General features: G+C 46.1%; 2 protein-coding genes across 10 annotated transcripts; both read left to right on the top strand.

Moving 5' to 3' along the window:
- The first annotated feature begins 1548 nt into the window (after positions 1 to 1548).
- On the top strand, positions 1549 to 42874 carry ABCC6 (ATP binding cassette subfamily C member 6). 9 transcript variants are annotated; one of them, XM_080981788.1, is made up of 31 exons: positions 2015 to 3499; positions 5785 to 5961; positions 7527 to 7652; positions 9837 to 9974; positions 11070 to 11195; positions 12319 to 12380; positions 13597 to 13728; positions 15680 to 15883; positions 17197 to 17374; positions 18343 to 18504; positions 20410 to 20502; positions 20590 to 20793; positions 20882 to 21028; positions 22303 to 22390; positions 24791 to 24860; positions 25262 to 25388; positions 26195 to 26371; positions 27994 to 28161; positions 29722 to 29902; positions 30070 to 30124; positions 31341 to 31431; positions 31752 to 31959; positions 33226 to 33536; positions 34036 to 34235; positions 35332 to 35458; positions 36248 to 36349; positions 38179 to 38325; positions 38790 to 38948; positions 39378 to 39544; positions 41034 to 41228; positions 42087 to 42874. In XM_080981788.1, exons 1-31 carry the CDS (start codon positions 3293 to 3295, stop codon positions 42193 to 42195), a joined length of 4638 nt encoding a protein of 1545 aa, XP_080837914.1. In that variant the 5' UTR covers positions 2015 to 3292; the 3' UTR covers positions 42196 to 42874. The 9 variants fall into 9 exon arrangements, 5 of the variants coding, with proteins under 5 accessions (XP_080837914.1, XP_080837912.1, XP_080837913.1 ...); XM_080981786.1 differs by having other exon boundaries at positions 2016 to 3499; positions 30064 to 30124; XM_080981787.1 differs by having other exon boundaries at positions 2017 to 3499; positions 9837 to 9968; positions 30064 to 30124.
- Positions 42875 to 44453: 1579 nt separating this feature from the next.
- LOC308462453 (apolipophorins-like) lies at positions 44454 to 56225 on the top strand (the record flags this gene model as incomplete). Its single annotated transcript, XM_080980110.1, has 9 exons — positions 44454 to 44566; positions 49508 to 49558; positions 50400 to 50560; positions 51343 to 51413; positions 51809 to 51974; positions 53871 to 54008; positions 54957 to 55149; positions 55938 to 56077; positions 56202 to 56225. Exons 1-9 carry the CDS (start codon positions 44509 to 44511, stop codon positions 56223 to 56225), a joined length of 1002 nt encoding a protein of 333 aa, XP_080836236.1. The 5' UTR covers positions 44454 to 44508.
- Positions 56226 to 61791: the final 5566 nt, after the last annotated feature.

Here is a 61791-nt window from a genome sequence, read left to right on the forward strand (position 1 = left end):
TTATGTGTGGTGGCCGGGGATCGATGGAGAGATAGAGGCCTGGGTCAAACACTGCCAGGCCTGCCAAGAATCCCGCCCAGATCCCCCAAGGGCCCCAGTCCAGTCCTGGGAGTCCGCCCGAGCACCATGGTCACGCCTGCATGTGGATTTCGCTGGCCCCTTTCAGGGGAAAACATTCTTCATAGTGGTGGACTCCTACACCAAATGGCTGGAAGTCGCACTGGTACCGTCCACTTCCACGTCCGCAGCCATCCGGGTACTACGCAGGCTGTTTGCAACCCACGGGCTCCCTGACACTCTCGTCTCAGACAACGGGACTGCATTTACGTCAGGAGAATTCCAAACCTTCACAGCGCAGAACGCCATCCGCCACATCCGTTCGGCGCCGTTCCACCCTGCCACCAATGGCCAAGCAGAACGCATGGTGCGGACCACCAAGGACACCCTTCGCCGCATGACGCAAGGGGACTGGGAGTACCGCCTTGCCACATTCCTTCTAGCACAGCACAGCACCCCCAGCTCAACGACTGGCCGGAGCCCCGCTGAACTACTAATGGGTCGGCGCCTTGCAATCAGATTGGACCGCCTTCACCCCGATAGAGCTCAGGATGAGGTAGTGGTGGGGGAAGGCAGGAACCCCCGGACCTTCGAGGCCCAGGACCCAGTGTACGCAAAGAATTTTGGGGCAGGCCCAGCATGGGTATCCGCCACAATCACCAGGGTCACTGGCCCCGTGTCGTACGAGGTGCTAACGGATGGGGGGCAATGCTGGCGCCGCCACTGCGACCAGATACGGCGACGATTCCCGGGAGAAAACCAGGAGGAGGACAGGTCAGAGGAGTCCCAAGGGAACAGCGGGGCAGTGAGGCCCATAGAGCAGGAGGGGCCAGCAGGAGAGGCAGAATCAGTAAATACAGAGAGGACCCGTGAGGCCGAAAGGACACCGGAACCAGAACCACGACTGAGCGAGCCGGTTGCACCAGACCAAACAGCCACATCACAGCCAGCATCCTTGGAACACGAGCCAGAACCCGGAGCCCGGACCAGGGAACACCCCAGGCCACAACGCACACGTAGGCCGCCGGCATACCTTGAGGACTATGAATGCGACCTCCCGGGCAGGACTGGAACTTAGAGGGGAGGGGTGTTATGTACTGAGTTGAATAGGATCCAAACTGTAGCAGTCTGATTGGTCCTAGAACAATAGGATCCAAAAGGCAGCAGTCTGATTGGTCCTAGAACAATAGGATTCAGAATGCAGCAGTCTGATTGGTCCTAGAACAATGCAGCAGTATGATTGGTTGGCAGGAACCACCCAATCCTGCTCCAGATAGAAGTGAATCCACAACCTGATTGGCTTACAGTAGAATTCCAGAATTAGCCAATCATGTGCAGCCCATTGTGTAAATAATGTATATAAAGCAGATACTGTGAGGGGACATTTATTCATTCCTCCTCACCACTATGAGCTGAATAAAGAGCATGAAATCACTTTGCGACTCTGAGTATATTTCAGAGCTTTAAGTGTTGTGGGAGTTGTAACTTTGTGAGGGGCAAACTACAGTTCCCAGGAGTCCTTGAGGAAAGCCATTTGCTTTTAAATGTATAGTGCTTTATGCAGCCTTGGTTAGGATTGTGCTGTTATTTCTGAAGGAAGGATTGTGCAGTCGAGCTACACTCTTAAGCGCTCTAATGTTTAACCTCAGTATGGAACTTACTTCTGAGTAAACCTGGTTGGGACAGAGCTGCAAGGCTCTGCTGACTTGATAAGTTCCCACTGATATGCAATGAGGCTTAACTCCTCAGCAAACCAGCTTAAGAAAACTGGTAAAGAAATTATTATTGATTGATTTCTGTTCATTTTATTTATTTGTCATAAAATTTATAAACTGCTTGATGGTAAAAAACAACAACAACCCAACAACTCAAAGCACTTTACAGAAAGATGATTATCAGTAATAATTATCAGTAAAAAAAAAAGTTTGAAAACAACTACTGTACTTAAAACTTTCAAACAAGATTTAAATCAAAGATGAACTAAAAACTCAGTTTAATGTCAACATTATACATGCCTGGATAGGCTTGCCTAAACAAAAATGTTTTTAGCATTGCATCAAAAAGAGTAACTGACTGATGTCAACAGGCAGGGAGTTCCAAAGTTTGCATGCTGAAGAAGACAGAAGTAGCCATGGTATTCCTGAGGTGGATTACTTAAGCAATAAAATCACACACCACAAAGCTGAGCAGGTGGCATGAAGCCCATTGCACTTGCTGTTGCTAAATCAGGGGCTGCTTTGCAGCTTGGGAGAATCATTTACCAGTTTTCGGTTTATTCAGTTATTTTATAACAAACCTGCTGCCTGAGCCCCACTGGACTTTACTACAGCAGCCTCAGAAAACCCCTTTTGCTTGTAGCAGGAATCCAGCTCACTTTCTGCCCTTCTGCGTTGAGAGGGATGGTTTAGGGTTGCCAGACATACATGCATTAAAATGTTTCTCTGGCGCTCCAGTACAATTACCCAGACATGCTAAAAGATCATCTCACCCCTTACCTACCCAAACTGTCCCAATGTAGTGCAGGAGAGGACACCCTGCAGAAGGCGTCCATTCTCTGCACCCTATTGGAATTGGGCCTTTTACACAGCATTCATTCAAAGCACATCCCACCCCCACAACAAAAAGAAATCTGGGAATTGTAAATCTGCTAAGGCTGCTGGGAATTTCTATGAGGGGTAAACTACAGTTCCCATGATTCTTTGGCAGGGTGTGCTTTAAATGTCTGGCATGCTAGCAGCCCAAACACACCTACCCTTTGGAACTCCCTCCCACTGCACATCAGACATATTAATATGCCTTTCTTCTATTGCCTTTTTGGAGCCTGCTAAAGCCGTTCCTCTTTCATAGAATCATAGACTTGTAGGGTTGGAAGAGTCCTCAAGAAGCCTCCTAAATTATTTATCCCGGTTTAGATTTGCTTTGCATTTGAATTGATATTGCAGTTTGAGGTGCTGTTGCTCTAAACGGTTTCTTATATTTATAATTGTGGCTTTAAAATGTTTTCATATGTGCAGTTATTCTAATTGTTTATATATGTAACTGTTTTATGTGTTACAGTAATTATGTTGTACATTGCTTCAGGATGCCCCACAGGAAGCAGTTCAAAAATGAAATTAATAATAATAATCTCCCATTTTCTCCATTTGGGCATATTTAAAATCACCCCCCCTTTTTTTAAAAAACAAAAAAACCTGTACAGTATCTGCTGAAGGCATGCCCTTGGCAAAACAGGTCCATGCTAGAGAGGCTAGTTGAATCCCCGCCCCTTGAAAGAGGCAGTTCTCAAGCCAAAGGGGGCAGGAATTGTGGAAAAGAGACTAGACAGCAGACTGGAGCAGCTGCGGAAGATCAGGAGTGGCTGCTGGGAAGGCAACAAGCAGGAACCATGAGCGGAGTGAGCTGGCTGTGCAGATCCAAGGAGGATCAGTTTGCAGAGCTGTGGGTGAGTGTCAGCCACATGTCTCAGCTGGGCAAAGTTTTCTGGGTGAGCTGCAACAAGAGAGAAAGTAGATCTGGTGGCCTCTTTGCTCCATAGCGTTTACAGCTCCTGCTCGCTGTCCCTCTTGCACAACTAAGCAATGCACACCCACTTGTACACAGAGAGGTAAGGGGCCATGCCACGTGTTTTCCTGGTGTGGTAGGGCGAATGGGTCACTCTCCCACCAACCTCATTTCTCCCCTCCCCTCATTCTATCTTCCAGTGAGGGGGGGTGGCTGTCAGCTTTCTCCTCCTAAGACTGTGTGCACATGCCCTCTCTCCTCACTGTGCACACATCACCATCATCATAATAATACATTTTATTTATACCCCACCCTCCCCAGCCAGAGCCGGGCTCCGGGCAGCTAACACCAATAAAATCACAGTAAAAGCATAATAGGGGGGGGGGGAGAGAGTAGGGGGGGAAACCAATTTAAAATACAGGTTAAAATTCAATTTAAAATGCAGCCTCATTTTAAAGTAGCCAATAAATCAAGACCATAAGGGGAGGGAAACATAAGGGTCAGACCGAGTCCAAACCAAAGGCCAGGCGGAACAGCTCTGTCTTGCAGGCCCTGCGGAAAGATGTCAAGTCCCGCAGGGCCCTAGTCTCTTGTGACAGAGCGTTCCACCAAGTCGGGGCCAGTACTGAAAAGGCCCCGGCCCTGTACTTGGCTGTCCACACATGAGCTTGGCACACACCCATAGCTACCCCATAGTTTCTTGAGGAATACTTCTCTCTGATGCGTTGCCCCTCAGGCCTGCTTGTATCTGATACGAAAAGGCAAGCTGCCTTCGGTTCCGCAATGAAGCTGAGGTGTGTGCGCTTGAGAAAGCTGTTGCACATGTGCAGATGACAGCTTCCTGAATGGGAATCAAGGGGCATGAGAGTTGCAAGCGCATGGAATCTAAACATGTAACATGCATTCGGTGAAGATATCCTCAGCCCCTCTCTGGTGTGTACAGCAATGTGCAAAGGCAACTTGAAATGCAGCCAGGGGTGTGAGTATGTGCATTTTAAGCCACAAATGTATACAAAGCCCCGGTTGCAGTGCTGCCCCTTGTAGACCTCAGCAGGGAGGAGGATGGGGACAAAACTAGATTTAGATGGCTCCGCCTCTTATTGGCTCTGGCCCCGCCTACTGTTGGGCCTCCCCACCTTCCACCCAGCCAGCCGCAGTGGGGCACCAGCCACCACTGTTTTCATCTCTCTTTAATGCTAAGTTCCTGATTTCTCCCCTAAATTCATTCTGGAGGCAGGCTCAATGAGCAAGAAGCCAGGCTAGTCAACGGTCCTGTTAAACTTTCCTTACTGATCTGTCAGTATCTGCGTACCGTTGAGAAACTTTGGACTTCTGTGGCAATTAGAACACACACACACATCCAAATGTGCTAATCTTTTCTCATAGACTGCAGCTGAAATTATTCTCTTTTGCACCTTAATATTTGAAAATTAGGGCATGAGATGGAGTCAGTACTGCTTTAAAATGACGGTACAATTTTATCTGTTTATTTATTTAACAGTTAAATCCTCTAAACATCTATTCAGATGTAAGTCCCAGAGGCAAAAGAAGGTGGAACATCAAATGTAAATTCTGCCTTTGCACAGTCGGCTTTTTTTCGACACAAGCAAGAGGCATGAACAGAGTTCAAGGACACCTTCCAGCCAGGCAAAAACACTCAGGATACAAAGCTGGGTTAATTTTGAAAAAAGTTTACAGTGCATTTATTTATTTGGAACAGCCATACACTCCCCTTCACGGTGTCTACATATCTTATCACAGCCAGACAGTTACCTCAGTAAAACAATAATCACATCTAAAATAAATAAACAATCAAGCTAGCTAAAACATTGCAATGCTGGCTGTTCCCTCTTAAGGGCATGCCCCTGAGCATGTGCAAAGCGCTTTTCTGTTACTGCATTCAGTATACATAGAAATGGCTTTGGTGCAAGTCTAATTTCCAAGCATTTTGAACTGGGAATCAGATTATAAAAGTACCCTAGTTCCGTGGCAGAGCACATGCCTTGCATATAAAAGGTCCCAGGTTCAGTTTTATTTCTTTTTTAAAAAATAATAAAGGGTGCCCTCACCTTCTTATAGCTCTGCCTGACAACCATGCCCACTTTTTACTCTGATACCACCTGCTGCCAGTATGCAGCCCTCAAGACTGAAAGTGGTCCTCAGCAGAACACGGGTTGTCCCTCCCTGCTTTAAAACTTTAGCATTCATGTTCTTCTGTCGTTGCAGGATTGGAACCAGACATGGCATACAGCTACCCCACGCTTTACTTCGTGTTTTGAGAGTACCGTGCTGATTTGGATTCCATGTGTCTACCTTTGGGTCTCTTTCCCTGTCTATTACCTCTATCTTAGGAAAAACTGCAGAGGTTACATCAGGATGTCGGCTATCTTCAAAGCAAAAATGGTAAGGCTCTCCGGACTGTCATCATTTTGCAGGAGGTTTACAATCACGTACTGGAAATTTAGGTGTGGATTACATGACCCCATCATCGTAGTTTAATGAATCCACTTTTTAAAAAACCAACCAAGGGCCTTTTTGTGGTTAGGAAAGTGGGGGGGAATGCACTGAAAAGTGTGCAACAAATGAAGGATTTGTGGGGAAACGTATTTTAAAATGCACAAGGAAATTAGGATGAATTCAGGATGCTTGTTGTCATATAACCTACCTGTCAGAGGCGGTTGCCATGCTGCGTGGGCTGCCAAAATAATGCTTTAGAATGGAGAGCGAGAGGCGCCGAATTTCAGCATCACACGGGGCCCCACTGAAATTTGAAAGCCCAAAGTTCACCAAATCAGAACAAATGCTATATTATTATTATCAACAACTACAACCCACCCTTCACCTTAAGGTCTCAGGGCGGGTTAGAATCATTAAAACACAATATTAAACACAATTCGAAACAACGTACAATCACAGAAATAAGACAGGTCCTAAAAGTCTACACCTCGGCTATCAAAAGCCAGATAAAAGAGGTATCTCTTCAGCACTCACTACAGAATGAAGACACACTTCTGTGGGCAGAGAGTCACAATGGGGCTGCCACAGAGAAGGCCCCAGGACACTCGCCAAGCTTTTGAGGGTGGTGGAACAACCAATAGCGCCCTATCTGTTGATCATAATACCCAAGCCCCCAGGGTCTGTTGGGGAAGAGGTATTTGGGGCCATGCTGGAGGAGACTCTTGAGTGTCCCGTGGACTGCAAGAAGATCAAACCTATCCATTCTGAAGGAAATCAGCCCAGAGTGCTCACTGGAAGGACAGATCCTGAAGCTGAGGCTCCAATACTTTGGCCACCTCATGAGAAGAGAAGACTCCCTGGAAAAGACCCTGATGTTGGGAAAGATTAAGGGCACAAGGAGAAGGGGACAACAGAGGACAAGATGGTTGGACAGTGTTCTCGAAGCTACCAGCATGAGTTTGACCAAACTGCGGGAGGCAGTGGAAGACAGGAGTGCCTGGCATGCTCTGGTCCATGGGGTCACGAAGAGTCGGACACGACTAAACAACAACAGCACTAATGTGAGCACCTTGAACTGGGCCTGGAAATGAACTGACAACCAATGCAGATGTTTTAGAATGGGTTATGCGAGACGTGAAGGGAACCCCAGCCGGTTTGAACCAATGGAAGTTTCACAGTCGTCTTCAAGGGCAGCCCCACTAAATAAGACTGGACATAGTTGAACATTGTGTAAGCTATGTGCAAGCAAATCAAGACAAATACTCTGTGAACCTGTCACCCGGAGGCACACTTACGCCTCTGTTTCCTCAGGGTTTTACTCAAACTAAGTTTTAGTCGTTGGATCCATTGAAATGAATGAACCTAAATTAGTTCAATACGCCTGCTCTGAGTAGAAGTTAAAATCCTTCATGGCTAGAAAGAAACAGGTGAGATGTTAATGCCTTGTTTTGCCCCTTTCACACCCACTCTTTCCTTTGCTGTTCTAATTGAGGCATTCTCCCTGTTTCCAGGTTCTTGGCTTTGCTTTGCTCTTGCTGTGTCTGTCAACTGCCTTCTACATCCTTTGGGAAGCAACCCAAGGAATTCCTCGTGCACCAGGATTTATCATTGCTCCTCCTTTGCAAGTGGTCACAATGGTAACGCTTATTATTTCTATTAAGTAGTGGGTGGACATAGCAGACGACACAAAGATTTCTCTAAGTAGTTCTTTATAAGTAAGCTGGAACTGAACTGAACAGCAAACAGCTCAGCCAGCCTGCTTTTATAGGCGGCCGGCTGTCAATATTGTAACAACAACAGCCCAGGGTTTCCTGCCTAAATTAACTTACGTGGACCTGAGTGAAAACTACCGTATTTTTCACCCTATAGGACGCACTTTTTCCCCTCCAAAAATGAAGGGGAAGTGTGTGTGAGTCCTATGGGGCGAATGCAGGCTCCTTGGCTTCAGCGATAGCAACGTGAAGCCTCCGAAGCCTGCGCTCCGGAGGCTTCGCGTTGCTTTCGCTGAAGCCAGGAGAGTCTGCTCTTTGAGGCTGGCGGTGGGGGGAAGCAGCGCTTCCCTCCATCGCCAGCCCCAGAGGATCGGGGGGCAGCGGGAAGGCGCACGACGCCTTCGTGCTACTCTCCGACCTGCTTTGGAGGCTGGCGGTGGGGGAAAGCAGCGCTTCCCCCCACCGCCAGCCCCACAAGCTGGTCGAAAAGCCCACAGGAGCCGTGTGCTCTTTAAAGGCTGCGCGGATTCTGCGGGCTTTTCTATGAGGTGGGGGAATTCCCCCACCTCCCGCAGAAGCCATGTGCTCTTTAAAGAGTGGGCCGCTCTTGGGGGCTTTTCCCCAAGGAGGGAGAAGGGACTGACTGGCCGAGTCCGTCCCTTCTCCCTCCTGTGGGCTTTTGCAGGAGATGGGGGAATCCTCCCGCAAAAGCACGCAGAAGCCGCGCACTCTTTAAAGGGTGCGCGGCTTCTGCTGGCTTTTCTACAAGGGGGGGGAATTCCCCCACCTCATAGAAAAGCCCGTAAGAGCCGCACACCCTTTAAAGAGTGTGCCGCTCTTGGGAGCTTTTCCCCGAGGAGGGACAAGGGACTGACTGGCCGTTTCAGTCCCTTCTCCCTCCTGGTCGAAAAGCTCGCAGGAGTCGCGCATGGCTCCTGTGGGCTTTTGCAGGAGGTGGGGGAATTCCGCCACCTCCCGCAAAAGCAGGGAGAAGGTCTTGGAGTAGTGCACAGGCTGCGTGCAGCCTGTCCGCTGCTCCCAGAGCTGTGGAGGGGGAATCATATTTTTTTCCTTGATTTCCCCCCCTGAAAACTAGGTGCGCCCGATGGGCCGGTGCCCCCTATAGTGCGAAAAATACGGTATATACACAATACCCCCTGGTGGCCAGGGTGAGAACTTTAATACATAACAATTTTCTCTTGTGTTTTTTCACATTGCACCTCTTTTTTTAAAAAACAACAAACCAAAACTTCCTGATCCTCTTCAAAATCAGTGCGCACATGAGAAAGGAATTGGTCATGCTTCAGCTGGAGGAGACTGAAGGGAGAGGGAGCAGAGCTCTTCAAATACCTGAAGGAATGCCACATAGAAGTGTGCAGAAGGTTGTAGCTCAGTGGTAGAGCACCTGCTTTGCATCCAGAGGGTCTCAGGTTCAATCACAGGGAGACACACCTCCCTGCAAGACAGATGCTGTACCACAAAGCCATGGCCCTACCTTGAAAAAAGAAAGTTGTTTTTTTTTTAATTCCCCAGTGAATATTCCAAGTGTTGGGCATGATCCAGAATAACACAAGTAAAGGGTTAAAACACCTCCAGCCCCAAAGTACCCCATACCTTCCCCTCTAGGGTCCCGATTAAGATCTGGAGACCCATTTGGTCCAATTGTGTGACCATTTCTTACAAACGGGATTGTGTTTTAGCAGGACTTTTAGCTTTTTACAATGTAAAAAAAAAAATGCTGTGTCTTGCCGGGAAGACTCGGACTTTTAAGTCTGTTTCATGCTTTTATTCCTTTAGGTGTTACTTCCCCACCCCCACCCCAATTTGCACAAATTTGTTTTACCATGTTTGAAAAGACAGGCATGTTACCAGCTGCCAGTGATATTGGGCATTTTAAGGGTTGTTTATATTGGATGTACTTTGCATTTGGGTCTAATGCAATTTCTGTTGACGTTACCCTGTGTTACTCTCATGCTGTTCAACGTTTTTGTCATGTTGATTTGATGGCTAGATAGAAATAAATTTGAACCTAGTAGGACCATGTTTTTAAAATGTTTTATATGAAGCATCTTGTTTTCCTGCCTCTTTTTTTTTTTCAAAAAAAAAAAGGTCCTGGTGATATTTCTAACCCAGATGGAAAGACTGAAAGGTGTGCAGTCTTCGGGCGTTTTGCTGATGTATTGGTTACTCTTCTTCTTCTCTTCTATCGTTCCCTTTAGCTCCAAAATACAACATGGCGTGGTAGGTGTAAGTCCACAATTATAAGTTTATAATTGCTTACTCATAGTGGCTATATATAGTGGACCCTCGGGTTGCGTTACCTTTGGGTAATGTAACTTTCAGGTTGCAAACACATGCACAGAAGCACTCTGTTCGCCTTGCACGTGCGCAGAAGAGGGCCCGCTATTTAAGTAATTTTTGGGGTGTGCACGGACCCCCGGAATGAATTAATTTCGTATCTAGAGGGTCCACTGGGTCTGAGGCACTAGGCCTCTGAGGCCACATTTATACCATACATTTAAAGCACCATGCTACCACTTTGAACAGCCATGCCATCCCCCAAAGAATTCTGGGAGCTGTAGTGTGTTAAGGGTGCTGAGAATTGTTAGGAGACTCCTGTTGCTCTTATACCTCAACCAGGGAGGGCATTCCACAAACTAGGAACTGCCACTGAAAAGGCCCTGTCATGGGTCAATGCCAACCTGGTAACCTCCAATGGTGGCACCACCAATGAGGCCATGCTTTCTGATTGTAGGCTCTGAGATGCTGGATGTTAGAGAAGACACCCTTTTCGGTGCTTGAATCCCAAGACACTTAAGGCTTTATATGCTACTATTAACACCTTGGGTTTGGCCCAGTATCTCATCATGTGGCACGAGAGTCTCCTTGCTTTCTGAAGAAAGCTAATACAGTGGCACCATGGTTTTCGTACATCTCGGAAGCCGAATATTTCGGTTTTAGAATGCTGAAAACCCAGAAGTAAATGCTTCCGTTTTTGAATGTATCTCGGAAGTCAAACAGCTTCTGCTGTATTTTTCTCATTTTTCTCAGTTAAAATTGCAGACCGCTCATTGCGCCTTGGTTGTCAGATGTTTCGGAAGTTGAATGGTCTTCCGGAACAGATTACGTCCAACATCCGAGGTACCGCTGTATCTCCTGACTTCCTTCTAATAGTGTGATTTTATTTATGGACAGTTTCCATGTATCCCCCTACTTCTGTGATAGTTTTATCCTGTATAAACCACTTGGTTGCTGTTGTTTCTGGTGAGAAGCTAATGCTGCCTCTAGGACATGGTCTCTTAGATATGCATAATGACAAGCAATTCTTCTTTATTTTTGCAGGGACTCAGAGAAGAACCCTTCCATCGTGTTATCTCATACGTTCGTTTCACCTTGGTCATATTGGAACTGATCCTCTGTTGCTTTGTAGACCACCCTCCTTTCTTCTCCAAAGTTGGCAATGAGGCCGTAAGCATTTCCGCTTTTAATTTATAGAGCCTCAAAGATGCCAGGTATCAAGTCTCTTTTTAAGGCTTCTAGCCCTTGTTCCCACAGGGAAAAGAGTTGATACATTCTCCAAAAACCAAAAGGTCATATGTAGGTCTACTCAGACGTAAATTCCACTTAGTTCAATGGGATTTACTTCCAGGTAAGTATGCATATGATTCCAGCTTAAAAGAATGGAAAATAAGGTATGAATTGAGAAGCAGACTTTGTTTTATACACACAGACAGATAACACACATATATGTATTCAGCTATAATGGCCCCAAAGTGCATATATGAACTATTTTAAAGAAAGGTTTTTGACATTTCACATTGGATGGTCATTTCTCAACAGACCTCTGCACAGAGGTGCGGTGGGGGTGGGCCACCCCAGGTGTCATCCCGAGGGGGTGACAAAATCCCCCCAGGGCGGATCGCCGCACCCCCTGGGCAGATCGGTTGCCTGAGTGGCTAGCTCCGCCACTGCCTCTGCAGTAAGCACCACATGTTCAATGGCATTAATCTGGCATCTGAGAGATTTGGGGAAATGACATATAGATTATCCTCATTCATAATTCAAACCAGCTCTCTGAGAACTTCATGTGAGGTCCTTGGAGTCAAATAAATTGTGTGGATGAGCAACAATGTACATGTAACTGCTGATAGCTTCCCTCACACAGTTTTGAATCATGTGCACTGTTTTGCAAGCAATCTCCCCTAATGCAGTGCATTCTTGTATGTTATTTTCACTAATAACTTCATTTCTGTGACTTTTTAACCCCTACAATATGAATTTTGGTAAACATTATTTGCTCGGAGAATTGCATTCCAAAATTTGGATAGGTGTGAATTTCTAAAGATAGCTGTGTTTTGCTTCCCACATTGTTTTGGGAAAGTACAGATTAGGCTTTAAATGTCTACCAAATTGAATTTCTCCTCCATCCCTAGTTAGGACCCTTTATGCTGTCGCTAGTGACGAACATTTTTGAACCAGAAACCATTGCAGATCCCAGTTAGGTATCTTTGTCCCACTGCACCAAATATTGTATACATATGTATGTAGACCTGAAAGCTGTCCTCCCCCCCCCCCTTTTGAACATTTGCAGAACCCGTGTCCTGAAGCTGGGGCCTCTTTTGCTTCCAAAATCACATTTTGGTGGTTTGCTGGGTAAGAAAATAAGCAACGTTGCATCATGTGGCTAATGTAATTACCAGTCTGGCTCACAATGCCAGGGGTCACCAAGGCATCTTGTGACAAAGATTTGTGCACTCTGTGAAGAAGGTCTTCCTTTTGTCTGTCCTTAACTGTCAGGAAGCTAATTTGCCAAATTTTCTTCCAGAAAGTTTACCAGGTCATCTCAGTCTTCATAATATATATCAGGGAGCCCCAACCTTGTGGGCACATTTAGATTTTTGAGTGAGTGCCATGAGAGCCACTTAGGCTGGTCACTTATCTTCCCGCTACGTACCCCAATCATCAACTGCCCCCTCTGAAAAGGAGAGAATGGAAATATTTCATGCACACTCACACTTCCAAGGGATCAGGGTAAAAAAGTCAGACCCAGCAGAATTAATGTGAGCCATGAAAAGCACATAGAACTAAAACAGGAAGTGTGGAGGAGTGTCTGATGGTGGTTGCTTGTGAGTAACCAGGCAGGACTCCGACCTGTCTTTTACAGGTTTTATTGTGCAAACTATTTACAGTACAGTTCTACAAAGTTCATGTCCGTCTCAGTCACTTGCAGAATACAGGAGTGGCCCCTTCCAGCTTCTCCCCCAACATAAGAACTTTGGCACCCCAAGCCTCCTCCTCCCCTCCTTGCGTTTCACCCGTCTGTGCAAGCTGGGCGATGGAAGTGGCATGCATCCCTCCTGGCCAGCCTGGCGAGCTGAGGCGCTGGGGCTCTCAGCAGCATCCTCGAGCCCTTTCCTCGCTTGGCTGGCCCCTTCCCTCTCTTCTCCACTGGAGGTGTGGCTTTCCCCACCAATGGAAGAGGAACTGCTCCTCAGGAGTTTCGGAGACTCTCTGTATCCCAACGGCCCCTCTGCTTCCCTCCCCTGTTCCAGTGGCAGTCCCCTGACTTTGTACATTTCAGGAACAAAGAACAGCCCTAAGTGCAACCTGTAACCTAACCCTTCCATTTTTCTTTGTCAATGACACCATTGCCAATGTCACCAAAGGAGGAAACCAACTATAGGGCCTGGTAGCCTAAAAGCAGGAGTCGCCAGCATGGAACTCGCAGGTCACTCTTGCCCACCACGCTCTCTCAAAATTCCAAATGTGTGCACTGGTGGAAAAAAACAATGTTGAATGACCACCCCTACCCCCCCGGACTAGATAATCTATTCCACTCCATTGATTGGGAACACCCTCTGTTTCATAGGTTGCTCTGGAAGGGATATCGGCAGCCATTACGAGCAGAAGACCTGTGGTCACTTGCGAGAGAAAATTCCTCTGAAGATATCGTTACCAAGATTGAAGATGCATGGAATGAGCATTGTGCAAGAGCCAAACAGTAAGTGCCTTTTGTGTGTATGCATAAGAACAACTACCAAGGAAGGAAGGAAGGAAGGAAGGAAGGAAGGAAGGAAGGAAGGAAGCTAGGAAGCTGCTAGTCCTTCACGTTTCCAGAAGAGCAGGTATCTTCATAGGAGGGATCTGGCTGGCTTCTCTTGAGAACAGGACATTGTGGCTCTCTGGAAGTTGTTAGGTTACAATTCCTATCAGCCCTGACCATTGGCCATGCTGGCTGCGGGGCTGGTGGGAATTGGAGGGCAACAGGTTTCCCATCCCTAATGTAGATGACCCCTGAGTCTGAACGAGCAAGGACAGGTTTTCTGGGTTATTGGGTGTCAGGCAGCAGCTATAGACATTCAGTTCACATTTTCAAGACAGCCTTACCCAATTCACACTTTCTTTCTTTTTCCCCCCGAATAATTTTTATTAGTTTTCCAACATAGATTTGTACAAAATTTAACATCCAATTCTCACCAACTGCTTCTTTTGGACTTCCATCAGCGTGTCTGACAATTCTTCGTATTATCACTTTATCTCACATTTCTCAATTTAATATTGCACTATATCATTATTTGCCTTATCATATTATTTATGCAGTATTTCTACCGTTACTTCTCACAGAGCTTCTTGAAAACTTACAAACGTTAACTGTTCATCACATATACGTTTAATATATTCTGTGAATTTATTCCAGTCCTCAGTGAATCTCTGGTCTCTTCTGTTCCGAATCCTCCCTGTTAATTTGTCCAGTTCTGCGTAGTCCATCAATTTCATTCTCCATTCTTCCATCGTAGGCATTTTTTCTTGTTTCCATTTCTGGGCCAACAGAATTCTAGCAGCTGTTACCGCATATAAAAATACCTTCATATCCTTCTTTTTGATTTCATGACCTAACATTCCTAGTAAAAATGTTTCTGGTTTCTTAACAAATGTATATTTCAACATTTTCTTTAGTTCATTATAAATCATTTCCCAAAAACATATTACTTTTTTGCATTCCCACCACATATGATAAAATGTTCCTTCTTTTTCCTTACATTTCCAACATTTATTACTCACTTTATACATCTTACCAAGCTTTACTTGTGTCACATACCATCTATATATCATTTTCATAACATTTTCTTTTATTGTAGTACATGCAGTAAACTTCATTCCTTCCTTCCACCCAATTCACACTTTCCGAAGCAATGCATGAATGCAACACAAGCATCCTTTGAAATTTGCACTTCTCTGAATGTTGCAGTGCAGTTCTCCAGTAACATGTTAGGGTAAATACCATACAGCAATTCATTACATTATGGAAAATTGCTTTGTAAAAATGTGCATGTTAGGGGGAAATTATGTACAAAAATCTGTGTATAAGGAGAAATCTGTGTTAAAATGCTGGTGGGTTTTTCATGAGCATTTTAAAAAAGAATAATAATTGCAAATCTGTGTTGAAATGTGGAGAACTGAACTTAAGGGGGGGGATTAGAAACTAGGAGAAGCTGAAATTGACTAATTTGTCCATTTCTAGCAGCAGCACCCAAGATTGCTGACCTGCTCACGCATTCAATGAAAATGAATGAGAGTAGTACTTCTGGGAGAGCAGTAGTTGCTAATGCCCATTGGGAGCTGTAGGGCGAAAGGCAGGGAGTCCAATAGTAGGTGGAACCAGAGCCAATGATGGGCAGAGCCAACGAATTCTAGTTATGCCCCTATTCTTCTCCCTGCTGAATTCTACACGGACTAAGGAGGTGGCAGCTGGCTGCCATTGCCACCCCCTGGTCTGGCTGTAGGTAAGGAGGCAGGTAGGTGGGGGCTGACTGAGGTTGGTGGGGCACTGCCCCATTTGCCCAAATGGACCACCCTCTGCTTCTGAAGAAGGCTACAAGGATTTGGATAATAGGGCTTCAGATGCACCGAGTACGTGAAAGGCTAGAGCTCTCCGTTTCCTTGTTGATCAGAATTGCAGACTCCGCGAAATTTAAGAGAGAGCGTGCAAGTCATGAAAACGCTGAAGAAACCACCATCCTGCTTCAGCCTGAACATAGCAAAAGCAAACCACTCCTGAAAGCTTTCTGGAACGTGTTTGGGACCTATTTTCTTTTCGGGACTCTTGGCTTAGTCCTCGGTGACGTCTTCTTGTTTTTGATACCAAAGACACTGAGGTATGTGGAGAACTAAGGACTGCTTCCTAAGAAGAGTGTAGCATTTGTGGCTGTCTTCTTCCTCCACTGTCAAAAGCAATACAGTGGTACCTTGGGTTACATACGCTTCAGGTTACACACTCCGCTAACTCAGAAATAGTGCTTCAGGTTAAGAACTTTGCTTCAGGATAAGAACAGAAATCAGGTTCTGGCGGTGCGGCGGCAGCAGGAGGCCCCATTAGCTAAAGTGGTGCTTCAGGTTAAGAACAGTTTCAGGTTAAGAACAGACCTACGGAACGAATTAAATACTTAACCCGAGGTACCACTGTATATGCCTCAGAATACCAGTTGCTGGGAATCGCAAATGCGGAGAAGGTTGTTATGGTCAGGTCTCGCTTTGAGCAGTTCTTACTGGTTGTGAGAACAGTGAGGATTAGACTGGGCCTTTGACCTGGTGGGTTGGTTGGTTAGTTGTAGGTCGCTTTGGGTTGCCCTGGGTGAAATGAAGCAACTAACAATAATAATAACTATAGTAATAATAATTTATTACTCCCCAGCCACTCTGGGCGGCTTCCAACAGGATATTAAAAACACAATAAAATATCAGACATTAAAAACTTCCCTAAACAGGGCTGCTTTCAGATGTCTTCTAAAAGTCAAATAGTTGTTTATTTCCTTGATATCTGATGGGAGGGCGTTCCACAGGGCGGGCGCCACTACTGAGAAGGCCTTCTGCCTGGTTCCCTGTAACCTCACTTCTCGCAGTGATGGCGGGCCCTCAGAGCTGAACCTCAGTGTCCGGGCAGAACGATGGGGGTGGAGATGCTTTAAAGGTCAGCACCAACACTTTGAATTGTGCATAAGCAAATCATAATGAAGCAGGGCTTGCTTTTCTGTTCTTAATTTCTGGCATCTCCAGGTTGTTCTTTTTAAGGATCGAGTAGTAGCTGGCATGAAAGACTGGATGTCCCAAAACCCTGGAAGTCCAGATAGGATAGAGAATACTGGTGGCAGGGGGCAGATGAGTGGGAAGGTACCCATACCATAGCTCACTGAGGGAGCTTTGCCTACCAAATGTTCAATCCCTGGCCATCTTCAGTTAAGAAAGGACCCAAGTAGCAGGTGATGGGGAAGACCTTTGCTGAGATCCTGGAGAGCTGCTGCCGATCAGAGTGAACAATACTGAGCTAGATAGATGACCCGACAACCAGGCTTTAGTTCAAGTCCACTTCCCGTGTTCTTCATCCTGCCCTGAAGCATTGCTGTGATGGCTCCTCTCTCTGTGGTAGCCCTCATCCCAGGTGTGTCGTTGACGATGCTTTCTCCTTTTGTAGTCTCTTCCTAGATTTCATCACTGATCCAGAGGCTCCTTATTGGAAAGGTTATTTCTATGCTACGTTGATGTTCCTCTTAGCTTGTCTTGAGACGCTGTTGGAGCAGCAATACATGTATATGTGCCTTGTGCTGGGAGTGAGGCTGAAGACTGCTGTTACAGGCCTTGTATATCGGAAGGTAAAGCCTGCTGTTTGTTGGGCTCATCTCCCTTGTTTTCCTCCTGACCCACTTGTCCGGTGTTTCCCAAACTTGGGTTTCCAGCTGTTTTTGGATTGCAACTCCCAGCATCCCTAGCTAGCAGGACCAGGGGTCATTGTACAAAGGTAAAGTTCACATTCACTACTCTGCCTGCTTTTGTCTCTGGCACTGCATGTGCCCGCCACCCTCCAGAGGACAGTGTGATCCCTCAGGCTGAAAAGGATTCCCCACCTCTGCCTTAGGACAAACAGGTTGAAAGATTTTCATAAAATGAATTCGGATTCCTTAATCTTGGGATGCCGGTCACTGTCTTTTTCCAAAGCTTAGTCAATTTGTGGCCTCGTGGGTTTCATTTTCTCTCCTGCAGATCTTTTTCTTATATATACATTTTCTATTAAGCAATTTCAACATAATCAATTAACAATCATATTATTACACGCATTATTTCCCCCCTCCCTCCTCAACCCACCCTCCCCCCCAAAGACTTCCCTCAGCTCCTTTCTCTGATTTCTCAACACATGTTATTCTCTGCATATTATAAAATTGTACAGTGGTGCCTCGCAAGACGAAATTAATCCGTTCCGCGAGTCTCTTCGTCTAGCGGTTTTTTCGTCTTCCGAAGCAACCCGATTAGCGCTATTAGCGGTTTAGCGGCTATTAAAGGCTTAGCGGCTTAGCGGCTAAAAGGCTATTAGCGGCTTAGCGGCTTAGAAAAAGGGGGGGGAAGCGAAAAAAATCTCAAGACTCGCAAGACATTTTTGTCTTGCGAAGCAAGCCCATAGGGAAATTCGTCCTGCGAAGCGCATCGAAAAACGGAAAACCCTTTCGTCTAGCGGGTTTTTCGTCTTGCGAGGCATTCGTCTTGCGGGGCACCACTGTACATACGTATCTTTGTCTTATCTATCATATATTCAATTAATAAATTTGTGAATGTTTATTCAAAACAGATCTTAGCCATGTCAGATGCAGCTAAGAAGGCGACAACAGAGGGGGAAATTGTAAACTTGGTTTCTGTTGACGTGCAGAAGCTAACAGATCTCATTACGTATTTTAATGGAACTTGGCTTGCCCCCACCCGGATTATCGTCTGCTTCGTCTTCCTTTGGCAGGTAAAAGATTCCCGCCTGCTTCTTATACGTTGAATACGTATAAGCAGTGTTTCTTATACGTATTCTTGCGCCAGGATGCCGATACTGCTTTTTAAATTGTGTTTACCAAATGGACACTATTCACACAAGTCAATTTAATCAGTCATTTATGTCAAGACTGATCCACCCAGAATTGCAAAGGGGAGAGGAGCAGTGGTGCTTAGCCGAATTCATGCAAATTCAGCCCTGTTCAGCTGACCACTAGATGTCTCTGTTAATACATAAGAAGCAGCGCAAGGAGTTTTAACTAAACAATCAATTGCTAAGTGAAGGCCTTGGATAGGAAATATGTTCTTTGATTCTGCTTTAGTGCAGTCAGTCCAACACAATCCTTCAAAATGTATGGTTGAAAGGTCAGGTGGATTGAGTAATGTATATGTGACGGAGTTGTTGTTTTTTGGAGGGGAACAAGACTCTTAGTATTCATAATGGAGGCATTTGGTAGCATGCATGTGCAACCTGCAGCAAAACGTTGCAGTATGTCACCTCCTAGCAGAAATGCTTTTACAGTGGTACCTTGGGTTACATACACTTCAGGTTACAGACGCTTCAGGTTACAGACTCTGCTAACCCAGAAATAGTACCTCGGATTAAGAACTTTGCTTCAGGATGAGAACAGAAATTGTGCTCTGGCGGCACGGTGGCAGCGGGAGGCCCCATTAGCTAAAGTGGTGCTTCAGGTTAAGAACAGTTTCAGGTTAAGAACAGACCTCCGGAACAAATTAAGTATTTAACCTGAGGTTCGAATCCCCGTAACAGGGTGAGCTCCTGTTGCTCTGTCCCAGCTCCTGCCAACCTAGCAGTTCGAAAGCATTCAAAGTGCAAGTAGATAAATAGGTACCGCTCCGGCGGGAAGGTAAACGGCATTTCCGTGCGCTGCTCTGGTTCGCCAGAAGCGGCTTAGTCATGCTGGCCACATGACCTGGAAGCTGTGCGCTGGCTCCCTCGGCCAATAAAGCGAGATGAGTGCCGCAACCCCAGAGTCGGCCACGACTGGACCTAATGGTCAGGGGTCCCTTTACCTTTACCTTATCACTGTATTCAGGTTTCTAGCCACCCGTACCTTCCCCCTCAACTCTGTAAGCTGTAAGGTAAGGATGGGGAACCTGCTGCCCTCCAGATATCCTTGGACTCCAACTGCCATCAGGCCCTGCTGTCATGGGCAATGGTAAGGGATGATGGGAGTTGGAGTCCTGCTACTTCTGGAGTGCCACAGGGGTGCTCACTCCTGCTGTAAAGGGCTGCAGCAGGACATTTCCTCACACCCTTCCTTTTCCAATTGATGCTGAACATTCTGTGACAGGTAAGAATGCTTATTCCTCATTGGGCTGGGGTTGGGTTTTTTTGGAGGGGGATGTTTTTGCCCAGTTTAGGCTCCAGGTTTGCTGGTAGGGGGCGTCATTACTGTTTCTGCAGAAGGGTCTCAGTCTCCAGCATCCGAGAACCACCCAATTAGCATGAAAAAGGAGCTTTGCAGCCGCTGACTAAAATGAAAAGAAGTGAGTCAGTTGCTGAGGGTCAGCTCCTTGGGTCACCCTGGAGAAAGCAAGCGGAAAGAACACCAGGGAAATGTTGCCCGGCATGCTCCAAAGCACAGTATTTAGGAACACTGCTTGCCTGCAAATTCTGCTAACTTTGATCATGGTCTCTGAACGCAACTTAAGTCTCTGAATGGCTCACAAAGTCATTATAGTAATTTTCATTATTAATATACCCCAACTCTCATATCCTTCTCTGACAACTGAATAAATGTAAGGGTGACAGTGACAGAACATGTAAGGGGTGTGTGTGTGTGTGTGTGTGTGTGAAACTATTCCTCCACGTTCCTTTCACTTAATATAGCTTTTGATTTTTGCATCCTATTAGCTCCTCGGGCCATACGCTTTGACGGCTATTGCTGTGTTTTTATTCCTCTTGCCGCTGAACTTTGCAATCAGCAAGAAGAGAAGCCAGTTCCAGGTACGAGTCGCTGCTTGCAAATAATTAGCAAGTTTTCGGTTCCGCGCTTGAAACCAAATCGGGCTCTGTTACTGTTTTGTTTCTCAGGAGGCGCAGATGAAATATAAGGACAGCCGTGCGAAGCTCACCAGCGCCATTCTCAGAGACATCAGGATCCTAAAACTGCATGGATGGGAAGATAACTTCATGGACAAGGCACTGGGTATCCGGACTCAAGAACTACAAGCTCTTAAGGCATCACAGTTCCTCTTCTCTGTGTCTCTTGTTTCTTTCCACTCATCAACGTTCCTGGTGAGTGAGGTGGGGTTGGTGATTTTTAGACAGCTGGACAAACCGCTGTATCTTCTTCACCTGTCTCCCCCTTGTTCCTTCTCTGCAGATTGCATTCATCATGTTCGCAGTCTACACGCTGGCAGATGAGGGAAACATCCTGGATGTTCAGAAAGCCTTTGTGTCTCTGACCCTGATCAACATACTCAACAGGGCTCACTCTTTTCTCCCCTTCTCCATCAATGCTGTTGTACAGGTGAGTCCAAGAAGTCAACTTTCAGTTTGCATGAGTGTAACTAAGAGGTGCTGTCTCCCCTTCTTGGTGGTCCCCTTCTTGGACGCGGGTGGCGCTGTGGGTAAAACCTCAGCGCCTAGGACTTGCCGATCGTATGGTCGGCGGTTCGAATCCCCGTGGCGGGGTCAGCTCCCATCGTTCGGTCCCAGCTCCTGCCCACCTAGCAGTTCGAAAGCACACTTAAGTGCAAGTAGATAAATAGGTACCGCTGTATAGCGGGAAGGTAAACGGCGTTTCCGTGTGCTGCGCTGGTGCTGGCTTGCCAGAGCAGCTTCGTCACGCTGGCCACGTGACCCGGAAGTGTCTCCGGACAGCGCTGGCCCCCGGCCTCTTAAGCGAGATGGGCGCACAACCCCAGAGTCGGACACGACTGGCCCGTACGGGCAGGGGTACCTTTACCTTTACGTTTTAACTAGGAGGTGCTGTAGCTCCCCTTCTTGGTGATCTGAGCTAACTTCTTAGAATATAAGAGGAGTCCTGCTGGATCAGGCCAGAGCCCATTTAGTCCAGTATCCTGTTCTCATAGTGGCCAACCAGATGCCTGTCATGGAATTCTACTTGGTATTGATCCAGAGTATATGCCAATGTATAGTTAGCAGAGTAAAAACTTAAACATGTTGCAGGATTCCCAAAAAATAGACCAGAGGCAATTATATTTCATCCAATTATATTTACTGCTACTGAAGGCAAATGAGCATAATGGTCACAAATCCAATACATTCAGGATTGGCACTGTCCATAAGAAATCCAGTTGCAGCAGACTTAACTTAAACTTATGGTAACTTATAATAAGCCTAAACCTTAACACTATAGCATACTATGTACAGAACACCAGACCAGAAGGAAAAGAGACAGAAAGAAAAAGAGAAACCCGGGCTCCATCTGGCCCTACTATCATAGTCAGAATGACCTTGACAGAAAGAGATAAAAGTTTGAGCCAGCTGTACTAAGCTTCTCTGAAGGAATAACCCAAACACCAGGAACCTTCTGCTTGCTTCTTTCACACAGAGGAGCTTCCAGAACCCTCTTGAATTAATTAGAATAGGAAAGATATCTACACACCAGATCAATACTTTCTGCACTCAGAAATGCAAACTGGCAATGCCCAGCGTGATGTGTGGACAGTAGCACTTTCCCCAACTTGTGATTCCCAGAATCTGATATTCGGAGCAGTTCTACACAGTGGAGGTGGAACAGAGCCACCAAGGTTCAGCTGTGTGTGTCCTTTGTTCCAGGCAAAAGTTTCCCTGAACCGTTTAGCTTCCTTTCTTTGCCTTGAGGAGTTGGATCAAACGGAAATGGGCTCTGGTTCTTTGGACTGCAGTAAGTATCAGCTTATGGGTGGTTTCCTTTTGAGCATAGGAAGCTGCCCTATAGTGAGTCAGGCCATTGGACCATCTAGCTCAGCATTCTTGGCACTGGCTGGCAGCAGCTCTCCAGGACTTCAGGCAGGGAGCTTCTCCTAGCCCTACCTGGGGATGCCAAGGGTTGAACCCAGGCAGCACCTTCTGCATGCAAAGCAGATGCTCTGCCACTGAGGTCCTATGCTCTGATTGCCGAACCTGTTGGTGTTTTGCAACTTTGACCTGTTGCGGGATCTTAGCCAGACCTTAGCAGAGCATACACAGAGTTTCAGAAAGCAGTCAGTTGCAGGCAGGATGGACGAAGCAGGAACAAAGACTGCTACTAGTAACTTGATTACTTATAAGGTGTTTATTATGTACAGCAGACTCTACAAGTTACTATATACAGGAACAGATACATGGATCTTAACTAGCTCTCTCTGAACAAAACCAAACGACTCTCAGAACACCACACTGACCAACAAACACATTCCAGCCAGTAGGTCATAAATCATTATGCCTGTGTGAGACTTTAACCAATGGTAACCAAGGGATGCGGGTGGCGCTGTGGGTAAAACCTCAGTGCCTAGGACTTGCCGATCGTATGGTCGGCGGTTCGAATCCCCGCGGCGGGGTCAGCTCCCGTCTTTCGGTCCCAGCTCCTGCCCACCTAGCAGTTTGAAAGCACCCCTAAGTGCAAGTAGATAAATAGGTACCGCTTTATAGCGGGAAGGTAAATGGCGTTTCCGTGTGCTGCGCTGGCTCGCCAGAGCAGCTTCGTCACGCTGGCCACGTGACCCGGAAGTGTCTCCGGACAGCGCTGGCCCCCGGCCTCTTAAGTGAGATGGGCGCACAACCCTAGAGTAGGACACGACTGGCCCGTACGGGCAGGGGTACCTTTACCTTTACCTTTAAAGCTGTTTCCAGGTTTCCATATCTCCAGGCAGATAACTCCTCTCTGCTCTGTCATGCTTGGCTGTCGGCCAACTCTTAATTGACTCTGTGTGAAGCTGCACAGAATTGCACGTAGTCATAAAACCCAATAGAACCCTCCCATTTTTATCCCCACAACAGTGGCATGCTGTTATGCAGCAGGATAGGGTGAGCCATCTCTGCTGGCTAGAGATCTGAGGGAGCAATGCAATTCAGTTCACATCTGAAAGCAAATCTACCTAATTCACAGTTTCTGAAGCAATACACGAATGAAAATACAGCCAGCTTTCAAAAATCAGATTTCTCCAAAGTTCACAATGCAGTTCTCCAGCTAAACATGGCATAGAAAAATGTATGTGCTGTGGTAAAGTATGCATAAAAATGCATATGTTGGTGGAAATAATGTACAAAATGCAAAATATTGGGGGAAATGGAAATATTACTATTATAACATTTATATTTATTTACATCCCGCCTTTCTTCCAGGAGCTGAGCTCATATGGGGGAAATGTGCTTTGCAAAAAAAATGTTAGGCAAAATTGTATATAAAATGTGTATATTAGGAGAAATTCACTCTAAAATTCTGAGGAATTTCCATGAGGACTTTAGTTTAAAAATTACACGTTGATGCGGAAATGTGGAGAAGTGAAATTAAGATTGGAAAAATGAGAAACTGAGAGAAATTGACGTATTTTTCCATCGCTAGCCAGACCTGAGCTGGAATGTTTAAGAAGGCATTTATCTGAGAAAATGTGTAGTGAGTAAATAAGGTAGTGTAGGGAACCATACTCAGTCCTAGGGCCACATTCCCTCCTGGGCGACCTTTTGAGGGCCACATGCCAGGGGTGAGCAGGGCCAGGAGGGAAAGTGGGCAGAGCAACGGAAATAAATTTTACCTTCTGTACATAAAAAGAGCCTGCCGGATCAGCCAAGGGCCTGTCTAGTCCAGCATCCTGTTCTCACAGGTGCCCACGGGAAGCCCACAAGCAGGACTCCTGCAACTGGCATTCAGAAGCATTGCTGCCTCCCAACTGCGAAGGCAGAGCTACAGGAGGCAAAAGCCCTTACCAGACTTCTATACACCTTCCAGCCAGGGAGGAACATTCAGACAGGGTGTGAAACAGGGCCAGCTGAGGGGTGTGGCCTATAGAGAGAGGGTGTGGCCTATGGAGAGTGCCAGGGGCCAGATGGAGAGGCATAAAGGGTGCCACATTTGAGGCTCCCTGAAGTTCCCCATCTGTAAAATAAGGGGGAAATCAGATGTGTTTTGTTTATGATCTGGAAAGGCAAAATTCTTTTCCCTTTAATGCTCTCGACTTTCTATATTGTATCTAAGGTTAGCATATGTTCCCATTATAACAACCTCGCTTGTATAGCAAGTGATATAGAAAGCCACCAGTTGTGCCAAGACACATATAATAAGTGCTCCTCTGCCTTTCTTCCTCAGTGCAGGATTGTGTTATGGTAAGGGAAGGGACCTTCAGCTGGTGCAGAGAGAGCCCTCCCTGCCTTAAAAGGTAAATGGCCACGAGCAAATTGGGTCTTTTCTTCTAAAGATGAGCTCTTTTCCTGATTTCAATCTTGATTATGGATTGGGTTGGTGGACGGTCCACAAAAGCAAATGAACTGAGCTGTTGGGGTTTCTTAATCCTTCCAATAAACTGGTTGTGATTATGATCCGCCGCGATTCCTGCATTGCAAGGGGTTGGTCCAGATGACCATTGGGAGGTCTCTTCCAACTCTGCAGTTCTTTAATTCTGTACAACAGCACGCATCACCTCTGCCACCACCCCTCTCGGTTAGCTGACTTCCTAACAACAGAATTAACTCTTAAGTTGCACCCCAGATTATCTCTGCTGTTGCACTTCCAACAGCGTGTGCCAGATGCTCATGGGAGTATATGTTACCATCCACGCAGGATTAATCTAGCGATACCTCGGGGCAGTCTGTGCGCTGTGGTTGGCCAGGTCGGAGCGGGAAAATCCTCACTACTCTCAGCATTGCTTGGAGAGCTACACAAAAGAGAAGGCACTCTGGCTACGAAGGTAAAAGCTTCTTTTCCTCCCCTATCCTAAGCAAGCTTTTCGTTTTAGGTCACATCCACACTGTGCATTTAGAACACCTGGCTTCCCCCAAATAATATTGGGAACCAGAGGCGGAGCTAGCTGCTCTGGCACCCGGAGTGGTGCGCATGCTGTGCTCCGGGGGCAGGCCGATCCACCCATGGAGGCGGGGTGGCGAGCGTCCCAGGGGGGTGGCACGGCGATGTCACCCCCCCCCCAGGGATGACACCCGGGGCAGACCACACACCCCTCACCCCCCTTCCTCCACCAGTGCTGGAACTATAGTTGACCCCTTTCAGAACTACAGTTCCCAGAACCTTTAGATTACAGTTCCTGAGATTCTTTGGGGAAAGCCATATGCTTTAAATGTGTGTTCAACCTGCTTTAAATGTATTGTGTGTACGAGACCAGAGTCTAATGTATATATAGTTAACGGTAGCTGCTTTCTGAGCTACATCCTTTCTTACCCTCATTTTTTGAAAGCTGACGGCTCCAAGTACATGTTCCTCAACGGCTCCAAGTACATGTTCCTCAATCTTTTAGATTGCCAGCCTAGAAATCTCTCTCCCTGACCGTTTACATGCCGTCTTTTCCATCATCAACAAAGATGTTATGCTGATTTTTTAAAAAATGCATCCAAAGGGAATGAAAAGTGTTATTGTTTTTTTGTTTGTTTGTTTATTTAATGGGGGGGATTAAACTAGCATCCTACTGTAATTGGTTCTTAGATAGTGTGTGTTTGTCACCCATGCTGCATCTGGTGATCATCTCTTAATTTAATTTCACAGGGCACAGTAGCGTTTGTTCCCCAGAAACCCTGGATACAAAACATGTCAGTGGAAGACAATATCACATTTGGGCAGAAGATGGATAGGAGGTGGTACAACAGAGTGGTCGAAGCCTGTGCGCTGGAGCCGGACCTGGAGAGCTTCCCTGCTGGAAGTCAGACAGAAATCGGAGAGAAGGTTCTTGGTTCATTATTTGTCTGACCAAGAGTTAATTTTGAAAAATGATGATAATACCTGATTGTTTGGGATGTTCTACAGGTGTTTTAGTGCCCACCTTGAAATGAGACTCATTTTTTGTATTTTATAGTCCTATTGCGGTATGTGTTGCACGGTGTTCCATTTTGATTTTTATTATGTGCAATGTTGTTGTCAGGATGCTGCCAGCAGCTCCCGGCTGGTTGCCCAGGAAAATATATAAAGACAAGGAAAAGTTTTTTACAGTCCTTTTTTATTTCAGTCTTTACAGAGAGAGGCTATGAAACCCAGCCTCTTGGATAATGGTGTTGTCCCAAGTGAATCTCCACCCCACTCTCCATCTCCCACTCATTCGTCATTCTCATCATCTCTATGGGTGCTGCTACCTGCCCTCTGTCTTTGAGCTCTTTGCTCTCCTACTTTTAAGGCTCACCGGGTTCTGGGAGATGGAGAGTCTGGAATGCTTTCTAATGACAACGTGTCAGCCAGCTGTTGCTCTGGCTTCCCAACTTCCCCCTCATCTGCCTCTGAGCTGCAACCTCTCTCAAACCCTTGCTGTAAATCTATACTGTCTTCCTCGTCCTCTTCTAGGAAGGGTCCCTGACAGCTGTGGGTTTATCTTTGACAAAGTGAAAGTGGGGTGCAGGTTGTGACAGTATTTGCAGGAGCATAGAAGTGTATCCAGCTAAGCTCTACTTGGACCCATTGAAATGAAAGAACCTGAGTTAGGCATGCCTGCTAACTTCAGTGGGTCTACTCTGGGTCGGACTAGCAATGGATATAACCCATAGGAAGTTGCATTATATCGAGTCAGGTTTGTCTTGCTCAGTATTGTTTACACCAGGGGTAAACAAAAGATGTATTGGGATTTACTGTATTTTTCCGTGTATAAGACTAGGGTTTTTTTTACCAAATATTAGATTTAAAATTGGGGCTCGTCTTATACACAGGTAGTGCTGGGGGGTGTTTTCTTAATTTGGAGTCCCCAAAAATAGGGGGCATCTTATACATGGGGGCATCTTATACACGGAAAAATACAGCAATTTAAGGTAGATGCTGCAAGTAGTTGTGGGGGAAGAATTTGGGCTTGGCTCGCATTTCACTGCAAACTTATTTGTTTTGCACTTACCAAAACATTATGTGAGCCAAAAATGCAGCTTTTCTTCAAAAGCCTCACTTCTCCAAATTCTTGGATGCAGTTCTCCAGCCAAAGCACATATTGATGGAGATGCTTGGGATTTGTCTGCCTCTAAGTAGAACTAGGAATGTCCCCATCTGAAACCTTGGAGGGCCATGGCCAGTCATTGCAGACAATACTGAACTAGCTGGACTGATGGTCTGCTCTTTGCAAGGCAGCTTCTTACATGAAGCTGATGCTTGGATGGCCTGGCCTTGCATAGGATGGGTGTGTAAAGGCTGAGTTTCCTAAACCCAGAAGACTTTTCAGCACAATGCTTAAGTGATTTTCTAGCCAATCTGGGGTTTTGCAGATGCAGGAAAGTGGGAAAACCAATTTGAGCCTCACTTATGAAAAACCCTTTGCAGGAACTGTGTGATAAGGGATGGGTGTATGTATTGTGGATAACTTTTTTGTGTTGCAACAGGGCATAAACATTTCTGGAGGACAGAAGCAGAGGCTCAGTCTGGCTCGGGCTGTTTACAAGAAGGCTTCAATTTACCTTCTGGACGACCCCCTTTCTGCTGTGGATTCTCAGGTTGGCCAACACATTTTTGAGCAGGTCATTGGACCAAACGGCTTATTAAAAAACAAGGTACTAATTTCTCCCTCTCTCTTTAAGTCCAATATGGGTGCCTTTTCTTTCATGACTTTAAAGGATCCAGTATGTAGTCCTAAAATCATCCAGCTGAACATAAGGTCAGAGTTTCAAAAGAGGAACACAGCCATTTAGTACTAAAATGAAGAAGAAGGAGCGAAGTTAAACTAGAATCCGCTGTTTAATGGTGCTTGAAACTGGGCATAGAAGATATACACACACATAACGCAAACTGATGCATGCCTAATATAGTTTCTGAACGGTGCACATGAATTTTAATCTTAAGAATTGTTTTACTAGATCTAACCAAGAGACCATCTCATCCAGCATTTTGTCTCCCAACAGCCACCAGCTACTACAGTTCCCATCATCCTTGATCAATGACCATGTTGGTTGGGACTGATGGGAGTTGGAGTCCAAAATGTCTGGATGACACCAGTTTGGGGAAGGGTATTGTAGCAAGAGCAGACTGAAGCAAATTCTCCCTTCTTCCCTCTAGTTGGCACTTGACAAAGACAGAGGCCTTTTCAGTGGTGGCTCCCTACTTGGGGAATGCTCACCTGATGCCATCATTGTTTGTTTTTAGGTGCCAGACTTTTGATCTTTAATTGGGAGGGCAGTTAGATATGCCAATGGGCTTAGTGGTGCTCATCATTAAGTGGGATGTGTAGGATTCATTCTCTCTCTTTCTACACACACACACACACACACACACACACATTTGGGGGAGTACTTTAGGGGTTATATTCAACTAAGTTCTATTCAGAGCAACCCGTTGAAATGAATGAACATGACTAAGTTAGGTTCATTAATTTCAGTGGATCTTCTCCGAGTAAAACTAAGTTGAATACCGCCCCTCCCTGTCTTGTTTTATTGCTGTTTTAATATTTGATTTCATTGTTTCTCGTTTGATGACCTAAGTTGCTTTGAGACACTTTGCTGTAAAGGGTGACAAATAAAATTGATAAGTATTATTATTATCGTCATTACACCAACAACAGTGATGAATGCATTTGTTATACTTTGCTTGCCTTATACCGTATTGTGTCTTTGTATATTGGCCTTTTTTTTCCTATTTGTGTCTGTTACTGTTGGTCAGCGGGTGGTGCTGTGGTCTAAACCACAGAGCCTAGGGCTTGCCGATTGGAAGGTTGGCGGTTTGAATCCCCGCGATGGGGTGAGCTCCCGTTGCTCGGTCCCAGCTCCTGCCAACCTAGCAGTTCAAAAGCACGTCAAAGTGCAAGTAGATAAATAGGTATCGCTCCAGCAGGAAAGTGAATGGCGTTTCCATGTGCTGCTCTGGTTTCACCAGAAGCGGCTTAGTCATGCTGGCCACATGACCCGGAAAAACTGTCTGCGGACAAACGTCGGCTTCCTCAGCCAGTAAAGCGAGATGAGCGCCACAACCCGAGAGTCATTCGCAACTGGACTTAACTGTCAGGGGGGTCCTTTACCTCTACCTTTTACTATTGGCAGCAGGAAATCTTATTTGCATGGTACAGTGGAATCAAAGAGAACAGACACCACAAAATGATGGATTGTTTCTTTTCTTTCCAGACTCGTGTTCTAGTGACCAACACAATCCATATTTTGCCCAAAGTGGATAACATCATTGTTATAATGAACGGAACGATCTCTGAGAAAGGTTCTTACCATGAACTTCTGCAGAGACAATGGGCTTTTGCAGACTTCTTGAGGTCACACGACACAGATGAGAAAGAGGACCAGGATTTACAAGGTATTGCAAATCACAACGGATCATAATGCTTATGGGGCATCAGTAAAGAATCGGCCCCTGAAGTGTTTGTTAATTTCAGGCATTTCCCATGTTATTTTGGGAGCTATAGCAAAATCTGTCTCACACACATGCAGAAATTTTGAAACTTCTTAATTGCACAGGTACAGGAAGTGTTGAAATTGTCACCAAAGGACACATGGCCTGCCACGGAAAACTTGGAGGGTAAGTAATCGAGATAGTAAGTTATAGAAACTGCAAACCACACTTATCTGTGAGTAAGCTCCACTCAATGCAATGGGACTTACTTCTGAGTATCCATAGTTAGGATTGCAGCCTCACGTCACATCCACACATACATTTAACACACCCTTGTATCACTTAAACAGCCATGGCTTCCTACAAAGAGTCCTGGAAACCGTGTCTGTAAAGGCTGCTGTCCTCACAGAGCTGCAGTTCTCAGCACCCTTAATGAACTATTGTTTCCCAGGATTCTCCATGTTTTAAGTGTGTGGTGTAGATGTGACCTCAGTCATAAACGTGAGGCAATACCCGAAAGCTCTTTAAAGCTCAGCAAGAGCCCTTTCACTTATCTTAAGTATATTTTCACTCAGATGGTGCACAAGAGAATCCATGCTATTTTTTAAAGGGAGAAAATACCATTTGGGAAGTAGGGATCTTGGAGAATTCTGACAAGAATGGAAAAAGGAATAGAAATTGCCAGTGTTCACTTACCGTATTTTTCGCTCCATAAGGCGCACCTAGTTTTGGGAGGAGGAAAACAAGGAAAAAATATATTCTGAATCCTAGAAGCCAGAACAGTAAGAGGGATCTGGCTTCTGGGATAGCCGCGCGCAGCCTCTCCCGGGAAGTGGGATGAAGTCTCCCCCTGCCCAAAGAGGCTGCGCGCAGCTAAGGCAGAAGCCAGGAGAAGCGCTTTGCTGAAGGGGCACTGCGCAGCTTTCCATTTCTGCGCAATGCCATTCGCTCCATAACACACACTCACATTTCCCCTTACTTTTTAGGAGGAAAAAAGTGCATCTTATGGAGCGAAAAATACGGTATTTGTCCTGTATCCAGGGTGGAAATCAGTCTAGCAAATACATTGGGTATTTATGGTTATTGTTGCTACTCTTAGTCTGCAAAAGTTATGTCAGCGATGACATTTATCCCCATTTGCATTCCTTTTAATTGAAATGAATGGGGTGGGATAGCACAATGGCAATGAATTTTGCTGCAGTGGGCAGCAGAAGGCAAACTGCAGTGGAAAAGAAACAGGGCCGCATAGCTGGTATTCTGTCGGTGTACAGGGGCTTCCACCAACCCTATGAACCCTTAGCCAGTGGAATTTGAGAATAGGATTGTGCCCCAACTAAAGCTTTTTGGACTGTGATAACCCAGTACATGAAATCAACCCATCTTGCTGCTTCTTTCTATCGAGGTCTTACAAGTCTTTGGAAAAGAGAGGCAGTTACAAGGAAACAGATGGAGCAGAATACACGACGGAAGGCGAGAAACAGCAAACTGGGAGGGTAATTTGAAATGTATATAATTTATGTATATAAATGAATAGTTGTGTATAATAACACAGTTTTCTATCACAACTCTCTAGGAAAAGGGATTGATTGTTAGGCCACTCTGAGAAACATAGCTCTGGGCGGGGAACGGCAGGGGTCTCCTCTCAGCACCCTTAACAAACTACAGCTCCCAGGATTCTCTGGGAGAAGCCATGGCTGTTTGAAGTGGCATCGTAGTTTTTTTTAATGTGTGATGTCGATGTGTCCATAAAAGGCAGCTTCCTGTTTTCCTAGCTTAGCCAACCTGAGCTTTTTTATCCCATTTGTCTCTCTAGGCAAAGACTTCAGTCTACCTGACCTACCTGAGAGTGGCAGGGTCTTTCCTCTGGGCTTACATTCTAATTTTGTTTATCTGCCAACAAGCTGCATCCTTTTGCCAAGGTTACTGGCTCAGCCTGTGGGCCAATGACCCCGTTTACAACGGAACGCAGCCGCATACCGAGCTCCGAATCGGCGTTTACTTTTTCCTTGGATTCGCCCAAGGTTTGTTCAGCCCTGCAGTCTCCCTGGGTCCTTTCTGCAAATTCCTTGTGGCCCTTGAGGCTGCACTACTCAGCCCGTGAGACTTTTCCCAGGTCACTTCCCTCTTTCTCTGGTTATCAATGTCTCTGGTGTAATTTGATTGTTTTCTTTCATAGTATTTTGCTTTAATCTGCTATTGTGAGTGAAATATACTCAGAGTCCTGTAGTGATTTCATGCTCTCTATTGCGGCTTGTAAAACAGTGATTGAATTGCCCCCCAAACCTCAGGTTTTTATATACATTATTTACACAATGAGTCCCGTCTGATTGGCTGATTCTGCTTCCCCCCGGAGCCTGATTGGTCTTTTCCTGCAGGCCAATCAGTTGTTGCATTCTAGGATCCTACCAGCCTAATAAGCTGATTAACTTCCTCCTGGAGCCTGATTGGTCCATTCCTGCCAGCCAATCAGTTGTTGCATTCTAGGATCCTACTTGCCTACTGTTCTAGGATCCAAGCTTAGTACATAACAGTGAGCTAACTAGGAAGGCCCTCATTATCTTATCTATCTAGTTAACCAGCCCAGGCCATCTTAATATTGATAATAAAAGAAAGTATCTCTCATCTATTATTATCAATTTATTTATCCCCTTTGTATACAGTGGTACCTCGGGTTAAGTACTTAATTCGTTCTGGAGGTCCGTTCTTAACCTGAAACTGTTCTTAACCTGAAGCACCACTTTAGCTAATGGGGCCTCCTGCTGCCACCGCGCCGCCAGAGCACGATTTCTGTTCTCATCCTGAAGCAAAGTTCTTAACCTGAAGCACTATTTCTGGGTTAGCGGAGTGTGTAACCTGAAGCGTATGTAACCTGAGGTACCACTGTACTGCCTTTTCTTCCAAGGAGCTCAAGGTGGTGTGTGTGGTTTTCACTGCCTCATAGAATCATAGAAGAGCTGGAAGGAGCCACAAGGATCATCTAATCCAAGCGCCTGCCATGAGAAATCTTTCACCCAATGTGGGGCTTGAACCCACGACCCTGGGCTTGAGAGTCTCATGCTCTACCAACTGAGCTATCCCTCAGGTGTAAAACACAGTACCTCTCTGTCTCATACAGCCCTATTTCACCCTCACAACAACCCTGTGAGGTAGGTTGGGCTGAGAGACAATGACTGGCCCAAGGTCACCCCACTGAGCTACATGGCTGAGCGGGGATTCAAACCCTGGCCTCCCAGGCCATAGTTCAACACTCTTAACCGTTACGCCACACTGGCTCTCTTGCATTGCAGCCGTTGGGAAGTTTGGATCGATAGCCTCCGTCTTCTTGGCCGGGACGGTGGCCTCCCACGAGCTCTTCCGGAGGCTCCTACACGATGTCCTCCGGTTGCCGATGTCGTTCTTTGAACGGACGCCTAGCGGCGAGCTGCTCAACCGCTTCTCCAAAGAAATGGACGCCATTGATTCCATCATCCCAGACAAGCTGAAGTCCTTGCTGGGGTTCCTGTTCATTCTGCTAGAGATCTATGTGGTTATCGTCATGGCCACTCCGATAGCCGTGGTGGCTATAGTCCCCCTGACAGCCTTGTATGCTGTGTTCCAGGTACACATTAGCTCCCTCTGCCATGTTTGTGGGCCAGTTCATTGTTGTAATTAGGGGTGAATGTGCAACCTGCTCTCCTCATTAAAATACTATTATTTTACTTATACCCCACCTCTTGCCCAGAACCAGGACTCAAGGCAGTGTACAAAAATTAAAACAAACACAGGAAAAACAGAAAGCTTTAAAAAAACCACCCATAAAATATCATTATTATTTATTATTAAATTTGTTTGCTGCCCTATGCCCATAGATCTCAGTTCACAACACAGTGGCTGAACAGCAATAAGACTATATTGGAATTTAAACAATGACTTACTTTCCTGAGCCACTGTAATAGTAGACACTCTGCTTCAGTGTTCCTTTGCAGATGCTTTACTCTCACAATCCCTTGCTTGCTGGGTTTGATGGAAGTTGGAGTCCAACAAGGTCCAGAGGACCCCGGCTTGGGAAGGCCGCTCTGCTTCCGCGATGTGTCTTTCTTCTTCCTTCTGTCCCTCAGAGCTTCTTCGTCACCACCTCCTGCCAGCTGAAACGCCTGGAAGCTGCCAGCCGCTCGCCCATCTATTCCCACATTTCAGAGACCTTCCAAGGGAGTATTGTCATCCGTGCATACAAGGACCAGCGGCGTTTTATTCTGCAGAATGACCTTAAGGTGGACGAAAACCACAGGGCGTCTTTCCCGGCCGTGGTGGCCGACAGGTATGACGTTGCAGCTTTTGAGAAGGAAAGAGAATGCCATGGTCTGAGCTTTTACGGTTGGGCTCAGAATGGCTGTCCTCTTGGATGCGGGTGGCGCTGTGGTCTAAACCACTCTTGGGCTTGCCAATCGGAAGGTCGGCGGTTCAAATCCCCATGACGGGTTGAGCTCCCATTGCTATGTCCCAGTTCCCACCAACCTAGCTGTTCAAAAGCACACCAGTGCAAGTAGATAAATAGGTACTGCTGCAGCAGGAAGGTAAACGGCGTTTCCGTGCACTCTGGTTTCCGTCACGGTGTCCTGTTGCGCCAGAAGCAGTTTAGTCATGCTGGCCACATGACCCAGAAAGCTGTCTATGGGCAAACGCCGACTCCCTCGGCCTGAAAGCAAGATGAGCACCGCAACCCCACAGTTGCCTTTACTGGACTTAACCATCCAGGGATCATTTACCTTTACCCTCTTAGCACAGTACGCCTCTTGGTCTCCAGGCCCCAGAAAATGGCTGATTTTACAGTCCTGTGGCACAACACACATGGGTGGAAAACCTCAGGCCCAGGGGATGACAGTGGCCCTCCAGACCTCTCCATATGGCCCTCAGGACTGAGCTTTCTTCCCCCTGGGGGAAGGCCTTCGTCCAGTATACCTAAAAGAGCGTCTCCACCTCCATCGTTCTTCCTGGACACTGAGGTCCAGTGCCGAGGGCCTTCTGGCGTTTCTCTCACTGCAAGAAGCCAAGTTACAGGGAACCAGGCAGAGGGCCTTCTCAGTAGTGACACCTGCCCTGTGGAACGCCCTCCCTTCAGATGTTAAAGAGAAAAATAACTACCAAACTTTTAGAAGACATCTGAAGGCAGCCCTGTTTAGGGAAGCTTTTAATGTTTAATAGGTTATTGTATTTTAGTGTTTTGTTGGAAGCCGCCCAGAGTGGATGGGGAAACCCAGCCAGATGGGCGGGGTATAAATAATAAATTATTATAATTATTATTATTATTATGACTGGGGGCTCCCCAGCTGGTGCCTCCCACCATGCCTTTGCATCCAGCCAGTCTGTGACATGTGAGAACCAGGCACCATTCTCTGTCTCTTTTAAAATCCCAGGTGGCTTGCCACAAACACAGAATTCCTGGGGAATGGCATCGTCTTGTTTGCAGCTTTACTTGCTGTGGTGAACAAATCCCACCTCAGTCCAGGGATCGTGGGCTTTTCTGTTTCCTGTGCTCTGCAGGTAACCTGAACACATCACCATGTCCTTATCTGACAAAGAAAACAAGGTTGTTTGTTTGCTTTTGTTTAGCAAGAAGTGCACAGGAATCGGTTTGATGAGGCTCTTAGGATTTTGAGCTGTAGAGCATTATATTCACATGCTATACAATGCACTTTTTTGTGCCAATAAAGGAGATTGATTGATACTCACATAGAAGATGGAGCAGGCTTGTTTTCTGCTGCCCCAGAGGCTAGAACCCAAACCAATGTATTCAAATTCCAAGAAAGGAGTGGAATGGACTGCCTTGGAAGATGGTAGACGCTCCTTCATTGGAGGTTTTTAAACAGAGGTTTGGTGGCTTTCTCTCAGGAATTCTTTAGCTGTCAAAAGCAAGGTCTTTCCCTGTTCCTTGCCCCAAAATTAACTCAATGTATTGGTTATTAATCCTGTTAGCCTCGCTCCCTGGTTGTTTAGGCAAGGAATGATAAAAGTTAAAATGCAATTTCAAGGTGTGAGGGGTGCAGTTCCTCCTTATAAGGCCTGTATTTGCATTTTTAATTTTCGGTGTATTTTAATTTTATTATTTTATTATTGCATTTATATCCCACCCTTTTCTCCAAAGAGCTCAAGGTGAGCTTCATGGCCAGGTGGGGAATTCAAACCCTGGTCTCCCACGTCCTAAGTCCAACGTGCTAATCACTACACCACACTGGCTGTCCATAGGAGGAATGTGGATCCGGTACTACCTAATCCATCTCAGCTCCCTGTCATTTTGTGCTTCCCCCACCCCCCTACTCTCATTTTGTTCAGATTACCGGTGTTTTGAACTGGATGGTGCGCTCCTTAGCAGAAATGGATAACAACATTGTGTCTGTAGAGAGAGTGACTGATTACTCAATGACGCCCAAAGAGGTAAGTGATGGCATTCTCCTTCAGTTAATTCATGTAGGAAGCCCAAATGGGTGGATTGATGCATGGTGTGAGAAGAGGGGGGGGAAGCTCCCTCCAAGCTATGAGCTCCTACTTGGGGGGAAGAACGCTGTTGCTCTCAGGGCCTGTTTTGGGGCTTCTCATTGGTTGGCCACTGTGAGGAAAAGGTGCAAAGTTTTTGCCCTGATCAAGCTTGGCTTTCTCATGTTCTTAGCAATTGTGATCTGTCCTTCCAGCAACCCTCTGGGCAGAGAGAGAGAGAGAGCAGCAGGGAGGTCATAAGGGGGGCTGAGAAAAGGGTCAGTTCCTCCCATCTTTGGCTCCGGCCTTCTGGTGGAGGAGTAATTTGACTCGGCTTGCATTTAAAAGCAAACCTACCTAATGTAAACAGTATGTAAACCAAACCAGAGCTGTCCTTCAAAATTAAGCCTTCATTTTGCAATGTAGTTCTCCAGCCAAGGCACGTGTCCAAAAATGCATATATTATGTTAAAGTGGGCAGATAAATGCATATGTTACTGAAAACAACATACAAAACTGCATTATATTAGGAGAAAATACTTTGCGCGCACACACAAAAATACATTAGGCAGAATTGTTTAGGAAAAATGTACCTTTTGGGGAGAATCTTCACTATAATGCTGATGAAATAAATAAATAAGAAATGTAAAGGACCAAAAATTCAGATTGGAGAAAATGAGAAATGATGGATTTCTCCCTGAAAGAATGAGACCCTTGACAGAAAACTTCCCCATTCTTGCGGTAGAAGGCAGGGAGGAGCAAGAAAAACAGAACGAGCCTTCTTTAGTGGGAAAGAGAAAAGGAATTGCTTCACTCGTAAGTTAGCTCCATCGCCATCATTGCCTCTCTCTAAGGGAGAGAGGATCACACCTCCATAGCTTCTAAGTCTCTGAGATTCTGGGACTACATATTTCCTTCCATCCTTCCTTTCTTGGGATGCTGTCACCTTCATCATAATCATCTGTTAGATGTCTTTCATGCCTTTCAGGCATGGGCAGTGACAGCAATATTACAATACAATATTAAAAGCAGTTAGAATTTCTTGTCAACTTCTGGATATTGTTTTTTTCTTTGTTTCTCAAGCTTTAATAAAAATAGTTTGTTTTTTTTAAAAAAGAAACATTTCCAATCAGAAGAATAGGGTGGGCCAAAAGGCTATGGTGAAGAGGCATGTCTTCATCATCTGACAAAAGCTTTCCAGGGAAGGTGCCAGAGGAACCTCAGTGGGGTGGGAAATCCTCAGCTTAGGGTCCCTTTCCTAGACCTCCACCCTCCATGCATCCAAGAGAGGTGGAAATGCCAAGAGGGCCTCTTCTGCCTCCCCTAACACTGAGGGGGTCTGTAGGGAAGGAGGCAACCTTTCAGATATTTGTGGCCTATAAGCCAGCAGCTGTCTCTCCTGCCCCATCAGCCTCCATTTTCTCCTCCTCCCATGAAGCAAACGGAGCACGTTTAAAGGGCCTAACAGCCTTTTGTCTCACCCTCATTCACTCTGCACCTTTCCTTCCTGGCTGCAGCTGTTGGTTTGTCCAGCAAGGAAGGTGCTGGCTCAGGGTTGCGCACCTTCCGGCACGTTTGCACAGGGGCAACTAGCATGGTACTCTGTTTTCCTACTACTAGCTCTCTGAGCCAAACGTGGCTCAGAAGAAAATTGGTGTCAGCCCATCCGCTTAACCCTAAAACCACAGGATTTAAAGCCCTACTATAGCAACCCTTTTGTAGTTGCTCGGTTTCACAGCTGTTTGAGACCTGATGTTTTTGAGCTTGAGGTGCCACTGTGTCTCTGTCCAGGCTCCCTGGACTTTGGACAATCACCTCCTGCATGAGAACTGGCCCACTGAAGGGAAGATTGAATTCAAAGGCTACAGCTTGCGATACAGGCCAGGCTTAGAATTAGCTGTGGAGAACATCAACCTCAAGATCAATGGACGAGAAAAGGTAAGGCTTATGGGTGCTTATGACATCTTAAGTAGTTGGAGGGAGGTGTGTTTATTGGGTAAGCGCAACTCAAGAAGAAATAGCATCCTTTCCAAAGAGAGGATGTGGGAAAAGGTGTTATATGAAGCTGATCTTTTCCCACTTTGCTGGTTTGAGGTCCAATCCAGACATCCTTTTGATTGTGCATTCAGGATGATTTGTGCTCACGATGGTGACCCTGTTTTCGTGTCTGCAAAAGTTTTGGGATGGGCATACTGCTTCATTTCCATTCGGTGCATGTCCCGCAAATTCCTGCTGAAATCCTGCAACTTGTTTTCCTACGTGTGACTGTGATGTTTGAAAAATGTCTTGTAGGAATAAAAGCAGCATTGGCAAAGATGCAGCACAAATCCAAGCTTTTGGCTGACTTTGCTTTTCACGGCTCTGCTACCTCTCTTGCATCTCAAAGCTCTCTTATCTCTTAGGTTGGCATAGCTGGAAGAACAGGGGCCGGGAAGTCTTCCCTAGCCATGGGACTTCTGAGGCTAGTCGAAGCTGCTGCGGGAGAGATTGTGATTGATGGGACCAATATTGCCCTTTTGGGTCTGCACGACCTGAGAAGCAAGGTTGCCATTATCCCACAGGTATGAAGCTGCTTCCTGGTGGCAGTGATCAGTTTGTTTATTACTGTAATAGGATTTCTAACCCTCCCTTCACCATAAGATCCCAGGGCGGGTTACAACAACATTGTTATGCACCACGCCAGTCTCCAAGATTCCTCTACTTAACTCAGCTTTGGTTTCAGCAGAGACTGCGGTGTCTTCAGGATATATGGTTTTAGTTGCCCATGCATACAAACTGAGCATAGGATGGAGGGGCTCACAGCATTAACACCCCCATAGATCTTGCATCCCCTTTAGGTTTCCAGGGGAGGCCCAAAGCTGGATGTAGAAATATGGAGAACTCAGTTTAAGATTGGAAGATGAGACATGGAGAAAGCCTGAAAGGGACAGATTACCCCATCCCTAGTCCAGACCCAGGTGAGAATTCTCTGGTGTTTTCCCTCTGCTCAGGACCCAGTTTTGTTTTCGGGCTCTCTAAGAATGAACCTTGATCCTTTGGGCGTGTGCTCCGAGGAGGAGATCTGGACTGCTCTCGAACTGACGCGGCTCAAGAGCTTCGTTTTGGATCTGCCCGACCAGTTGGCATACGAGTGCTCGGAAGGAGGCGAAAATCTGAGGTACCCAATGGAAGGAGAAAGAAAAGGAGACTTCGCTTGTGCCTTGGTTTCTGGGGCTATAGGTTTGTCAGGACCTGGGGATCATCAGTTGTTGGGAAACATGAGCAGGAGAGGGACAGTGCCTTTGCATCTTGTTTATGGTCTTCCAATAGACTGGCCACATGGAAGCAGAATTCCAGGCATGTTTTCCTCTGGCATTTAACCTCTTCTGTGTTCTCCGTCCCTTAGTGTTGCCTTTTTCATTGTTAGTTATCTGTGTTGTCGATTGAATGTTGGTTAGAGTGTTGGACTAGGGGCTAGGGCAGGCATAGGCAAACTTGGCCCTCCAGATGTTTCGGGACTGTGACTCCCATCATTCCTAGCTAACAGGACCAGTGGCCAGGGATGATGGGAGTTGTAGTCCCAAAACTACCGAGTTTACCTATGCCTGGGCTAGGGAGAGCAGGTTTTGAATCCCCACTCAGCCATGAAGCACACACTAGGGTGACCTTGGGACAAGTCACTCTCTCTCAGCCTCACCTACTGCACAGGGTTGCTTTGAGGGTAAAATGGGGAGGAAGAGAACTATATATACCACCTTGTGCCCCTTGGAGGGAAGGTGGGATAAAACAGACAATAAATAAGAAGAGATCTGCTGGATCTGGCCAATGGCCCATCTAATCCAGCATCCTGTTGCCAACCAGACGCTTGCAGGAAACCTCCAAGCAGGATGCAAGCACAAGAGCACTCTTTCCTTCTGTGATCTCCGGCAGCCGACATTCAGAAGCATTACTGCCCCCAGGCTGCGGAGGCAGAGTGAAGCCGCCATGATTCGCGGCTGTATCCTCCATGAATTTATCCAATCTTCTTTTGAAGCCATTCAGGTTGGTGGCCATCACTGCCCTCCTGCGAAAGTGAGTTCTGTGGCTTCGCTATGCCCAGTGTAAAGAAGTGATTTCCTTTTATCTTAGAATCATAGAATCATAGAGTTGGAATAGACCACAAGGGCCATCGAGTCCAACCCCCTGCCAAGCAGGAAACACCATCAGAGCACTCCTGACATATGGTTGTCAAGCCTCTGCTTAAAGACCTCCAAAGAAGGAGACTCCACCACACTCCTTGGCAGCAAATTCCACTGTCGAACAGCTCTTACTGTCAGGAAGTTCTTCCTAATGTTTAGGTGGAATCTTCTTTCTTGTAGTTTGGATCCATTGCTCCGTGTCCGCTTCTCTGGAGCAGCAGAAAACAACCTTTCTCCCTCCTCTATGTGACATCCTTTTATATATTTGAACATGGCTATCATATCACCCCTTAACCTCCTCTTCTCCAGGCTAAACATGCCCAGCTCCCTTAGCCGTTCCTCATAAGGCATCGTTTCCAGGCCTTTGACCATCTGTCCTGAAAGGTGCCGTATATAAATACATGAGCAAATAGAAGACATGTTGGGTCATGTAGTTTTCCCTAGCTGGAAAACCTGGATGGCCAGTTAATCGCCTTTCCTTCTTTCCAGTGTCGGCCAGCGGCAGCTCATCTGCCTGGCACGAGCTCTGCTTCGGAAAGCCAAAATCCTGGTTCTGGATGAGGCCACTGCAGCTGTGGATCTTGAAACAGATTTGCAGATTCAGGCCACCATAAGGACTCAGTTCAGGGAGTGCACAGTTCTGACCATAGCCCACCGAGTGAACACCCTTTTGAACTGTGACAGGTAAGTCTTCTTCAGCTGCCAGTTAACATTAATGCTTTGTGCTGTTTTTTGTGTGTGGTAGGGGGTGTTGCACAGCATTTAGTTGTGGATACGCCACTCTTTATAGATCTGCTGCCTTTTGGTTAATAGATGTCAATAAGTATCAAAACCAGGAATAATTAGTAGAACAGAAGCAGCCATCTTAGAAATTATGCACAGAAAGGCAAGGTATACTTTTTAACAAATGTAGGAGATTATAATTATAATTGAGAAGAGAGCAAAAGGATAGCAATTAGAAGATAAGGGCAAAAAAACCCAAACCACCAATCATTACAGAAAGCTTGATGGAAAAAGAATCATCTGTTGGAAAGAAGAAAGTAAGATCACACAGGGAGGAAGGGGCTCCACAGTCCTAAGTGTCACCACTGAAAAGGCCCCGTCCCGTATCCCCACCAACTTTGTTTCCAATGACAACAGGATGCAGAACAGAACACCCTCCAAAGTGACCAGTGGCTTGGGCAGAATCAATTGGAAATTAGCAGTCATCAAGAGACCATGATGGTGTTCATGAGTTCTACACATACTCTTCGAAATGAGCATAATAGCACCCTTTGCCCAAGAAACTGTATACCTTGTAGGTTGCCGTCAGCAATGCCAATTGATGAATTTTGCCATGGCTGCTTACAAAAAAACACATCTCATCATAAGCTGGTTGGTTTAACTAGTACGGTTTCATTGCATATCGAAAGCCTAGCTCTTTCTTTCTTTCTTTCTTTCTTTCTTTCTTTCTTGATTTGGCGTGACTAGTGATATAGTCTAACACTTTATGCTCCACTTCTAATAGTGATTAATAGTGACTTGATGCTCCACTTCTAATAGGGTTTTAGTGATGGAAAGTGGCCGAGTGGCAGAATTTGATGCCCCAGAGACATTAATAGCCCAGAAGGGACTGTTCTACAGAATGGCTGAAGAATCAGGGCTGATATGATGGGTGAGCCTCAAGGAATAGACCTCGGTACAGGATTTGGGAGTCCGAAGGAAGACATCTGCCTCTTAACCTTTTGTCATTCATATATAAGTCCCAGTCCTTCTGGTGTCCAAATACACAAACAAGAGGTGTATCAAACATCTCAAGGGAACCCAGAAATTTATGTAAGTACACCAGGGATATATGAAGGTTTCGTTTTCTATTCCGTCCTGTATTCGTTGCATTCAGCACTGTTTCCATTCTGCTGCAGGTCATCTTCCAGCAAAAGATCTACATTATTCTTAATTTTTAATTTATTTTTTTTAATTATATGATGAAATACGGTTCCAATAATTACACTTGGTTGAGCATAGACTAAAAACTCCACAGAGATAATAGAACGGCTCTCCACCGTGTTAAAATGGATGCAGAAATCTTAAGATATGAACAATTAAGAACCGCACGGAGGCAGAAGGAAGTCATTAAATAAATCACGGGAACAAAACCAGAGATTAGGCATAGATAAGAAAGTGAGAGTCGCGAGAAGAAAAAGATGATGCAAAAAGAATCTCATATTGGAAATATGTGTTAATAATAATGTCAATGACGGTTTGTATTCCTTAAATCACTGTATGTATTTGACAGTATTTTTTGTTGAATGTTCTTTTTATTCTTTCTTTCTTTTTTTCTTTCTTCTTTTTTTCTATTTTTTCTTTCTATAATAGATCAACGTGTTTCATTATGTGTAACTTTTAATGTGTAAATAAAGTATTTTAAAAAAAGATCTACATTATTCATCTGCAGGCCACTGCAGCAGAATTACTTAACTTATGCAATTTACATAATTAATGTTCATTAAGTTGTCGCTATGTTACTCCACCCAGTTCATTTCAGAACAAAGGCAGCTCAGTGGGGATTAACTAATTATGTATCATTTGCAGAGTGAAAGCAATGGCAGTGAATACCAACTTGTATTTGATGGATTGATTTACATCCTGGACGTGGGATGCATAAACAAACTTGGGCCAATTTCCACTCATGTTTCAGTTTTCCTTAGAATTCTCCAGCACTCTTAAGTATAACAAATATTTACAGGGGGGACCTTTAGGGGACAAACTCCCAAACAGCTCGCTTCCACTGTATCTCTGCCCATCTTTCATTTCAAAGAAACAAAATAGAATTGTCCATTTGACAATATGTGTTGGTCCGTATGCACGTGGTATGGGAGTCTTGTTCTATCTCTGTGGGTTGCATACAGTGATTCCTTGAGGATCGTGCTAATTTTACACACACACACACACACACACACACACACACACACACCTTTGCAAAGATGAACCAGAAACATCCATTCCCTATGTGTGCAGGCACCAAAATGAACACACAACTTGAATAAAATATGCATACGAGAGACATTGGTGCAAATTCGGCAATCCTAGTTAGACTGCATGACCTGTTACCGTGCAAAATTCATTCCAATGAAACAACATTCTTTAAGAGAAAGGAACAGGAGGGAGATCTTGGAAATTGAAAAAACATAGGAAACATTAATGCCAGACTGAGAGAAATTCACATGAGATACTACCAGACATATCCAACAGCAGAATGATTAGATTCCTGCCTTCTTTTATGCAACTCCAAAACATGTGTGGCTTATTTATTATTCTGTTGTAAAGATTTCCACATGTATTGTATACACCTCTGCTGGTAGCTTCTTATTAGAGAGAAGCCATTGCTTCTAAATCAGCAGAATTTCCCCCCAGAAAGAGTAGTTTTTCTTCTAAGTTGGGCATATACAGAGATAGTGATGGATTTTTATACGGTGGTACATCAGGTTAAGAACTTAATTCGTTCTGGAGGTCCGTTCTTAACCTGAAACTGTTCTTAACCTGAGGTACCACTTTAGCTAATGGGGCCTCCCACTGCATGATTTCTGTTCTCATCCTGAAGCAAAGTTCTTAACATGAGGTACTATTTCTGGGTTAGCAGAGTCTGTAACCTGAAGTGTCTGTAACCTGAAGCATCTGTAACCCGAGGTACCACTGTGTGTGTGTGTGTGTGTGTGTGTGTGTGTGTGTATAAAATCATTGAGGAGGTGTTGTCTAAGCAATATGAAAGAACTTCACTTGGTTGGGCAGATGTCCCCTTATCCCAAAGCAAGCGAACAAAAAAAAATCCCACCCTCCTCAACCCCTCCCCTGGCTTGAAGATCTGAAATCGTCAGCTCCTGCTTTTTGTGAAGAAAAAAGTTTCCTTCAGCTGCGCTCCTCCAGAGCTGCCTCTGAAAGGGAGGTCTGATGTGGTTTTGCAAACACTGAGGAGAATTCCAACGCCATGGAGTTTCGGCACATAATCATTTTCCTTTCCATTTTTGCAGCCGGCATATCGAGGCGTAAGTAGAAGAAACTAAATTAACCATTTCATCTCTTTGGAAACCACGACTCTCACTCTCCTCCTCCCCCACCACCCCTCCTTTTCTCTCTGTCAAATGCAAAAATGCGGCTTTGGAGAAGTGATCTCATTTGCCTGGCATGTGATTGTGTGGAGGCTGCCCTTTTTTTTGTCATAGGTGGGAAGGTTGGCAGGTGGTAGAAGTGGGGGAGAAGGAATTCAATTCAGTTGTCATTTAAAGGTGAACCCACCAATTTCACACGTTCCGAAACAAATACTCAAAACTGAAACGCAGCCATCCTTCAAAATTCACACTTTTCCAAATTTTGCAATGCAGTTCTCCAGCCTAGGAATGTGTACAAAAAAAAATGTGTTACTTGGGTGGAGTGTGCATCTAAATGAATATATTAGTGAAAATGACATTCAAAAAGGAATTATAAGGCTTTGCAAAGGTGGGTTTGTTAAGTGACGTTGTGGGTTCAAGCCCCACGTTGAGCAAAAGATTCCTGCATTGCAGGGGGTTGGACTAGATGACCCTCATGTACCCTATCAACTTACAATCTTTTCTATTTATGAGGAGAATTTCACGCTAAAATTTTCATGAGAATTTTGAAACACACACAAAATGCTGCAGAAATTCAGAGAGCTGATTTTAAGATTGGAAAAACGGAGAGCCGTCATCCGTAGCAGGCGTTGGCTAAAATCATATCTGCCAATTCAGAAGATGTGAGGTGATCAGTGATTTGTTTTCCACCTACCCCAGCCTTATTGTTCTATAGGTAAGGCTGCTTGGGGAACTTAATCTTTGCACATTCTTATATGAACGCCTATGGGTGGGTGTGCACTAGGTTTCGTCTGTCTGACATTTGTGACTCCATTCTCAGTTGCTTAAAATGTATTGAAACATGCATTTCAGTGTGTATTTAGAGAGAAAATGTACATTCAAACAAGTAATTTAATAGGTTTTTTTTAAAAAAAAAAATCTTTAAGCATTTTGCAGATTAATGGAATTTTAACTAAAAACATGATAGGAAATAGATTTGCTCACCCTCAGTTAAATGGATGTTAAAATACATGCTTGTTCTCTCAGGGCTCAGCTCAATATACTACTAAATGTGTCACTTGCCGTGATGTAAGGTTTTTTTTTAGAATAATAAAACAAAGTGCACAGGGGTGGGGCGGTGCTATCTAGATTGAGTTGATAGCATCTCAATGTTTCAAAAAAGAGGTAGATGTTTGGCAGAGGGGAGGATTAGCATGGAAGTTAAACACACACATGCACACACCAAAGTTGTGTCACTAAGAGGTGTTTTTCCCCCTTTTTGCAGAGCAGGGGAAAATTTGCAAACAGAAACATTTAGACATTTTACTGCAGTAACAACAGTAATTTACAGCTGAGCACTTTTGAAGTGTTGTTCCTTTTAACTTTAAGGTGGCAATCCCATTTCTATTTACCTGCGGGTAAGTCCCAATGAACTCAGTGGGATTTCCTATTGCGCAGGCATGTATAAGAATGCAGGGCAACACAGTCTATTTATTTAATTCCTTTCAAACTATCTCACTTTGTAGCATCTCTTAAACCCTTGAATCTGTTCTGCAAGAGTTAAGTTTTTTGGGGTTTTGTATACTGGAAGCTAATTCTTTATAAATGGAAAATGCAAATGTGATGAATTTAAAGTATAAACTCATGTCAAGATAAACGACAGCAGAGAAGTGAAATTTGCCAGGGCTACTGTGAAATTTGTCTGGGAATTGCATTATTTGGGCTTGCTGCCTTTCACTAGATGTGTAGCCTCCAACTGTAGTTACAGCAGAGAGGGCAAGATGCCTTCACATGCTCTGGGGTGCCACACATGTTATTAGTTTACCTGCTTCAGAATTTAATTCTGAAATTAGAACAGACCCCCATTTCGTGTCATTTCCAAGGATCAATTACATATACTCATTCAGCCTCTTTTTCTGGTCTCTCTCTTCTTCTTTGTCCCAATGTTAAGCTGGGCGGTTGCTTTGCAAAAATGTAACCAGTGCATGCTCAGTGGCCATGGAATACTGACACGACTGTAGGGAAAATATAAATGGAGGTGCAATGGTATCCTAGAATGGGGTGTGGCTGGCTGGCACTCTGAACAGGAGCACTTTTCACAGCAATGTTTATTAGAGGCTACCGCCCACACTCTTCTGCTACGTTTTTTCTGCTTGTGTGGTGGCACCTCAGTAAAACCACTTCTTACTGTTTGTGGCAGAGTTTTCCCCAGAGGCAGAGGACAAGAACAGGAGTCATATTCAAATCCACAGTCAAGAGCCAGTGTGGTGTGGTGTAGTGGTTAAGAGCGGTAGACTCGTAATCTGGTGAACTGTATTCGATTCCCCGCTCCTCTACATGCAGCTGCTGGGTGACCTTGGGCCAGTCACACTTCTTTGAAGTCTCTCAACCCCACTCACCTCACGGAGTGTTTGTTGTGGGGGAGGAAGGGAAAGGAGAATGTTAGCCGCTTTGAGAATCCTTTGGGTAGTGATAAAGCAGGATATCAAATCCCAACTCCTCTTCTTCAAGAGCTTTATTGCTTGACTGGTTGCACAAGCATTTCTGTTACGATTGTATTCAAGCTATTTACATTCCTTCTTTATCTCTCCAGCACGGTATATTCTCAGTCCAGTGATTAACAATCCTGAGACAGCAAAACTCACAGTGTCAGCAGCACACATTGTCTTACTTGTTGTCAGCATGCGTGCTGTTGACAGCATGTGTGTGTGCTTTCATCGTGTAGAAATTGCAGCCTGCAACTTCCTTGTCACGGTCCTGTTCACGGGCGATCAATGTCCCAGCAGGGGACGTCAGGGCCTGGGGCAAGATGGCAGGGTGGGAGCAGGAACGGGGGTCCAGAAGCCAGGAAGCCAAGGTTCTGAGGGTCAGGAAGCAAGAAGTCAAGAAGTCCAGGGTCCGAGGATCAGGAAGCAAGAAGCCAAACACAGCAAGGCAGGAAGCGTGTTGCTGTGGCAAAGAGCTGAAGGGAAATGCTGACCATATATCCCTTCCCAGCTCTTGCCACCAGGTGCTGTGAGTTACCAATCGGCCTCACCTGTGAGGCCATGCTTTACCTCTTCAGAACAAACTTAGGAAGGCCCCAGTTCTGCAGAGCCCTACTGGTCACAGGGCCTGGCTCCTGCATGCACACCTGACATTCCTCCCTCAATTTGCACCTCCAGCTGACACCAATCAAGCCTAGAGTGCCATTCCTACACACTAAAGAAAAATTCTGGAACCCTCTTTAAAGCTTCCAGGAACTTTTATCTGTTTCTTAAAGAATGTTTTCCTAACGATATTTTGTTGCAGGTCTGATTTGTGCAAGAGGGGCAGCAACATGGTGAACACTTGCGCCCTCAAAGGCTGTCCCTGGTGCCCACAGGTTATCATCCCCACTTCCTGCATCCCCCCCCCCTCAAAAAAATGAGGCTTGGAAACAGCATTCTGTTGTAGTCAGTGTAAAAGGCTGTACTCCTTATGTTTCTCCAGTTTGCAAATGTGCCTATCAGTCCAAAAAGGTTGGTAACTCCTGTATGTGGTGGATGTTGGAGACAAAAGCTTCAACCATGTGTGAAGGTTGGGTAGAGATGCTTCAAGAGGGAAGCTGACAGGTAGTTTCGTCTGGGTTTAATATCCAAGGGAATCCCAACTGAAACATTAGGAGAAAGATGGCTTGATTAAAAGCACATTGGCTGGTTTAATGCCTTTGCTTGGGAGAATGTTTTTCCTTCAGGGCCTCAAAAAGGATGTTTTAGAGTCAGAAAAGTTTCAGAGAATAACCAGAATGATCCAGGGTGTGGAGCAGCTCCTCTGTAAGGAAAGGATGCAACATTTGGGGGTGTTCTGGTTTAAAGAAAAGGCAAGTAAGAGGCGACATGATAGAAGTTTGCAAGATTATGCATGGCATAGAGAAAGCGGACAGAGAAAAGTTTTCTCCTTCTCTCGGAACGTTAGAATTCAGGGACATCCAGTGAAGCTGTTGGGGGATTCTGGACAGATAAAAGACTCCTTCATGCACTACGTGAACTGTGGAACTCACTCCCACAAGAGGCAATGACAGCCACCAATTCTCTTTAAAAGAGAATTAGACAAATTCATGAAGGTGAAGGCTACCAGTGGCTACTAGCCATGATGTACAGTGGTACCTCGGGTTACATACGCTTCAGGTTACATACACTTCAGGTTACAGACTCTGCTAACCCAGAAATAGTACCTCGGGTTAAGAACTTTGCTTCAGGATGAGAACAGAAATCGCGCGGCGGCAGTGGGAGGCCCTATTAGCTAAAGTGGTACCTCAGGTTAAGAACAGTTTCAGGTTAAGAACAGACCTCCGGAACGAATTCAGTACTTAACCCGAGTTACCACTGTATATGTTCTGCCTCCGTAATCAAAAGGCAGCACACATTTGAATACCAGTTGCTGGAAACCACAGGGCAGAGAGTGCTCTTGCGCTCAGATCCTGCCTGTGTTTTTCCCACTGGCATCTGGTTGGCCACTGTAAGACTAGGATGCCAAAAAGACCCGTTCTTATTTTTTTGAGCAGAGTTTTGTATTCTGAAGATCATCAGGTTTCAGGGAAAAGGGGAACTGGATCATAGTTAATATTAATCAGATTGAAATTGTCAGAAACATAACCCTTGTGTGGATTAAACCGAAAGCACATTCTGCAGAGGAAATGGTTTTAGAACAAAAACTGCCATTTTCTTCATGGATAGAATCCATTTATTATTATTGCTAAATAAACATGGTGGTCTCCAAGATGACAGTGTCAACCTGAATTCCTGTAAATGTGACGTTGCTTTTAAGCTTTTTTTTTTTAGGTCTATGGTAAATAAACAGCTGCAGGATCAGCAACTGAACCTACAGAGAGTTTTCTCTAAATGCCTTTCTGCAATCCCTCTTGGCTTGTTATTATAGGAACTCTGGAGAATTCAAAGCATGAAGAGTCCTGTGTCTCTCAATGTGCTGGTGAGTAGACAAGGCAAATTCTTTGTACTGAACTGTGGCAGGGCAGTTTATATGGGGGTGGGGCAGGGAATTATCCAGCAAGTTTTAGCCTCTTGGATAAATAATATGAATACAGAAGAACCTCAGAGTAGGGAGGGGAGAGAAAATTAGTTTGTATCTTAATACGAAGTTCCCTAATTTTTCCTTTCGGAAACAATATGCAAACTGAAGCACAATTGTCCTTCAACATTCACATTCCTCTGAATTTTGCAATGCAGTGCTCTAAACACATTATGTGCACAAAATGTGTTTATTGTGGGAAAACTGCATACAAATTTATATATTGGTAAAAATAGCATTAAAAGCTAGTGGGACACTACCAGGGAATTTGTAGAACTCCCAATATATTGTGTGGGGGGGGGTTTTTTAAAAAATGGATAGTGTAATTTATTATTTTGGACCCATTATGTATGTTCCAGATTGTGAAGTCATGCCAAAGTCATGTTTCAGTCTGCCATCTTTAATCCAAATGGTGCCTGGCATGCAACCTTTGATGAAGACCACCACTGCCAGATTGGGAATATTCACACCAAGTTTAGTGGGGCTATGTGTTTGAGAGAGATGCAGGCAGAAGAAAAAGGCTGGGATGGATCTGCAGCTTCTGCTTGCATTTGGTAGGAGCTGTAGCTCCAGTGCAGATCCAGTCCAGCCTTTTAATTCTGCCTGTGTCATTAAAAAATGACAACAACCATTCGGGTGTGCCTGGGCACACCCAGCACACCCCATGTACACACTTTTGTGCACACCTTTGTGCCCATCTGTCAATAACAAAGTTGTCTCAAAACTTTACTCTCCCCGCTAGAAATCAATGTGCTGCCTCTCCCAACTGGATCCAGATTCAGCTATAGATACTCCACTTCGACCAACACATTCCTTCCAGGAAGGGCCGAAGAAAGGAGTGGCATTTCCCTTGAAGGCACCGCTGTTGTTGAAGTACTGGCAAGATGTCACAGAGTCTTAAAAGTGAGTGTGGTGGCAAGTCCAACAGGGGCACAAAAGGCTTTGTCTCCTGCTCCAATTATAGGAGTGGAAGTTCAGATTTGGGAAGTTTGAAAACCTGTCATGAGCGCTGCAGTGCTGTCAATATGAGGTTTGGTCCCCCGGCTCCAGTACAATAGGAAGAGGAAGAAAAAACATAGGGAGCCTGATTGGTGAGACCTGGGGTTGGAGGAAGGGGGCTCTCTCCCTTGTTCCTTGCCTTTAGTCACTTCAGAAGAAGGAGCAATGGCATTGTCTATTCCCCCTGACCTCCAAGAGAGCAGAGAATCTCAATGGAGGCCAGGGAGTGCTGTGGGCAGCTGAGGGAGGAGGCAGCTCAGGAGTTGGCAGCAACAGAAGGGTGCAGGATAGTTGCCTAGAACCAGGCCCCACCTCCACAGATGGGAGCAGCCCCACTCACCTCCAAGGGTTGTGTTTTTACAATCCCAACATTCCCATGAAGTGAAGGAGTGTCACAAGGAAAATTCAAGGAGAGTTAAGAGCAATTCACCCATCACACAATACATTATTTATCTCTCTGAACCATTGAAACACCCTCTTACCTCATTTCTCCTTGTGAAGAGCTCCAAATTCCCCCTTCCATCAGAGAAAGGGCAACACAACTGGGCCAGTTCTCCTGGTCTCCAGCACCAGAGGTTCAACCAGTCTGCAAAATCCCAACGTTTCCCCCCACACACAACCCTTCTCCGTTGTAGTTAGCCATACGATGAAAAGAACCTTTTAACAAGTATCGTTGCCGTTCCCAGTTGCAGGATGTCCAGATCAAGACGACAGCTGGGTCCAAAGACAGGCTGCACAAAGAAAATGGAAGTTTAAGGTAAAACAAGACTTTGTCAAAAACGAGTCCTTGCTGTGGGAGCAAAATAACTTGGGAGCAACATGGCCTATACAGGAAAGACTGCACCCACCCCCACAGGTGTTAAGATCAGTAGTTTGGGTGGTTGACCCCATGAGAAGGTATTATCTGTGGCAGCCCCTAAGTTGTGGAACTCCCTCCCCACAGAGATGCGTCTGGCACAAAAGGTATTTACAAATATCCTGAATCAACCCAATATAGTATCCTAGGAAGGGCTGGTTTCCTACCAAGCTAGAGTATCTGAATGAGTGGGAGATGTGGTCCATTGACTTCTCATGTACATCATTTGTAAGCAAGTGGTTATTTTACATCAGGGGGGTGGGGACCAAGAAACCTTCCCCTTCCCTATTTTACAGGGAAGCGCTGGAGCAGCATCCCCTTTGGTTTTGTTACCATAATGGAAAGATTCTGAAGATTTTCCCCAAAGGGAGTGAGCCAATCTGGGCACTCAACATCAAGCGTGGCATCCTCAGTGCTCTTCAGACATCCTTGGTGGCAGCGACCAATGGCAGCGTGGAAGAGGTGAGCAGTTCTGAACATTCAAAGCTGCCTTGGTCCAGTATACAGTGGTACCTCAGATTACAGATGCTTCAGGTTACAGACGCTTCAGGTTACAGACTCCGTTAACCCAGAAATAGTACCTCGGGTTAAGAACAGAAATCACGCGGCGGCAGTGGTAGGCCCCATTAGCTAAAGTGGTACTACAGGTTAAGAACAGTTTCAGGTTAAGAACGGACCTCCGGAACAAATTAAGTTCTTAACCCGAGGTACCACTGTATACTCCTGGTCTGAAATATTGGTGAATTTTGTACAGTGGAGACTTGTTCATTAGGGAAAATGTGCACTGCTCCACCAACTGAAGGGAGCCAGTGTGGTGTAGTGGTTAAGAGCAGTAGACTCGTAATCTGGGGAACCGGGTTTGCTCCTCCACATGCAGCTGCTGGGTGACCTTGGGCTAGTCACACTTCTCTGAAGTCTCTCAGCCCCACTCACCTCACAGAGTGTTTGTTGTGGGGGAGGAAGGGAAAGGAGAATGTTAGCCGCTTTGAGACTCCTTCGGGTAGTGATAAAGTGGGATATCAAATCCAAACTCTTCTTCTTCTTCTTCAACCCCAGTCTGCCTTCTGCCAGCCCTCAACTGTTTGCCTTCTTACTTGCAACCCGTCGAGTGGGAGGGGGGCTTTTGCTGTCAACTTGCCCTCCTCCCCCCTTAGTCTAATTCTTGCCCCTTTTAGAACTACGTAACATCACATAGCACCACACTCACATCCACATACATTAACAGAGCAACCCTAACATGACATCGACATAACACAACACAGGGGGGACGTCTGTTGTTTGATACAGTTCTAATTCTGTGAATTAGCCTATACAATGAAATACAGTAAATTCATCCCATGAAAGTACAAATTACCAGTCATTCGTAGCATTAAGAAATAATAGATAGTTATGGAACAGACTTAATTGTTCATTTATTGTCCAACCAAGCCAGAAATAATTATTGGGCACCACATATATTGGGTCACAACCATGACACATGTCCACCTTTCATCATCTACCTGAATGACCGTCACCATCAGAGATGAGAAAAGTATAGTCTCAAAGGCCAATGGGAAGCAATAGTTTCCAAATGATTTTATACTGTGAAGTAAGTGCCCTGTAATCTTCGGATGAAGGGCAGTATACACACACACAGCACTATTACTATGCAGTTTTCTCTTATTTCATTCATAGTCAGACTGGGATTGGCCATGAAATGGAGATGCTCTTTCGCTCAGAAGTGGGTGAAGCAACAAATATAAATTTTACCATTATAGAATGAGTTGGTTTCTACAAACACTCACACACAACTCCCTATTCTCTGTCCCAGGGGTCAGCAAACATTTTCAGCAGGGGGCCGGTCCACTGTCCCTCAGACCTTATGGGGGGCCAGACTATATTTTTGGGGGGGAAATGAACGAATTCCTATGCCCCACAAATAACCCAGAGATGCATTTTAAATAAAAGGACACATTCTACTCATGTAAAAACACCAGGCAGGCCCCACAAATAACCCAGAGATACATTTTAAATAAAAGGACACATTCTACTCATGTAAAAAACACGATGATTCCCAGACTGTCCGTGGGCCAGATTTAGAAGGTGATTGGGCTGCATCCGGACCCCGCGCATTAGTTTGCGTACCCATGCTGAGTCTGTCCGGACAAGCACATCCTAGTCAGGCAAATGTTGTGGGGGGTTTTGTGGAAAAGCAAGGCCAATGTATGTGGGAGGGAGAGTTCCAAGGGCTAAGACACTGCAGACCTATCTCTCTCCCCCCACCCAATGCACCTTCTGTTGGGTTGTAGGTTCGAATTATCATGCACTTTGGAGCCCAATAAAATAATTCCCTTTTGTTGTCTTGTGATTGTTGATTAGGTGGATGTCCTGGGGAAATGCCCAACCAGATATCAGCAGAAAGGGCCTCTCCTTTTGAAGACGAAAGATTTAAACCTGTGTTCTCACCGGTTTTCTGGAATGACTTCTCTGAGGTCCATTGCTTTGCCCAATGCACCAGTAAGTACTGTTGAACCTCTTGTTCTTCCACTATTTCTTTCAAGAAGCTAGCTATGTTGTTACTCAAGGACTTATATGTGTTAAAAACACGAACAACTATTTATCAAGAGGCAATTCACTGTGTTGAGCCTGTAGACACATGGGGAATGGTTCATATCAAGGTAGGAATAGATCAGGCTCTTTTATTTCTGTGCAAGTTTCACATAATGTCCGATCGTAAGCCTGTCCCAGCCTGTTTTCTATAATTCTGTAAAGCTATATGAAAAATCTACATATAATAATAATAATAATAATAATAATAATAAATTTTATTTACACCCTGCCCTCCCCAGCCAGAGCCAGGCTCAGGGCGGCTAACAACAGTAAAATTACAGTAAAAACATAGGGGGGGGGGCAATTTAAAATACAAGCTAAAATGCAATTTAAATGGTATGCGCTTTTTTCCTGAAATGCTTTTCCCTCCACACTTGTGCACACTTTTCATTTTAAAATGTACATTTTCAAACTGAAATGGCGTCACAACATTTGGAGGAATACACAGCTTGTTTGGCCTGATGTGTAGTATGCATTTAAAGCACTGTCATACCACTTTAAACAGTCATGGTTTTCACACACACACGCACTCACACACACAATGAATCCTGGGAGGTGTAGTTTGTTAAGGGTGCTGAGAGTATTAGTTGGCCCCTGTTCCCCTCACAGAGCTAAAACTCTTAGAGTGATTCAACAATCAAACCCTTTTCACAGGGAAAACCTTGGGAACTGTAGCTATGTGATGAGAAAGGGGGGGGGGTCTCCTGACAAGTCTCCACACCCTTAACAAATGACTTTCCCAAAATTCTTTGGGAGAAGCCATGACTGTTTAAAGTGGCATCATGGTACTATAAATGTATGGTGTGAATGTGGCCTAAGTGGACATTTGATCATCTCTCTATCCCTATGTTTTAGCCTGATCAGCAGCTCATATCCTCCAAACTTGAGTGTGTTCAGAAGTTCGAGGAGGGAATCCTGGCAGAATCCCAATGTATAGAGTCTCATCTCACTACATCTCCTGGGAGGAAGGGCAGCGGAGTGAAGACCCAGACTCGGATGGCAATGAAACTGTTCCGAACGGAAGCTGAAATCACAGCACATGAAAGAGGTTGGTGCCTGACCCTGTTACCATGTTTATTTGCCCCATCCCCAAGCCAAGTGACCTCTCTTCTCTGCAGGTTGATCATCTAAAGAGCAAAGAGGGTGTGATTTTCATTCCCATCATGACCTTGGGTTGGGTAGAGAGGGAGGAAAATCACAGTTTCGTGTGTGTGTGTGTGTGTGTGTGTGTGTGGCATGTCCACTTTTGTGCCAGCACCAATCACTGGCATGTGACACACACACACACACACACAGTGTGGCTCTGGGGTTGAAAATGTTTACCCACCCTGGATTAGGGAATGCCTCTAAGCAATGACAAGTTAATAAAAAGTCTTTTTGAACTGCCCTTGCTTGGGGTATAAGACTCATTTTACCCCACTCAACCTACTCAAGTCACACTTCTGTAAACAATGTGCAAAGTAAAACACAGCCATTCTTTGAAATTTGCACTTTTCTGAATTTTGCAATGCTGTTGTTCTCCAGCCAAGTCATGTCTACAGAAAAGCATATCCTTGGATAAAGCATGTGTAGAAGTGCATACATTAAAGGGGGGGTGGGAAATCACAGTTTTGTATTTTAGATTAGCAGAAATTTGCACTAAAGGGATGGTAAATTGTCAATATTCCCAAATGCTAACAAAAAATAATAATGTGTATGGTAATGTAATATATTGCATATCATGATGGGAAGGGAGAAAGCTGAGAGCTGAGTTGCCTTTCTGGTGGTTTTCCTAAGGCCACAGAATGATGACTATGTGTTTCAATTGTTCCCCATTGCCTGGTTTTACTTCTGCAGTAGACACCAAAGATATCTATGAGAGCAGCCTGTTATATGAAAGGGAAAAAACAGCACGATGGCTGGGGAAGGAGGATGAGGTGGTGGTGGTCTCCAAAATACTACAGAAGCTTTGTATGAATCCTAGAGCGGATTCCGAGGCAAGTTATTATATATATTTTTTGTCATGGTTATTGGTTATTGCTGGTGTTGAAAAAGTGGCACTTGCATGTGAGAAATGGAATTCTTGCGCTCTTCCTCTGCCCCTGCCCCTCCCCCAAAAAGATTGATAGCCTTGTCGTCCAATAATTTGCACAAGCCTCTTTTAAAGCCATCATGTATTATGGCATTAGCTTTCATGAACCGGAATCTAGTTGCAGACAAATTGTATTTGTGTTTGGGTTGAGGGTGTCATGTGAATCAGCCCTGTATTGGCTCCAAAGGGCCCAAGATAAATATGTGCTTTTCATCAATGCTCTATGTGTCCCTGGGTTGAGAGGTCACTGTTAGAGACCGTAGCTCCAATCAGAAAAACAGATTCAGGGTCACTTGTGCTGAGTTACATTCCCTCCTGGCCTGTTATCCAATGAACATTCTTTTGTTAGCCCAGCCTCTGAGAGCTATTGTCACTGGTAACAAAAAATGTTTTGTCTAAGTTCTTTTGTGTTTATTTTATTTCCTACCTTAACCATAAAAGGCACTCCTCAAAGCTGTTTTACATATGCTGGAGTTGAATGCTTTGGAGAGTATTATTGAAATTTATTAATAAGGCAACTAAATACACAAACACACCCTTTCTCACACTCGGCAATCACCCTAACCCAACACCCCACTGAGCGCAGATGTAGATACAGGTTGTAGCCAAGCAGAAACGTGTGAACATAAAATAAAAATGACAACATGCCCTATACAATTAGTAAACTTACATGAATAACAGGATATTTAGTCTCTAGGGAGCCCATGTGACTTTGTCTAGATTGAGCAGCCTTCACTACTCAAATTTAGGTGTATTAAACATTATAGACCTGTCCAAACCAGACCCTCTCTCTCTCTCTCTCTCTCTCTCTCTCTCTCTCTCACACACACACACACACGGTAGCATTTGCCACTGAAGGCTTCTCTAACTACATTTGCCTTGGTGGTTCATACAGTCTACAGCAGGGGTCAGCAAACTTGTTCAGGAGGGGCCGGTCCACTGTCCCTCAGACCTTGTGGGGGGCTGGACCCACCACCTCCCAAAAGCCCCCCCCATGCCACTAATGCCACAACCGCCGATGCTGCCTTGTCTTTGGCAGAGTCGACGTCCTCTGTCTCGGGGGGCAGAGAGCCCAAGCCGCTGGCCTGGGCGGCAGAGGCAGCCTCCATGCCACTGCCGCTTCCTTCCTGCTTGGCCGTTTCCTCCCACTTGGCCACCTTAGCGGGAAGGAAGGGGCAGCGCCCAGAGGCGCCTGTGGCTTCTGATTGGCTGCAGGAGCTTCCTGCAGCCAATCAAAAACTGTGCCGCGTCGCGGAAGTCAGTCTCCGCATGGTGAGGCTTCTGCGCTGCGCCTGTTTAGCTCAGGGACTGACCGAGTGGGCGGCAGGGTCCGCAAGGTTTGTAGACTGGATTAACAAGCCCGGTGGGCCGTATCCAGCCTGTGGGCCTTAGTTTGACGACCTCTGGTCTACGGTGTAGCATAGAGTGAATGGTGCCCTCAATCTATTACAGGCATAGGCAAACTTGGCCCTCCAGATGTTTTGGGACTACAACTCCCACCATCCCTAGCTAACAGGACCAGTGGTCAGGGATGATAGGAATTGTAGTCTCAAAACATATGGAGGGCTGCGTTTGCCTATGCCTGCTCTATTAACTACCACATGCACAGAAGCACCAATCTGGACAGTGTTATCTGTACATAGCCTGAGAAATTTAACACAATGCCACATCCAAATGTGCCGCAGCATTGTTTACACTTATCCTTTACTGTGTTATTCATTTTCATCATTTTTCTTGTTCCTTTTTTTGAGGTTTGCAACTGTTTTCTCTACTAACGTAACAAAATGAAGGAAAAACAGATGTTATTTTTAAAAAAATACACAACAAAGGTCACTGCTCGTTTTGTAACCGAGGACGCGGAATTGAGTTGTTGTTTTTAATGGCAGTTTTATTTCAACGCGGTTGAACAGGTCGCATTCTTACGGGCCGCACTTATTCAGTGATTCCTGCATTTCAGCAGATTGGATTAGGTGACCCTTTTGGGGTGCCTTCCAACAATTCTATGAGTTTCCTTATTCACCTGTAGAGTGTTATGTAGTGTAGTTTCACCCTGGGCCAACAGGGGGATACTGTATATAGTTTTCACTCAGGTCTGTAGATAGTTTTCACTCAGGTCCGCGCCAGTTATTTTAGGCGGGAACTCTGGGCTGTTGTGGTTACAATGTTGACAGCCGGCTGCCTATAAATACAGGCCGGCTGAGCTGTTCGCAGTCAGTTCTATTCCAGCTTACCATAATAAAGAGCTACTTGAAGAAATCGCTGTGCCGGCTGCTATGTCAACCCACGACTTAACACTGGCGACGAGGGTGGGATGGATGGACATCAGAGCACAGCCAGATGCGGCCAGCCTCTGAACTAAGCTGAATCACTGAGCTGAATCACAGAGCGAAATCACTGAGCGAAATCACTGGGCAGAACCAATTCAGAGCTGACTGTTCTGGCTAGAGCACTGTGTTCCATCCATCGCCCTTCACGCCGGCATCGGAATCATGGCTTCACTTGTGCCTCTACCGCCGTTTGCGCCAGCCTCTGAATCATGGGACTCCTACCTCGCTCGGTTCGACTGCTACCTCCAAGCCAACGAGCTGACAGCAGTATCAAAGGATCGGAAGCGGGGCCTATTCCTCAGCCTCTGTGGGCCTGAGGTGTTTGAGACGGCCCGAGCGTTGGTTGCGCCTGAAGCAGTCCAGGCAACACCATGGGACACGATCCAAGAGAAGCTCCGCAACCACTACGCACCAAAGCCGTCCAAGATTGCTGCCCGCCATGCGTTCTACCACCGGAACCAGGTAGAGGGGGAGTCAATCAACAACTACACCACCGCCCTGCGACAGGCTGCAATGCACTGTGAGTTCCGAGACTTAGACGATGCCCTGATGGATCGAATCGTCTGCGGGGTCCGGGACATCCATCTGCAACGGCGCCTCCTAGCCAAGCCAGACCTCACGCTACAGAAAGCCATTGAGGAAGCTGTGGCCTCAGAAGCTGCTGAACGCTCCGCCCAGAAGATCCGCAAGTCCAGCAGCCCGCGTCTTGCTAGGGAGCCAGTTCCGGTGCATCATGAAGAGGACAGCAGTGAGGAGGCATCCTCCAGTGAAGACGATGACGTGCACCAGACAAAGCGGGAGCGCAGGAAGTTCCAACAGAAGTCCAAGGGCCAACCGGAATGTGCTGGCTGCGGAGGCAACCATTCCCGTGCCAAGTGTCGATTCAGAGACGCCATCTGTAGGAAGTGTTCCAGAAGGGGCCACATCGCTAAGGTCTGCCGATCGGCTCCGTCTGACACCCCCCCTTCATCGACTCGCAAGTCCAAGTCTTCACTCCAGTCTGCCAAGGAAAGTTGTTTCGCTCTCACCAACTGCCGCTGCCCGTCTGGAACCACGATTGGCCAAACCGACTCGCCTACGCGACGCAAGCTGAACGTCACGGTGCTCATTGAAGGAGCTCCATGTGACATGGAGATCGACACCGGGTCTGCCCTGTCCATCGTGTCATGGAGCACCATCAAAAGACTGGTACCCAGAGTGTCCAAAAGGCAACTTGACTCTCACCGCGTACACCTGAGAGACTACCAGGGAAACGACATTCCCGTGGTAGGCGTTGGCCGGTTCCGGATCGCCTTCAAGGATTTTTCGGGCCTGCTCCGGTTGGTGGTGGTCGAAGGTCAGCGGCCAAGCCTCCTAGGGCTAGACTGGTTTGATGCCCTCGGCCTGGAAGTCACCGGCATCAACTGCATCTCTAACGCAGAGACTGAGGGTCTGGTCAAAGACTTTGCCGAGGTTTTTGACGGCACCTTGGGCCAATATACAGGTACGCCCATCTCCTTTAGCCTTGATCCACAAGTCGCCCCCATCAAGCTAAAGCCACGCCGGGTTCCCTTTGCTCTCAAGGCTAAGGTGGACGAACAACTGGACAAACTGATCGCCCAAGGAGTTTTGGAGCCGGTTGACCACGCAAAGTGGGAAACCCCCATCGTCACGCCTGTCAAGCCAGATGGGTCGGTGAGAATCTGCGCTGACTACAAGTGCACGATCAACAAGGCACTTCAGCAGCACGCTTATCCGGTTCCTGTTGTCCAACACCTGCTGCATTCCCTGGGTGAGGGTAAGGTCTTCGCTAAGCTGGACCTTGCCCAAGCCTATCAACAACTGCCAGTCGATGATGCCACTGCTGAAGCCCAGACGATCGTCACCCACCGGGGGGCATTCCGTTGCCGCCGGTTGCAGTTCGGGGTGAGTGTGGCTCCTGGCATCTTCCAAAGCCTTATGGAGCGTCTCCTGCAAGGGCTTCCGGGCGTGGTACCATATTTTGATGACATCTTGGTGTCTGCAGACTCACACCAGCAGCTGTTCGAGCGCCTCCGTGCCGTGCTGACCAGGTTCCAGGAGGCCGGGCTCAAGGTAAAGAGGGAGAAGTGCCAGATCGCCGTTCCACAGGTAGAGTTCCTGGGCTATCTTATCGATGCCTCCGGTCTTCATCCAACCACATCCAAGATCCGCGCTATCCAGCAGGCCCCCACCCCAAAGAACAAAACGGAGTTGCAGGCATTCCTGGGGCTGCTGAACTTTTATAACATGTTCCTGCCCCACAAAGCCACAGTGGCTGAGCCTCTTCACCGACTCCTTAGCACTAAGACGCCTTGGGCCTGGGGTCATCGGGAGACGGCGGCTTTCAACGCGGTCAAGGCTCTCCTTTCTTCAGACAGTGTGCTGGTACAGTACAGTGAATCCAGGCCGCTGGTCCTTGCCTGCGACGCCTCACCTTTTGGCATCGGTGCTGTCCTTAGTCACCGTTTTCCAGATGGAAGAGAAGCACCGCTCGCCTACTTTTCCAGGACTCTATCTCCGACGGAACGGAATTACAGCCAGCTCGACAAGGAGGCGTTGGCACTTGTGGCTGGAGTGAAGAGGTTCCATGAATACCTCTATGGCAGGACTTTTGACCTCATCACTGACCACAAGCCACTCCTGGGCCTCCTCGCCGGTGATCGTCCAACTCCACCGGTCCTCTCACCACGCATGCTGCGCTGGACTGTTTTCCTGGCTGCCTACCACTACCGGCTCATCCATCGCCCGGGGAAATCGATGGGCCATGCCGACGCCCTCAGCCGTTGCCCTCTTCCAGCATTTGTGGAAGACCCGGCTCCAGCTTCATCGCTCCTTCTGATTGAGGATCTTCCGGCAGCGCCTGTATCGGCTGCCACTGTGGCCTCCGCATCTGCCCAGGATCGCACCATCAGCCGGGTGCTCAACTGGGTGTGGAGGGGGTGGCCACAAGGGCCTTTTGCATCGGAGTTCCAGCCCTTCGCAACCAGACAACAGGAACTCTCAGCTCATCGCGGCTGTCTGCTGTGGGGAGACCGCGTTGTGATTCCCCAGGGACTCCGTCAGCGCGTCCTGGAGGCTCTGCACGTTGGCCACCCGGGAATTGTCAAAATGAAGGCGTTGGCTCGGTGTTACGTCTGGTGGCCTAATATGGACGATGCCATCACTGCCTGGGTGTCCGCCTGTCAAGCGTGCCAGGAGTCGAGGCCTGCACCACCGGCAGCTAAGGGACACACCTGGGAGACGCCAAAGACACCCTGGTCGAGGGTGCACATCGATCTGGCTGGCCCCTTTC

The sequence above is a fragment of the Podarcis pityusensis genome (assembly GCF_964106645.2).
Source record: "Podarcis pityusensis genome assembly, chromosome: 14".
NCBI classification, from domain to species: Eukaryota; Metazoa; Chordata; class Lepidosauria; order Squamata; family Lacertidae; genus Podarcis; species Podarcis pityusensis.

Excerpts from the sequence above, each read along its gene's own strand:
- ABCC6 (XM_080981786.1), top strand. The coding sequence starts at position 3,293 with ATGCTAGAGAGGCTAGTTGAATCCCCGCCCCTTGAAAGAGGCAGTTCT. Across the intron at positions 28,162-29,721 it reads ACGGCTTATTAAAAAACAAG|ACTCGTGTTCTAGTGACCAA; the intron begins GTACTAATTTCT and ends TTTTCTTTCCAG. Across the intron at positions 36,350-38,178 it reads ACTCAATGACGCCCAAAGAG|GCTCCCTGGACTTTGGACAA; the intron begins GTAAGTGATGGC and ends GTCTCTGTCCAG.